The sequence below is a fragment of the Lepus europaeus genome, chromosome 20, assembly GCF_033115175.1.
Source record: "Lepus europaeus isolate LE1 chromosome 20, mLepTim1.pri, whole genome shotgun sequence".
Classification (NCBI taxonomy): Eukaryota; Metazoa; Chordata; class Mammalia; order Lagomorpha; family Leporidae; genus Lepus; species Lepus europaeus.
Window position 1 is genome coordinate 582,242 of NC_084846.1, and position 72,089 is coordinate 654,330.

Here is a 72,089-nt window from a genome sequence, read left to right on the forward strand (position 1 = left end):
AAATCCAGGAGAAGAAGAAAGCTAGATATTAGAAGCAATGTAAATATAGGTGTTGCTGTGGATTCATTCTAAGGAGGAGTCCAGTGTGGGCAACAGCCAATCCAGTCAAGGGGCATTTATGCCCTAACCAATCACAGCCTGCTGCCAGGCAGGCTCCATTGCCAGGTGGGTTTTGAACCCATTCCTGAGTAACTGACACTCACTTGCCAGTGGCCATTTTGCCATGGCTTTCTCATTCCACCACACATAGGTGGCAGGCCTATTAAGGTGGCTCTCTACAGGGATCTACCCTCAAAGAGACCCAACAGGCCAGTCCACTGCAGTGGCTTTCAATGTGGAAAGCCAGGGCTTCTGCAGAAGTCAGCTTATGAAGAGCCCTGGCAGCTCTGCCAGCCAAGAGTTGGATCGCTGCAAATGAAACACTCCTGGAGTCGAAGGACACCCAGGTCAGAGCCACAGATATTTCTAGCTCTAAGCTGAAAGTTCTTCACTCAGTCCAGCTTCCAGAGTAACCGCCACTGCTGAGGGGATGGCCAAGTAATGTCAGAAATATTGCAGGCAGAACTGTAAATTTCCTGTTAGAGATGCCACCTGCCTTTACCTGGCCAGCTCTCCTCCCAAGCCAGGTAGGTAATGGAAGTCAACAGGGTGCCTTCCCAAGGAGATTTATGCCTCCCTTAGGATGTACCCCATGGGAAGAGATAGGTCTGGACCTCATAACTGACAAGGCCTTAAAGCCCACCAGATTATTATCAGGCCCCTTCTGTCAGTTTCTATTTGCCTCCCAATTGGAGAACTTATGTGTGGCTTTGAAAGCACCTTTCTTAGGTTCTCCAATAATGAGAAATTTTGTCTTTTGTTCTTTTGTTCTAGATCCTATCTAGCTCATCTGGGGCCTCATTCCTTGTAATCATAGCCTCTACTCTAATATCAATGGCTCTACTCTTTTTTTTTTGACAGACAGAGTGGTCAGTGAGAGAGAGAGACAGAGAGAAAGGTCTTCCTTTACCATTGGTTCACCCTCCAATGGCCGCCATGGCTGGCGTGCTGCAGCCAGCGCACCATGCTGATCCAAAGGCAGGAGCCAGGTGCTTCCTCCTGGTCTCCCATGTGAGTGCAGGGCCCAAGCACTTGGGCCATCCTCCACTGCACTCCCGGGCCACAGCAGAGAGCTGGACTGGAAGAGGGGCAACCATGACAGAATCCAGCACCCCAACCGGCACTAGAATCCAGTATGCTGGTGCCGCAGGCAGAGGATTAGCCTATTGAGCCATGGCACTGGCTGCTAACACAGATTTTAAAAAGGTTACCAGAGCAAGAAAATTTTCGAGGACCAGGAAGCATTCTAGAGTGAAGATGGTTCAGAATGCCTGGACCAAAACATGTGTTTATACCCCGGCCTATATTCTTGCAGAACTATGGTCTTCTTGCTTATTTGTTGAACATTTTGTTTGGTGGAGCATTAAGCCTTTGAGGACAATGCAAACTAAAACTATGTTATTGCAAAAATAACAAAAAAATTAGCTTCAGCCAAAAAAAAAAAAACAAAGAGAGAATAAAACTGCAGAACAGAATGATAAAAATCAGGTGGGCACTGTGGCTCACTTGGTTAATCCTCTGCCAGCAGCACCGGCATACCATATGGGCACCAGGTTCTAGTCCCGGTTGCTCCTCTTCCAGTCCAGCTCTCTGCTGTGGCCCGGGAATGCAGTGGAGGATGGCCCAACTGCTTGGGCCATATACCCACATGGGAGACCAGGAGGAAGCACCTGGTTCCTGGCTTCGGATCGGCATGGCACACCAGCCGTAGCAGCCATTTGGGAAGTGAACCAACAGAAGGAAGACCATTCTCTCTGTCTCTCTCTGTCCAACTCTGCCTGTCTAATAAAAAAAATGATGAAAATCAATAAAATGGAAAATTATACTTCAAAAAGAGGAATGAAAGATGCATGCTGCAATGTGGATGGGTTTGGAATCTGGATCCAATTGAATGAAGCCAGACTCCTATGCCACATACTGACTAGAAAGCCTTTTATTTAATAAATAAAAATTTCCAAAGTACAACTTTTGGACTATAGTGGTTATTCCACCCATACCCGACCTCCCATCCACAAACCATCCCTGCTCCTATTCCCTATTCCCTCTACCACCCCATTCTTCATCAAGATTCATTTTCAATTATCTTTATACACAGAAGATCAACTCTATACTAAGTAAAGAGTTCAACAGCTTGCACACACACACACACGCACACACACAAAGTATAAAGTACTCTTTAAAGACTAATGTTACAGTTAATTCTCATAGTACAATACATTAAGGATGGAGGTCCTACATGGGGAGCAAGTGCACAGTGACTCCTGTTGTTGATTTAACAATTGATACTCTTATTTATGATGTCGGTAATCACCCAAGGCACTTGCCATGGGCTGCCAAGGCTATGGAAGCCTCTAGAGTTCACAAACTACGACCTTACTTAGACAAGGCCATAATCAAAATGGAAGTGCACTCCTCCCTTGAGAGAAGGGTACCTCTTTCTTTGATGGCCCATGTTTTCCTCTGGGATCTCACTCACAGAGATCTTTCATGTACGTAGTTTGTTTGCCACAGTGTCTTGGCTTTCATGCCTAAGAAAATCTCCTGGGCTTTTCAGCCAGATCTAAATGCCTTAAGGGCTGATTCTGAGGCCAGAGTGCTGTTTAGGGTATGTGCCACTCAATGAATCTGTGGTGAGGCCTGCTTCCCATGTTGGATCATTCTTTCCTTTTTAATTCTCTCTATTGTTATTAGCAGACACTTGGTCTTATTTATGTGATCTCTTTGACACTTAATCCTATTTTTATGATCAATTATGAAGTTAAACTCATAATTTTAACTGGTAAGAATGCATTGGTACTTACCAACTTAATGGGATTTGGAGTCCCATGGCAAGTTTTTAGCTTTACCCTTAGGGGTAAGTCCAAGGAAAGTGTGCTGAACTGTACATCCCTCCCTCTCTTATTCTTATTTTTAACAGGGATTGATTTTCAATTGAATTAAAATACCTAATAATAATTGTGTTAAGTAAAGGGTTCAACCAATGGTATTAAGTAAAAAAAAAGAAAATACTAAAAAGAATAAAATAGAAAGCTATTCCTCAACAGTCAGGACACATATAGATAATTGCCACTTCTCAGAATTATTCAGAAAAGGTAAACTTATAGAAACTGAAGGGGGGCCGGAGCCATGGCTCACTTGGTTAATCCTCAACCTGCAGCACCAGAATCCCATATGGGCACCGGTTTCTAGTCCCGGTTACTCCTCTTCCAGTCCAGCTCTCTGCTGTGGCCCAGGAGGGCAGTGGAGGATGGCCCAAGTGCTTCGGCCTTGAACCCATGTGGGAGACCAGGAAGAAGCACCTGGATCCTGGCTTTAGATCAGGCTAGCTCCAGCTGTAGTGGCCATTTGGGGGGTGAACCAATGGAGGGATGACCTTTCTCTCTGTCTCTCCCTCTCACTGTCTGTAATTCTACATGTCAAATAAATAAATAAATAACCTTTTTTAAAAACTAACATTGCTGTTGTAGCCTTGATGGGCAACAAAGGTTTAATTTACAGCATGATTCATTTTTACTCAATTTAAATTTTTCCCTAAACTCCATTACTAACTCTGAGATGGAGAGAAACAGAAGGTTAGTGATAAAGACAAAGAGACCTCCTATTCGATGCTTCACACATCTACACCCCCAATGCTTGTACCTGGGCTGAGGTTACAACCAACAACAGGGAGTCAGACCCTAGATTTTCACATGGGTGCCAGGACCAAGTTACATGAAGATTCACCACTTCCTTCCGAGGGCCCCCAGGACTCAAAAGTCCAGGTCAGGGGCCAAAACCAGAGCCAGAAATTGATGCCATGAACTCAGATTGCTAGTCTAAACATCCAACTAACAAGTAATTTATTTTTAAAAAATCCATTTTAGCTCCTTCATATATCAGGAATGCTACGCAGCCTGGATTCTTGGTCCTAAACTCTGAAAATGTGAAAGGAAAACAAGTAGAAATTTTTAGAATCCCTTAGAACTTGCACTTTTTTTTAAGTCTTTCAAAGAATTCCTTTCTGGTCTTAAGAGAATAATGTAGCACTTGGGGAGGAAGATGCAGCCCAGGAGCCCTGCACTGGAGACCAAGATGGAAAAGACCTCCACGACCACCATGACCTTCCCCTTGGTGCTGTGGTAGACAGGCAGGAAGGTCACCCAGACACTGCAGAACACCAGCATGCTGAACGTCAGGAACTTGGCTTCATTGAACATGTCAGGGAGATTCCTGGCTAGGAAAGCCACAGTGAAGCTGGCCAGGGCCAAGGAGCCCAGGTAGCCCAGGACACAGTAGAAGGCAGTGACTGAGCCCTTGTTGCACAGCAGGATGATGTGTCCATGCTCAGAGTGCGCATCTGTGTCAATAAAGGGAGGAGAAGTCCCAAGCCAGATGCCACAGAGAGCCAGTTGGATCAGGAAGCAGATGGGAATGACAGAGTTAGAAGCTCCTGATACCAGCAATCGCCTGGTAGTTCTTCCAGGTTTTGTAAACTTGAAGGCCAGAATCACAGTGATGGTCTTGGCCAGCACGGTGGAAACAGCCACTGTGAATACAAGGCCAAATGTTATTTGCTGGAGGAGGCAGGTGACTGTGTTGGGACGGCCAATGAAGAGTAAGGAACAGAGGAAGCACAGGAGGAGGGCAATGAGCAGGATGTAGCTGAGGGTCCGGTTATTGGCCTTGACAATGGGAGTGTCTCGGTGCTTCACAAAGACCCAGAGGACCGCAGCTGTGAGGACAGAGAAGCACAGAGCCATGCAGGCCAGAGCCATCCCCAGGGCATCCTCAAAGGCTAAGAAGGTCACCAGCTTGGGGAGGCAGCGGTTTCTCTCCTGGTTTGGGTACTCGTGATCTGCACATGGGATGCACTGCTCTGCATCTGAGGAAAAAGAGAGACTCAGCACTGACACTGAATTGCTGACTTGTTCTGTTTAGGAAAGTGGTCACCTTCGCACTGCCCCTTTGAGAACAGACTGCCTCTATCAGATACCAAGAGGCACTAGAGTAAGTCTGCATTCCCAGTCCAGGGAGAACGCTCTTTTCCTGGAATCAGCAGATGCTCCGGGCTTTTGTCTCAGATATACTGGACACACACAGGCACCTATATGATGTACTACGAATTCCCATATGATGGTAATTCATTTTTCTTTCTTGTTTCATACACTTAATGGGTGTTGCACATCACTCTGATATGTTGTTTTGTTATAATCTTTACACCTGAAAAATCTACTCCCTCTCTAAATTGTGAAAAATTAAGTGATTTCTAGTGCTGCATTAATGGTCATTGAAGGATTATTTTTGGAGTCATAGAAACTATTATCTACTCTGTATTTTGAATAATGGAAGCATTTTCTAAGCAGTATTTATCCAGTTCACATAATTTGATACATTTGTCTTTGATAGATAATTCCTTAAATGTTAACTGTTTAATGATGACAAACTGAATCCTGTATTATGATATTGTGTCTTCATATTTCACACTGCACAATATTAAAGATATGACACAAAAATAATAAAATACTCTGTATCAACTTGCGCCAGCCTTGTACATTGTATTTGTGCATGAAAATGCATGGAATTGCTCATCTAAGCAAGTATAACAAAACTTGGTGGTGATGCTTTGTACATGTCTTGCTTGGATTTAAGCATGGTCCACTACAAGAGCTCAGATTAGGACTGCCTCTCCCAGAACTGGAGGGTAAAATAAGATGTCTTGTCAAATCAATAGCACAGTTGAGCCCAATAAGATGAATGTCACCAGACACCAGTCTACACATAATTTGGTAGACATAGCGATCATAAAATAGATGTGTGGAGATAGCAAGTGACTATGTGTATTCATAGCAATGGTTCACTGCAATCTCATTACAAATATTCTTGGGTTACTTTTCCTTTTTTTAATTTTTTATCAATGTAAAGAGAACAGATTTCATATATTTCATAGAAACAACTCTAAGATGGTAACCATACCTCCTTCCTCCCTTCCCTCCCAGAATACTCCTCCTTCCTACTTTTCTAGTTTTCATTTAACTTGTACAATAATATAAATTCAATTGCTTTATATCCACAGGCTTAATGCACCATTAGCCATAATATTCCAGAAGTAAAATGTAGAAACAGCACACTGTTCCACAGGGGTATAGAAAAGAGCTAAAAACACAAAGAAATACTAAGAAGTCAATTTCATTCTTATACAATGCTTTTTTGTATACTATATTGACTACTATATATCAGAGAAAACATATGATGATAGTTGTCATTTGGGGACTGGATTATTTCACTAAGCATAATGTCTTCTAGTGGCATCAATGTTGTTGCAAAAGACTGGATTTCATTCCTTCTTTTGGCTGAGTAGTATAATTATGACAGTGGAGTTATCAGTAGGAATGGATACGGTTTCTACCTGTCTGATTGGAAATGTCTCTGTCTGTGCAAAAAGTGCAAGTATAGCAGCAGACAGGTCTTCCTTCCTGTGGCACTTTCCTGAATCCTGGGCCACAGCTCTGGCTACACACAGATTGAGGAGTCTAAAAGGAAAAGAGAAACATTCATCTTGATTTTGCATATTATCGCCACTTTAAAGGAATTTCAATAATTCCCCCCCACACACAACAGAAAATATGACCTGGCCGGAGCCGCAGCTCACTAGGCTAATCCCCCGCCTGCGGCACCGGTACTCTGGGTTCTAGTCCCAGTTGGGGTACTGGTTCTGTCCCGGTTGCTCCTCTTCCAGTCCAGCTCTCTGCTGTGGCCCAGGAAGGCAGTGGAGGATGGCCCAAGTGCTTGGGCCCTGCACCTGCATGGGAGACTAGGAAGAAGCACCTGGCTCCTGACTTCGGATCCAGTGCAGCATGGTGCACCAGCCGTAGAAGCCATTTGGGGGGTGAACCAACTGAAGTAAGACCTTTCTCTCTCTCTCTCTCTCTCTCTCTCTCTCTCTCTCTCTCTCTCTCTCTCTCTCTAACTTTGCCTGTAAATAAAAGAAAAGAAAAGAAAAAGAAAATGTGATCTTCAGTTGAAGGTCATCACTGTATCTCCTCCTACACCTGCCATGTCATCATTACCTAGGCAGCTAATTTGGAACTTCTGTGGTCATCATTGTACTTTATAAACATGAAGCAAATATTACAAATGCAGTTAATCACTTTTATTTCACACATCACATACTAACATCCCCTGCCATTTATCTCTTCTTATTGAACCACTATATCCAAAATATGTTTAATGTGGGTTTCTATATGACAATGGTTCTGAAAACTAGAAAGTCTGAGAACTCTTTGACCATGAACTCATACTTAGTTGATTAGAATATTTTACATCACAGATAAAAGGAACAAAAGACATGATACGAGGCACACTACTGAGAGTAACTATCAAAAATTCAGGTCAGCATAGAAATGGTTAGAATGTGTTATGAAACAATAATTGTGTTTAGTACATTTCTGATATTCTCCATTCAGGCAGGCCATTAATTTCTGAGATAAACACATCATTTCAGTGCAATGCATTGTTGTTATATATAGCTTATGCAGAAAATATCATATTTTGGAAACAACACAAATTAATGCCAATATCTCAAGATGTTATGAAGAATAAAATGTGGATGATTGAGTAGCATGCAAAATTCAAAAAAAAATGCGATCTACAATTAGGTGAATGATAAGCTGACCCATAATCCACTGTGTTAATCATGCATCAAAACTTAAAGGCCCTCACCATATGTAATTAACGCCTTCAGAATACATAGAGACATACTTAGAATTTATGTGTCTATACACTGATCTCCTTATTTCTTTCATTAATTACCCTTTATTCTATGCACTCAATATCTGCATAAATATATATGCTAAAATTAAAAATAAATCAGGTTATTCCAAGTTTCACTTTCAACATGCATTACCTAGAATATATATATATGAATTACTATGTATTTGGAAGCCATGATATGAAGTGAGACTCTGATGCTTACGCAAAGGCTTCATACTTAATCTACTCCATGTAGGTCTTTGAAATTGGAAGGGATCCATACCTCTTTGAATGCAATAGGCCATTCTATCATCTCTTCATTGATGACCAAGGCTTGATCATGTGAACTCTTAGAGAAAAACTTTCCAATGTTGACCATCAACCCAAGGCCCACAGGAAAATTCACAATATTCTGGATATCATATTGTACCACATCGTGCCTTGTTTCATGGAAGCATATGTCATATCCAGCACTGTTCCTAAATTGGATTTTCTTCAGAAGTGGGTGAAGCTAGAGGACAAACATAATTGTAAGAAGGACAGCATTCAAGTTACAGGTGCTAGAGATGGCATTAAGATGGTGGAGAAGGGAGGGTGATGGCTGCTCTAGTCTAGGAGAACATAGTTTAAGAAAAAGTGGAAAGACTACAGGCTCAGGGAAGAATTGGGAGAAAACAGCAGAGGAAACTCTACAAAAATTGGAGGGACATGGTGGACCTATATGGAGGGCAAGGACATGCACAGTTCAGGACCCCAGCAGCTGAGAGCCTCAGCACCAGCACTGGAGAGTGAGGTGAGACCAACCACAGCAGCCCAAGCCACTGGCAAGAAGCTGCAGGAAGAGCTTAGAGGGAATCCAGCTTGGATCCCCATGGGGGATAGTGTACCTGCCAAACTACAGGAGAAAAAACAAAGGTGGAGCACGTTTTCTCTCTCCCCAATCACCCTGCAACTGCGTCTTGTAACAAGCTGATAGAGAGCAGGCGTCATCTTGGACATACTTAACAGCTGTGCCAGCAAACAGCCAAGTAGAGACTCCTGAGTCTGGTGAGGAGAACAGACAAGGGGCTGAGTGCTCATGACTGTGGGAGGCTTGTGAGCTAGGATTTGAAAACACTGAGGCTGCATGGGAGGACTCAGGGTGTGGCTGGGACATTGGACAGTCACTGTAGTGGGCTGCCTGGTTACCTGGTGAGGGATATTGCCGGCAATCTGAGCTTACACTGAGGCTGCACAGATCATCTGTGTGGTCCTTGTGGCAGTGCAGACAAATAATATACACACTGAGGCTAGCACCCAGGTACTGGTCTCCTTTGAGGAAAGGAGCTCAACTGAGTCTACACCAACAGACAAGAACAAACATTCCCCTGATCAAAAAAAAAAGAGAGAGAGAGAGAGAGAGAGAGAGAGAGAGAGAGAGAGAGAGATGTACTATGCCAAACCTGGGTGTGTCACTGCAGATACAGCTCTCACACTGGAGCATTGAAAAGAGCTTCTTGGCCACATCTATCACATAGCTCTAGGTAGTCCCTGAAAGCAGACACTCAACTAATATACACATAGTGCAAAGATGAAAGCCACCACAGTGAAATAACAAAGAAACAAACTAGTATCTCCACAAATGCTGAATAACAAATGAACAGATTCAAGATAGAGAATAAGGAAGACAACATGACACCCCCAAAAGAACACAACGCGTCAATACTAGATTGAGAGGATAATGAGATTGAAGAAATCCCAGAAATGGAATTCAGTTAGAGATGCTCTAGCAGTGCATGTGCAAAAAGAAGTCAATTCCCAGGCTCCCTATCCTCAGGGATTCTTCTTGGGAGAGACTTGCAGGGTTTGAGTGGTCATCATCTCATGGGTACAAGTGAAGAGAACCATTCTACCATTGCCTGATTACAATTATGGGAAGTGATTTAATAAAATCAGTAAATTATATTAGGTGGCTTAGGCATGAACTCTGATGTGTCCTTGACCAGGAAGGAGGTTTAGTTGGGGCTTTATTGAAGTTAAGCTTTGTACTTCAACATGGGTCTGTCATGGATGGCTGTGCTGAAGGATGATTTTTTTATGGTAACAAATTGTGTTCTTACCTGAGCTCTTTCTAGGGCTCAACAAAGTAAACTTACAAGTCAGATTATTAGTGTTTTAAAAATTTGACAGTTAAGCCTAGATTATTTTAAGGATATACACTTTTCTAAAACTAAAAATGTCTAGAGGTCCCTGTGGATCCAACTTAAGACAAATTATGTATGATATGTGTTCAATTCTATATACACAAAATTTTATACCTCAATAGTACTTAGAATAGATACCATATGGGTTTCTCCTCACTCTATCTCTCCTATAGACTATTAGTTGAGGATTTGATTAACTTTTTACATTTTATTTGGAAGTATATGACAAAAACCATGGAGTTCTACTTCTGTAAAAAAAAATGTGTAAATGACATTAGTGGCTCCATGACCACCCTGCTCTGGAGGAGGTTTACCTGCCAGGGAAGAAGCTTAGGTTGAGCTGCATCTCCTGGAGATCCCATTTCCACTTTCTCTAGAAACATCTTATGGAGGGCGTGGGCCACTGCATACACAGCATTGTAGATGAAATAGCTAGAGTCAGATATGGTCATTATGTCAATGTCTCCTGGAGAAAACTCTAAGGAAGTGTTTGGTGGGCAGTCTCCTATTTCTCCACATTGTGACCCAGAAGGTAGGCAGGTGAAAATGTGAAACCACAGTTTAGTGAAGTAAAAGTCTTCTGGGTAGTGGGAAGGGTCCACTGTCTTGAGAAAATGTTTGAGGCCAGGAATTTCCCCCTTGTGTGGTGAAAATGAGAAGCCTCCATGGAAAGAGTGCAGTGCACGGTATGTCTCATGCACAACAATGTTCCACTTTGCTACCATGATCCACACCTTGCCCATGGTTAAAAAGTACTCTCCTGCAAAGTCCACATTGATGAGGCTCCTTACTTCACCATAGAGTATATGCACATTTGCAGAAGAAAGGCTGATCCCAGTCATGAAAGTGATATCAGTGGAGGCATACAGTCTCTTAGTGGCAGGGAGTTTTTGTGTAAAGGCCACACAGAGACCTTTCTTTACCATCTCTGCCTCGAAGTACCGAAAGAACTGCTCTCCTTTCATATCATCAGATACAAAGAGCGCCACCCAAGTCCAGCCAAAATGCAGCAACAAGGAGATCATTCCATGAGCCACAGCGCTGTCACTGTTGGCCATCTGATAGAGTGAGGGAAACTGGTCTTTATCACTTAGCAGAGGATCAAAAGGGCCATAGGTGATCTGAAAGCCAAAATAGTCATGACTGTCAATTGCATCTGTTTGGGTGAGGCTGAGATATTCTCTCCAAGGGAGGCCTTTGAGGAGAATATTACTGGATAAAAAGAAAGATTGCTCTAAAGATAGCTGAATTCTGTTATTCTGCACCCAGAGAACACCATACTTCTCATGCCCTTTGCCTTTGGAAGAAATATGATAGCATGAACATGTGTCATATCCCTATTTTCTCTTCACATTCTGCAGTGCAAACTGGGAATGCACAAATTTTGAATGCAGTATCACCAAGATAGTATCCTTTTTATTATTTTATTTATTTGACAGAGTTAGACAATGAGAGAGAGAAACAGGAAGGTCTTCCTTCCATTGGTTCACTCCCCAAATGGCTGCTACAGCTAGAGCTATGCCAATCCAAAGCCAGGAGCCAGGTACTTCCTCCTGGTCTCCTATGCAGTTGCAGGGGCCCAAGCACTTGGGCCACCCTCCATTGTTTTCCTGGGCCACAGCAGAAAGCTGGACTGGAAGAGGAGCAGCCAGGACAAGAACCCGGCACCCATATAGGATGCCAGCACTGCAGGCATTGCATTAATCATGTGAGCCATGGCGTTGGCCCCAATAGTATCCTTACATTCGTATTCACCCAGTGTGGGTCAGAACAAAGGTGGCATGTAAACTATGACAAAGTTTGTATGGCTCTCATGATACATGAGTTCAGTTCTTTTCACAACATCAATAACTTGTTATGAAAATCAAAATTATCCACTCTGATTTTTGGTGAAATAATTTTTCTGGCTTAGAATCCTCTTATGTGACTGAAGTCTGTGTCTGGCAGCAATGTGCCCATATTGCTGATGGTGTGTACTGGATCTCACAAAAGTCTCTGAGATACTAATGCAGTCCCTGGGAGGTAGCTGTGATATCTTGATTAACTGAAATAGTTAGCCCTCATGAGAGACCTGAAAGGAATTTATAGAACAAGGGCCTGCAATGGCCAGACCCCCAACACATCAGTGAGTAAGCAATGAAAGGAATACCTCTGTTATGTTTCTTTCTGCCTCTTAAATCAATAGTTACAAAAAACAATCTGTGATATCAGGAATTGTAAATAGTTGAACACTCACTGGGATTCCTATGAAGAAATCATTGGGGGCAGGTGAGTGAGGGAGGTTTGGAAGAGGGAGTCTGGGAACACCTATGTCACTGGAACTGAGCCTCCAACACTCTTAGTAGTCTTAGGGAAGGCATGGCCCTCTGTGATGTCTCAAAGAAAAAGTAAATGTCCAGGTCTTTAAATCCCCACATCTGTATCTTTCACCTGTGGATGCCACCCAGGAAAGGTCACTGCTTGGTGCTGTGGATATTTCCTTTGAGGCACTGAGCTGTGAGTACAATGAAGTCAATAAGCCCAGTAGTAGGGGATGGATATATTGGCCCTAGGTAGGAATCTGAGTGGAGACTCTAAGCATTCACTGCCCCTTCGCTTTCTTCCTTCTCCATCCCTCTGTTAATAATGTCACAGCCCAGGGTTTTCCTGCTTTAAATCATAGTGGGATATGTATTCTTGGCTTCCACATTGCCTTTTTGACACAGGTGAGAATGGAGTTAGGGGAGGTTCAAGCATTCTTCTCTGAAATTCAGAACACACATACCTGTGGGATTTTGTAGAGCTCCAAAAGAGTTCCAATTTCAGCAGAAAATGTTGATGTGGTTCCTGCAATGATGGCGACTGATTTGTCCTGTTTTTTGCAGTTGTAGTTAGGGACAAATATACCCTGTCCTGAGAGCCAGTGCAGAGTGCTCCACAAGGTGAACTGATCACTGGGAAAACCATTGTAGAATTGGTAACCCAAGGACATGTTGGGGAGTAAGTAGGGATTCTTATTGATCTCCTGGATGGCAAAGTGAAAAGCCAGGACATGTTGGTAGTTCTTCCACAACCACCTATGAAGAGGTCATATTTAGGGAAATGAATGAGTTCTTCAGTGCAGATGTGGGGAAGAAGCAAACTGCCTATGCACACATTCATCTGCATGAACTTTTTAGACAAGCCTTGATGTATCTCAATATGGAATCTGAGTTTTACTCGAAGACAGAAGTCAAGATGCACTTTTTCTTTTCTGTTAGTTCTGAAAGTTTAAATGACAACTGATTTGCCAATTGTTGAAATATTATCCTCTCTAACCACATTCACCTAAATTAATTTTGCATGTGCCATTTCTGAAATTTTCTACTCTGATGTATCAGCTCCTGAGAAAGAAGCCTTGTTAAATTATATTTACTTTGGAGGCCAGTACTGTGGTGCACTGGGTGGTGCCACTGCCTACAGTGCCGGCATCCCATATGGGTGCCATTCTGAGTCCCAGATGCTCCTCTTCCAGTTCAGCCCTCTGCTATGGTCTGGGAAGGCAGTTGAGGATGGCCCAAGTCTTTGGGCCCCAACACCTTCATGGAAGATACAGAGGAATTTCCTGGCTCCTGACTTCAGATCAGCACAGCTCCGTCCATTGCAACCAGTTGAGGAGTGAACCACCAAATGGAAGACCTCTCTCTCTCTCTCTCTCTCTCTCTCTCTCTCTCTCTGCCTCTCCTTCTCTCTCTGTGTAACTCTGATTTTCAAATAAATCCTTAAAAAATTATATTTACTTTTAAAATAAGCATTTGATTAGGGACTTCTTTTTTCATGTTTTATAATTAATATAAAGAGAAATGATAAAATTGTGTATTTCAAAGATACAATTCTAACAACATGACACTTCCCTCCTTCCCTCTTCCTTTATTCCTTTCTTTTTTCACTTTTAATTTTTAATAAACTTTCAATTCACTTTATAATCCTGAACATAGTGATTATTTATACTTATAGTTCAACAAGGAAAAATAATAGATTTAGGACTTCTAAGTGATATAAACCCAAATTATATCATTTTGTTGTCCTTTCTCCTCCTTGCCAATTCACATTGAACATTCTCTGCAATTTTTGCCAAAAAATATGAGTTCCTGGGAATTATTCTGACATGTATTGGGGCCAGCACTGTGGCATAGCAAGCAAAGCCACCACCTGCAGTGCCCGATTCCCATGTGGGTGCTGATTCATGTTCCATCTGCTCCACTTCTGATCCAGCTCTCTGCTATAGCCTGGGAAAGAAGTGGAAGATGGCCCATATCCTTGGGGCCCTGCCCCCGTGTGGGAGACACAGAAGAACCTCCTTGCTCCTTGGCTTCAGAACACTGCAGCACTAGCCATTGCAGCCATCTGGGAAGTGAGCCATCAGATGGAAGAATCTCACTCACTTGCTCTCTTTCTCTCTCTCTCTCTCTGCCTCTGCCTCTACCTCTGCCTCTCTGTAACTCTGCCTTTCAAATAAATAAATAAATCTTTAAAGAAAAACAGAAAGAAATCATCTTTAAAAAAAAAAGTGGTGCCCATATGCCGAGACCCGGCAGCTCCACTTCCAATCCAGCTCTCTGCTATGGCCTGGGAAAGCAGTAGAGGATGTCCCAGATCCTTGGGCCCCTGCCCCCAAGTGGGAGACCTGGAAGAAGATCCTGGCTCCTGGCTTTGGATCAGTGTGGCTCCGGCCATTGCAGCCAATTGGGGAGTGAACCATTGGCTCTCTCTCTCTCTCTCTCTCTCTCTCTCTCTCTCTCTCTCTCTCCCTCTCCTCCCTCCGTGTAACTCTGACTTTCAAATAAATGAATAAATCTTTTTTTTAAAGTGACATATATAGCCTTATTCCCCACATGGCACCAAAGCCCATACAGAGGTTGCTTTACCAGGACTAATCTTTCCAGTATCTGATAATAAAGTGAAGAATTCTCTAATCAATGACACTGCCATAAACTTGCAGAGATTCAGAATATAAGAAATAATGTTCAAGATGGCTAGAGAGGGCCAACATTTGCTCCATGACAGAAAATAAAAAACCAGAACAACAAAGGAAGGACCACATTCCCAGGAGGTTGAGTGAAAACTCAGGGCACCAGGCCTGGAGCTATGCCCTCTCACACACAGTCTCAGGAAATTCTCTTCTGCTTTTGTGTGTTGGAGCCAACTGGCAGTAGCCAATACACAATCCCAGAAAACCAGAACTTAGGAAGTCCCCTTCTGCATCTCTTACCACTTGGTCCTTGGTTCTCCAGGTTCCAGGTCTCAGCTGCGCCCAGTAGTACCAGAACTGCAATTATTGCTCTCTAAGTCCTGGGAGTATCTTGCTTTTCCTGTGGGACCTAGGAAATGCTCTATTTCCATTGCACTGATGGAAGTCTTTGGCTGACAATGTGTATGCCTCACCACAACCTACACTTTTACCCTGGGGCCTACAAAAGATATCCTTCCTGCTTGGTAGTTCCAGTACTGAGACTATTAGCACTATAGTTCTTAGATCACCTCTAAACAGCCTGCAAGACCAGGCAAAATTCTGCCTCCATTTAACTGCATGATCCCGTTCAAATTCCCCAGTGCTAGAATTGGGGCTTTTGGTACTATAAACCCCACTATTACCCACACACTGCCAGAAAATATGGGAAAAGCCAACTCACATCACCCAGTTACAGGGACAAAGCTATTGGTGCCAAGTTCCAGCAAGCCTGGGACAAGGGAGAGACATATGTGTCCCATCCAATCTAAAAATGTAGCTACTGGCATCACAAACCCTTCTGCAATTCACAGCTAACTCTGGGGCCTGAAGACAGACACATTTGGAAGCTCAAAGCCACCACAAAGTCTTACCAATACCCCCATGAACTGCTGCAGACTGCATAACTGTGGGATTCGTAGACACTGCTGACATTGGTCATACCTGAAGAGATCACTTAGAGATTACAATCCTGGGCTCACCAAGAACCAAAGTCAGCTGACATTCCACATTCCATCTAAACAAACTGCTGATCTTGAGAGTAGATTTTTGAAATAATACAATCAAAAAAATAATGAAAAGACCAGTGTGATATGTAGGATATCAATCAGTAACAAACATTCGTTGTTACAGGAATAATTGTAGGAAAAAGCCATGGAGAACTTCCTGAATTAAATAATAATTGGAAGTTTCCTAGGTCTTGAAAGAGATATGAACATCCAGATAAAGGACGTTCAACCCTGAACAGACTCAACCAATAAAGACATTCCACAAGGAATGTTGCAGTCATATTGTCAAAAGTTAACAATAGGGGGCCAGCGCTGTGTTGCAGTGGGTTAAAGACCAGGTCTGAAGCACTGGAATCTCATATGGGCACTGGTTCTAGTCCCAGCTGCTCCTCTTCTGATCCAGCTCTCTGCTATGGCCTGGGATAGCAGTAGATGATGGTCCATGCTGTTGGGCCCCTGCACCCATGTGGTTGATCCAGAAGGAGCTCCTGGCACCTGGCTTCAGATTGCCACAGCTCTGGCCATTGTGGCCATCTGGGGAATGGACTGACAGATGGAAGACCTTTCTCTCTCTCTTCCTCTCACTGTCTGTAACTCTACCTCTCAAATATATAAATAAATAAATCTTTAAAGAAAAGAAAATATGCCCAGGTTCCGCGCTGTGGCGCAGTAAGTTAATCCTCCACCTGCAGTGCTGGCATCCCATATAGGTGCCAGTTCTACTCCCAGCTGGACTTCTTCCAATCCAGCTCCCTGCTATGGCCTGGGAAAGCAGTAGAAGATGGCCCAAGTGCTTGAGCTCCTGCACCCATGAGGGAGACATGGAAGAAGCTCCTGGCTCCTGGCTCCTGGCTTCAGATCAGCGCAGCTCCAGCCATTTGGGGAGTGAACCAACAAAATGAAAACCTTTCTCTCTGTCTCTTCCTCTCACTGTCTGTAACTCTACCTCTCAAATAAGTAAATAAAATCTTAACAAAAAAAGAAACTATACCCAACCCTACATTATCCATAAGAAACTCACTTCACAGTTAAAGATATCACATTCACTGAGAGTGAAGGGTTGCAGAAAATATTACATACAAATAGAAAGAAAAAATTATCAAGAGTAGATGTACTCATATCAGGTAAAAATATATTTCATTCTAGAAATTAAAAAAGAGACAAAGAAGATTATATATTAATAAGAGTATTCATGCAGCAAGAAGAAATAACAATATATAGGTATATATAATAAAAAATATGTAAGGCAAATATCATTTTAAATAAATGGAGAGATAGATTGCAATACAATAACAGTGATAAACTTCAATATCTCACTGTCATCAATAGACACATCATCTAGCCAGAAACTCCACAAAGTACTCCATAGAATAATATACAGCAGTAAAAAACAATGAAATCCGGTCATTTGCAACAAAATGGAGGAATCTGGAAAACATTGTGCTAAGTGAAATAAGTCGGTCCCAAAGGGACAAATATCATATGTTTAACCTGATCAGTGACAACTAACCATATACCAAAAAGGAAACCTGTTGAAGTAAAAGGGACACATTGAGAAACAGTGACTTGATCAGCCCTTGTCCTGACTGTTGATGTACAATGTAATACTTTATCCCTTTTAGTATTTTTTGAACTAGTTAATACTATTGGTTGGACTCTGTAATTAACACACAACTATTCTCAGGTGTTTAAAGTTAACTGAAAAGTGATCTCTGTTAAATAAAAGAGTGGGAATAACAGAGGGAGGAGATGTACAATTTGGGAAATGCTCAATCGGACTTGACCCAAATGGTGGAGTTAGAAACGTGCCAGGGGATTCCAATACAATCCCATCAAGGTGGCAGGTACCAATGCCATCTCACTAGTCCAAGTGATCAATTCAGGTAACAACTCATCACACTGATAGGTCTAAGAGTCAAAGGGATCACACAAACAAGACTAGTGTCTGCTAATAATAACTGATAGAATCAAAAAGGGAGAGAAGGATCCATCATGGGAAGCGGGATACACAGCAGACTCATAGCTGGCAGAGGTCCTAAAAAGCACTCTGGCCTCAGAATCAGCCCTTAAGGCATTCAGATCTGACTGAAGAGCCCATGAGAGTATTTTAGGCATGGAAAGGCAAGACACTCTAGCCAAAAAAAAGAAAGAAAAAAAGGACTTAAATGAAATATCTCTGCAAGTGAGTTCCCAGTAGAAAGGACAGGGCCATCAAAGAAGGTGGTACCTTTCTCTGAAAAGAGAAGAGAATTTCCACTTTGACTATGACCCTGTCGGAATAAGCTTGAAGTCGTGAACTCAAAAGGCTTCCATAGCCTTGGAAACTCATGACTGGAGCCTAGGGAGATTACTGACACCATAAACAAGATTGTCATATTGTTGGCCGGCGCCGTGGCTCAACAGGCTAATCCTCCGCCTTGCGGCGCCAGCACACCGGGTTCTAGTCCCGGTCGGGGCACCGATCCTGTCCCGGTTGCCCCTCTTCCAGGCCAGCTCTCTGCTGTGGCCAGGGAGTGCAGTGGAGGATGGCCCAAGTGTTTGGGCTCTGCACCCCATGGGAGACCAGGAGAAGCACCTGGCTCCTGCCATTGGAACAGCGCGGTGCGCCGGCCGCAGCACGCTACCGCGGCGGCCATTAGAGGGTGAACCAACGGCAAAGGAAGACCTTTCTCTCTGTCTCTCTCTCTCTCACTGTCCACTCTGCCTGTCAAAAAAAAAAAAAAAAAAGATTGTCAGATTGTTAAGTCAACAAAAGGAGTCACTGTGCACTTACTCCTCATGTGGGATCTGTGCTTAATGTGTTGTCCAAGGTGAAGTAATGCTATAACTAGTACTCAAACAGTATTTTCCACTTTATGTTCTGTGTGGGTGCAACTGATGAAATCTTTACTTAATATATACTAAATCGATCTTCTGTATAGAAAGATAATTGAAAATGAATCTTGATGTCAATGGAATGGGAGAGGGAGCGAGAGATGGGAGGGGTGTGAGTGGGATGGAAGTTATGGGGGAGAAAGCCATTGTAATCCATAAGCTGTACTTTGGAAATTTATATTCATTAAATATAAGTTTAATTTTAAAAAAAGAAAATTAATTATTTTTTTAAAAAAATATTATATAGGATCTCTGTCTTTAATGTGCTGTACACTCTTATGTAATGCTATAACTAGAACTCCAACAGTATTTTTTTATTCACTATGTGTTGCTATATGGCGGCAAACTGTTGAAATCTTTACCTAATATATACTAAACTGATCTTCTGTATATAAAGAGAATTGAAAATGAATCATGATGTGATTGGAAGGGGAGAGGGAGCAGGAAAGGGGAGGGTTGTGGGTGGGAGGGAAGTTTTGGGAGGGGGAAGCCATTGTAACCCATAAGCTGTACTTTGGAAATTTATATTCATTAAATAAAAGTTTAATTAAAAAAAATATTGACAAATCACATATTGTAGTAAATCACATCAACAGAATGAAGGAAAAAAATCACATGATCATCGCAATAGATGCAGAAAAATATTTGATAACATTCAACATTCATCCATGATTTTTAAAAAACTCTTACCAAACTAGGTGCAGAAAGAACATAAATCAAAATTGCAATGAATCTACATTTTTTAAAAAATCATATTGAATGGGGAAAATCTGAAATCATTTCCCCTCAGATCTGGAAGAAGGCAATGACATTCAGTTTCAACACTCTTAGTATAGTGTCAGAAACAGTAACAAGAAAAAGGAGAATGAAAAAGAAATAAAGAACATCAGAATGCAAGCAAACATTAGCTGCCACCTAAGCAGAGAATCCGCAAGCATGAGACGTTTTCAATCACATGCACAATTTCACATTGGGAATAGCAATGAAGAAAATACAAAGAGGTAAGGAAACTCAAAGTGAAACACTGAAAAAGAACAAGAATGTAATGGTACGGGTTAGGAGAAATTACAAGGTGTGATACTGACCCAAAGATCAGCACCCCCACTTTCTCTCTAGCACAGCACAACCTGCAGAGGTAACAAGTGTTATACACCAGAAAGAACTGAGAAGGACAGACTCACATTGTTTAAACAAATTGCACACTTCAAAACTCTCTCCTAACACATGAGTATGTGGATCTCTGGGTCGACTGAGAAGCGAACTCCACTGTTGGCACCAACAAAGTGTGCAGACACAGGCCTTCTACTAAGCCCCACCTTAAGCACAAACACAGTGATCAGTTACCAGAAAGACACACCACTGATGCAAAGCTCAGAATGCATGCAGTTTCTGCATTGTTTCTGGAGAAGAAAATGTCAGATTCCAAGAAGAAGCCATTAAACACATATGGAAGATTATTTCCCTTGCTTCTGATTTTCAGGATCAGGGTCCAGATGCCTCTAGTGTAGTAGGATTTAATTATTGATCTGTGAGGGTACAGGGTCTGCCTCATGGCTTCAAGTCTCAGGCAAAATGAGTATTGCCCTTGTCAGCAATGGCTACCTAGACTGAGGCCCTCCCAACATTGACCTTGGGACATGGTCTTAGGACTCCAGTGTCCTCCCTCCACAGGTGCTAGCAATAGAGGACCTGAGCTTCCAACCATCTCACTGACTCCAAGAACCTCAGGGCTTAATCACACATACCTGGCCAATGGAGTAGGCACAAAAATCTTAGTGCCTTCCTCTGTCTCTGAAGGAGTCAGAAAGCAAATGGAAATGAAAGGTAGTGAAACGTTAAAGAAAGGAGAGGACCTTAGCTTTCATGGAACTGTGTTTCTGCCATTCTGTGCAGAATTGTCAGAAGTCTCAAGAGGTATTGAACACACACAGACACGAGCATGTACTCAAATGCAGGCATAACAACACTTAACAGATATAGAATATCTAAAATATAATGGATAGGAGTAAAATTGACATTTTGAGATTAAATGATTATTTACAGCCCTTGGATTACTGTTGAGGAACAGTGGGTTTTTTTCCCCTCATATTATTTGTTGATTTCTTTACTTACTGTAGGGTTAATCTTATGAGTATAAAGAAAATTGAAAATAGGTTTGTAGAATTAGTGGTAGGAATGGAAAGGGAAGAGGAAGAAGAGTGGGAGCACAGGGGGAAGGGAAGGATTACTGTTCCTGATTCTGCATATATGAAAGGCATGAATATGTGTACCTTAAATAAAACTTTAAAAGCACAGATACATACACCTTGAACTTACCAAGATGCCACCACTTTATACTCAGGCTTGAGTAAAAAGGATAATTGGATCATCTCTCTTTCTGGTTCCATGTAGTACAGGGGAAAAAACACTCCCAGCACTAGGTCTCCATCTCTGAAGACACTTGGCTTCAGGTAATCAAGGCAGTTCTCATCATTCTTGACCTGTGAATTATATAAAACCTGCAGGAGTAGGTAGAGAAAAATCAGAAGCAATGACATGTCACTGTCTCCCCAATTTATAGTGAGAGCCCCGAGTCTCAGCTGAGAAGAGGAGACACAGGGCTGGATCAGGTCTGAGGGCTCTCAATCAGCAGTGACAGTGGAGCTCTGTGTAGAGCACAGCTGACCCCAGGTATTGACGAGTGCCCTCTGCCTGTAGGAACCTGTGTGCCAGTCTGGTGAGCTAGACCGGAGCACAGCTAAAAGCAGAATGCAGAATGCACAGTACTGAGACCTGGCTGTGAACATGAAGTGATCAGAGCTCCACTGGGTTCCTTGTATTTTCAAGGATTCCCATTTGTCTCATCCAGAAACTCAGGGGATCCACCTGCCTGAGGCTCTGCACCTGTTGCCCTCCATTATGGAGGAAAACCCTTTAGAAAAACATGTTTTGAATTCTCCTACCTCCAGCCTCTAGGGTTGCATTATAGGCCAACAAGGCTTTGGCAATCATTGCATCCTGGGATGGCAGCCCTATTAAACAGTGTGCACAGTGGCCAAGGGTTGTGTGAATAGACAGCTTTGAGACATTTGGCAGGGTTAGAAAAAGTTGGTATGACCAAAGCACCCAGCTGCATCTTCCCACAAGATACTGTAGACAAAAGGTGAAGGGCTGACATCAGTCACGATGACCTTTCATGCACCACAGGAATCCTCATCATTACCGTGTCTGATGTCACTCCCAGGGCCATAATATCCTGCGGCAAAAAGAATGGGCTTCCTGATTAATATGTGAAGAAGCCACATTCCAGAGATAGGCAGAAGTTCATCCCCACACCTACCCCTCCACACAGCTGAGCTCCCCACCCATCAGCCTGATGCTCTCCCCATTGAGAAGCTTGAACCTCCAAGCTCTCAGCATCAGTGGTTTCAATGTGACAAGTGAAAGGAACTGTGTTAGTTCTCAGTCACTTAATTCCTGTGGTCATATCTAATTTCTCCCACTTTTCAGAGAATAGAATGGAATGCCTTACATGTGTATTTTCATTTTAAAATTCATAACTTTAAATTATGTAGATGTATGTCTACAAGGGAATGATTTGATATCTGTACACACTGAAATGGGAAGGCAAATGTCCCTTCCACATACAAATTTCACATCCTTTAGTTGGAACTGCTGGATAGGATGAAGGTTCTATATTTAATTTTTAATCAAACAATTTTCATTATATTGGCACTAGATTACCTTCCTACCTGCAATGTGCAAGTATTCCATTTTCTCCTCATCCTTGTTAGCAATTATTACTTCTATGTATTTCTTTTTTTTTTAATTAAACTTTTATTTAATGAATATAAATTTCCAAAGTACAGCTTATGGGTTACAATGGCTTCCCACTCCCAAAACTTCCCTCCCACCCACAACCCTCCCCTTAACCGCTCCCTCTCCCCTTCCTATCACATCATGATTCATTTTCAATTCTCGTTATATACAAAAGATCAGTTTAGTATATATTAGGTAACGATTTCAACAGTTTGCCCCCATATAGCAACACAAATTAAAAAAAAAATACTGTTGGAGTTCTAGTTATAGCATTAAATAAGAGTGTACAGCACATTAAAGACAGAGATCCTACATAATATTTTTAAATTAATTAATTTTCTATGCCATTTCCAATTTAACACCAGGGTTTTTTTTTTCATTTCCAATTACCTTTATATACAAAAGATAGATTCAGTATATAATTAGTAAAGACCTCATCAGTTTGTACCCACACAGAAACACAAAGTGTAAAAATACTGTTTCAGTACTAGTTATAGCATCACTGCACATTAGACAACACATTAAGGACAGATCCCACATGGGATGTAAGTACACAGTGACTTCTGTTGCTGACTTAACAATTTGACACTCCTGTTCATGACGTCAGTAATCTCCCTAGGCTCTAGTCATGAGTTGCCAGGGCTATGGAAGCCTTTAGAGTTCACTGACTTTGATCTTATTCCGATAGGGTCACAGTCAAAGTGGAAGTTCTCTCCTCCCTTCGGAGAAAGGTACCTCCTTCTTTGATGGCCCCGTTCTTTCCACTGGGATCTCACTCACAGAGATCTTTCATTTAGGTCTTCTTCTTCTTTTTCTTTTCCATGGTATCTTGGCTTTCCATGCCTACAATACTCTCATGGGCTCTTCCGCCAGATCCGAATGCCTTAAGGGCTGATTCTGAGGCCAGAGTGCTATTTAGGACATCTGCCATTCTATGAGTCTGCTGTGTATCCCACTTCCCATGTTGGATCTTTCTCTCGCTTTTGATTCTATCAGTTAGTATTAGCAGACACTTGTCTTGTATGTGTGATCCCTTTGATACTTAGACCTATCCAAGCCATCGAAAGTGAACTGAAATTGATCACTTGGACTAGTGAGATGGCATTGGTACATGCCACCTTGAAGGGATTGTATTGGAATCCCCTGGCACATTTCTAACTCCATCATTTGTGGCAAGACTGATTGTGCATGTCCCAAATTGTGCATCTCCTCCCTCTCTTTTTCGACTCTGAAATTTAGCAGGGATCACTTTTCAGTTAAAATTTAAACACCTAAGAATAATTGTGTGTTATTTACCGAGTTCAACCACTAGTACTAGAACAACAACAACAAGTACTAAAAAGGATAAAGTATTACATTGTACATCTAGAGCCAGGATGAGAGCTGATCGGGTCATAGTTTCTTAGAGTGTCCATTTCACTTCAACAGGTTTCCCCTTTGGTGCTCAGTTAGTTGTCACCGATCAGGGAAAATAAATGATATTTGTCTCTTTGGGACTGGCTTAATTCACTCAGCATGATGTTTTCCATATTCCTCCATCTTGTTGTAAATGACTGGGTTTCATTGGTCCTTACTGCTGTATAGTATTCTATGGAGTACATGTCCCATAATTTCTTTATCCAGTCTACTGTTGATGGGCATTTGGGTTGGTTCCAGGTCTTAGCTATTGTGAATTGAGCTGCAATAAACATTAATGTGCAGATGGCTGTTTTATTAGCCAAATTAATTTCCTTTGGGTAAATTCCAAGGAGTGGGATGGCTGGGTTGTATGGTAGGGTTATGTTCAGGTTTCTGAGGAATCTCCAGACTGACTTCCATAGTGGCTTAACCAGTTTGCATTCCCACCAACAGTGGGTTAGTGTCCCTTTTTCCCCACATCCTCTCCAGCATCTATTGTTGGTAGATTTCTGAATGTGAGCCATTCTCACCGGGGTGAGGTGAAACCTCATTGTGGTTTTGATTTGCACTTCTCTGATTGCTAGTGATCTTGAACATTTTTTCATGTGTCTGTTGGCCAGTTGGATTTCCTCTTTGGAAAAATGTCTATTGAGGTCCTTGGCCCATCTCTTAAGTGGGTTGTTTGTTTTGTTGTTGTGGAGTTTCTTGATTTCTATGTAGATTCTGGTTATCAACCCTTTATCTGTAGTATAGTTTGCAAATATTTTTTCCCATTCTGTCGGTTGCCTCTTCACTTTCCTGACTGTTTCTTTTGAAGTACAGAAACTTCTCAATTTGATGCAATCCCAAATGTTAATTTTGGTTTTGACTGCCTGTGCTGTTGGAGTATTTTCCAGGAAGTCTTTGCCTGTACCTATATCTTGCAGGGTTTCTCCAATGCTCTCTAATAATTTGATGGTTTTGAGTCATAGATTTAAGTCTTTAATCCACATTGAGTGAATTTTTGTGTAAGGTGAAAGGTATGGGTCTTGCTTTAAGCTTCTGCATGTGGAAATCCAATTTTCCCAGCACCATTTATTGAATAGACTGTCCTTATTCCAGGGATTAGTTTTGGATCTTTGATCAAATATAAGTTGGCTGTAGATGTTTGGATTGATTTCTGGTGTTTCTATTCTGTTCCATTGGTCTATCCATCTGTTTCTGTACCAGTACCATGCTGTTTTGATAACAACTGCCCTGTAGTATGTCCTGAAATCAGGTATTGTGATGCCTCCGGCTTTGTTTTTGTTGTACAGGATTGCTTTGGCTATTCGAGGTCTTGTGTGTCTCCATATGAATTTCAGCATCATTTTTTCCAGATCTGAGAAGAAGGTCTTTGGTATCTTGATGGGTATTGCATTGAATGTATAAATTGCTTTTGGGAGAATAGACATTTTGATGATATTGATTCTTCCAGTCCATGACCATGGAAGATTTCTCCATTTTTTGGTATCCTCTTCTATTTCTTTCTGTAAGGTTTTGTAGTTTTCATCGTAGAGATCTTTAACATCCTTGGTTAAGTTTATTCCAAGGTATTTGATTGTTTTTGTAGCTATTGTGAATGGGATTGATTTTAGAAGTTCTTCCTCAGCCGTGGCATTGCCTGTGTATACAAAGGCTGTTGATTTTTGTGCATTGATTTTATATCCTGCTACTTTGCCAAACTCTTCGATGAGTTCCAATAGTCTCTTAGTAGAGTTCTTTGGGTCCCCTAAATAAAGAATCATATCATCTGCAAAGAGGGATAGTTTGAGTTCTTCCTTCCCGATTTGTATCCCTTTAATTTCTTTTTCTTGCCTAATAGCCCTTGCTAAAACTTCCAGAACTATATTGAATAGCAGTGGTGAGAGTGGGCATCCCTGTCTGGTACCAGATTTCAGTGGAAATGCTTCCAACTTTTCCCCATTCAATAGGATGGTGGCCGTGGGTTTTTCATATATTGCTTTGATTGTATTGAGGAATGTTCCTTCCATACCCAGTTTGCTTAGAGTTTTCATCATGAAAGGGTGTTGTATTTTATCAAATGCTTTCTCTGCGTCTATTGAGAGAATCATATGGTTTTTCTTCTGCAGCCTGTTAATGTAGTGTATTACATTGATTGTTTTGCGGATGTTGAACAATCCTTGCATACCAGGGATAAATCCCACTTGGTCTGGGTGGATGATCTTTCTGATGTGTTGTTGCATTCTATTGGCCAGAATTTTTTTTTAACTTTTATTTAATGAATATAAATTTCCAGTGTACAGCTTATGGATTACAATGGCTTCCCCCCCCCATAACTTCCCTCCCACCGCAACCCTCCCCTCTCCCGCTCCCTCTCCCCTTCCATTTGCATCAAGATTCATTTTCAATTCTCTTTATATACAGAAGATCAATTTAGTATAAAGATTTCAACAGTTTGCACCCACATAGAAACACAAAGTGAAACATACTGTTTGAGTACTAGTTATAGCATTAAATCACAATGTACAGCACATTAAGGACAGAGATCCCACATGAGGAGCAAGTGCACAGTGGCTCCTGTTGTTGACCCAACAAATTGACACTCTAGTTTATGGCGCCAGTAACCATCCTAGGCTGTCGTCATGAGTTGCCAAGGCTATGGAAGCCTTCCAAGTTTGCCGACTCTGATCATATTTAGACAAGGTCATAAAAGACAGAGTGAGGATAGTAACCAATGATCCTAAGAGTGGCATTTACCAGGTTTGAACAATTATACAGCATTAAGTGGGGAAGAGGACCATCAGTACACACAGGTTGGGAGTAGAGCCATTGGTGGTAGAGTAGAGGTTATGATTACAAAGGAATGAGGCCCAAGTGCACTAGACAGGGCCTAGAACAAAGGACAGAGTCATTATTAGAGGAGCTAAGAAAGGTGCTGTCTAAGCTACAATTAAGTTTTCTGATTGAGAGGCAAATAGAACCTGATAGAAGGGGCTTGATAATAATCTAGTGGGCTTTAGGCCTTGTAAATTCAGAGGCCCAGACCTATCTATCTCTTCACATGGGGTATATCCTAAGGGAGGTGTGAACCTCCTAGGGGAAGGCACTCTGTTGACTTTCATGACTTGCCTGGCCTGGGAGGAGAGCTGGCCAGCCTATTGGCCAGAATTTTATTGAGTATTTTTGCATCTATGTTCATCAGGGATATTGGTCTGTAATTCTCTTTCAATGCTGCGTCTCTTTCTGGCTTAGGAATTAAGGTGATGGTGGCTTCATAGAAAGAATTTGGGAGGATTCCCTCTTTTTCGATTGCTCTGAATAGTTTGAGAAGAATTGGAGTTAGTTCTTCTCTAAATGTCTGGTAGAACTCAGCAGTGAATCCATCTGGTCCTGGGCTTTTCTTTGTTGGGAGGGCCTTTATTACTATTTCAATTTCTGTGTCAGTTATGGGTCTGTTTAGGTTTTCTATGTCTTCCTGGCTCAATTTAGGGAGGTTGTATGTGTCCAAGAATCTGTCCATTTCTGATAGATTTCCCTGTTTGCTGGCATACAAGTCCTTGTAGTAATTTCTGATGATTCTTTTTATTTCTGCGGCGTCTGTTGTTACGTTTCCATTTTCATCTCTGATCCTATTGATTTGGGTCTTTTCTCTTCTTTTTTTAGTGAGTTGGGCCAATGGGGTGTCAATTTTGTTTATTTTTTCAAAAAACCAGCTCCTCGTTTGGCTGATTTTTGTAATGTTTTTTTTTATTCAATCCTGTTGATTTCTTCTTTGATTTTAATTATTTCCCTTCTTCTACTGGGTTTGGGTTTGGTTTGCTGCAGATTTTCTAGATCCTTGAGATGACTTGAAAGCTCATCTATTTGGTGCCTTTCCAATTTCTTGATGTAGGCACCTATTGATATAAACTTTCCTCTTAACACTGCTTTTGCTGTATCCCATAGGTTTTGGTATGTTGTGCTGTTATCCTCATTTACTTCCAGAAAATTTTTGATTTCTCTTTTAATTTCTTCTATGACCCATTGTTCATTCAGGAGCATGTTGTTCAATCTCCATGTGTTTGCACGTGCTCTGGGGATTCCCGAGTTGCTAATTTCCAATTTCATTCCTTTTTGGTCTGAGAAGATGCATGGTATGATTCTAATTCTTTTGAATTTGCTGAGACTTGCTTTATGGCCTAGTATGTGGTCAATCCTAGAGAAGGTACCATATACTGCTGAGAAGAATGTAAAGTCCTTAGATGTAGGATGAAATGTTCTATAGATATCTGTTAGATCCATTTGAGCTATAGTGTCATTTAAATCTGCTGTCTCCTTGTTGATCTTCTGTCCTGTTGATCTGTCTATCTCTGAGAGTGGAGTATTGAAGTCCCCCAGAACTATTGTATTGGGGTCTAAGTCTCCCTTTAAGTCCCTTAACAAGTCTTTTAAATAAGCTGGTGCCCTGTGATTAGGTGCATATACATTGATAATTGTTATATCTTCCTGTTGAATGGATCCCTTAATCATTAAATAGTGCCCCTCTTTGTCTTTTGTGGTAAAGTTTATGTTGTCCGATATTAAGATGGCTACGCCCGTTCTTTTTTCATTTCTGTTGGCATGGTATATCTTTTTCCAGCCTTTCACTTTCAGTCTGTATGCATCATTGTTGGAAAGATGAGTTTATTGTAAGCAGCAAAAGGATGGGTTTTGTTTTTTAATCCAATCAGCCAATCGGTGTCTTTTAACTGGACAGTTCAAGCCATTAACATTCAATGTGACTATTGAGAAGGAGTAAATTTGCCCTGCCATTTGCCAAAGATATTTTCTAATATCTGGTTTGAGATTCCTATGATCTTTTGGTGTGAGGTTTCCTTCCTTTACCTTCTTTCATATTAGTGTCCGTGTTTCTGTGTTTCTGTATGTAACACATCTTTAAGCATCTTTTGCAGGGCTGGACGAGTGGCGACAAATTCTTTCAATTTCTGTTTGCTGTGAAAGGTCTTTCTTTCACCTTCATTCACAAATGAGAGCTTTGCAGGATATAATATTCTGGGCTGGCAGTTTTTCTCACTTAGTACCTGGGCTATATCTCGCCATTCTCTCCTGGCTTGTAGGGTTTCTGATGAGAAGTCAGCTGTGAGTCTAATTGGAGATCCTCTGAGAGTAATCTGGCGTTTCTCTCTTGCACATTTTAGGATCTTTTCTTTGTGTTTCACTGTGGTGAGTTTGATTACAATGTGTCGTGGTGAGGATCTCTTTTGATCATGTTTATTAGGGGTTCTATGAGCTTCCTGTACTAGGATGTCTCTGTCCTTCTCCAAACCTGGGAAATTTTCTGCTAGTATCTCACTAAAAAGGCCTTCTAATCCTTTCTCCCTCTCCATGCCTTCAGGAACTCCTAGAACCCGAATGTTGGGTTTTTTAATAGTATCCTGTAGATTCCTGACAGTATTTTTTAGATTTCTGATTTCTTCTTCTTTTCTTTGATTTGACTGTTTCCTTTCCTGTTCTCTGTCTTCAAATTCCGATATTCTCTCTTCTGCTTCACCCATTCTGTTTTTAAGGCTCTCTAATGTGTTTGCCATTTGATCTATTGAGTTCTTCATTTCATTGTGGTTTTTTGTCACTATCTCAGTTTCATGTTCTACTAGTTGTTTCATTTCATTTTGATTCCTCCTTAATATTTCATTTTCCCGAGAGAGATTTTCTATCTTGTCCATTAAGGATTTCTGTAGTTTAAGAATTTGTTTTTGAGAACTTCTTAATGTTCTTATCAATTTTTTTGAGATCTGCTTCTTGCATTTCCTCTATCTCTTCATCTTCATAATCTTGCATTGGTGTGTCTTTCTCATTTGGGGACGTCATAGTGTCTTCCTTGCTCTTGTTACCTCGGCTTCTATGTTTGTTGTTTGGCATGTTGGAGATAATTTATGTTTTTTTTTTTTTGCTGTGGTGTTTTTTTTCTCGTTATACTATGCCTCTAAGTGAGCTGTCTGCTTTGTTGGAGCCTTAGGGGCTGTGATGGGTGTGGCCAGAGAGCTATGCTTGATTCTTCAGGTTTAAGGCTGTGCAAAGAGTGACTCTCCCACATTGCTCACTCCCTTGCTCCTTGCTGGATCGCTCTCTCTCTCTCTCTCTTTTTTTTTTTTTTGACTCAGTTGGGAGTGGAGTTGAGGGTAGTTGAAATCTGGCCTCTGTGAGTATTCGTTTGATCTACCCCTGGGACCACACAAAGAGTTTATGCAGCCCTCAATGTGTTCTCCAGTTTTGCTAAAGTTACTGAGTTTGGCTGCGCTTTACATATGTAAAATCGCGGTGCTCTTTGTTTTGCTTGGTAGTGAAGGGAGAGGCCTCTGTTCCCCCCCCAATGTCTTGGGTTTCTGAGGTCTTTGTCTTACCCTCCTCCGTTGGTTCCCGCGCTGGCTGGCGAGATTCTGTGGCTCGTCTCCCGCCACTCGGCTCGTCTCCCGCCGCTCGGCTCGTCTCCCGTGGTTGGTTTTCCACACGGTGGGCTCCCTGTAAGTCCTCTGTGTCACATCCACTGGATCCGGAAGCGTTTCCTCTGCAGTTTTTTTCTTTAGTCTTTTCCTGAGGCTACAGTAATTCCACTTTTATGAAACTTTATTTTCCCAAACTATGGCGCACGTCCTCACTATTCGCCATCTTGGCTCTGCCCCCCCACTTCTATGTATTTCAAAGATTTATTTTATTTATATGAAAGGCAAGGTTACAGAGAGGGGATGGGATGCTACAATGTCAGCCATGCTTTTGTGTTTTTTTATATCCCTTCTAACAGGTTTGAGGTGAAGCCTCTTTATAGCTTTAGTTTGCATCTCTCTGATGATTAGTGGTGAAGAGCATTTATTCACATTGGTCTTGCTATTGAGTTTTGGAGTGCCATCTATATTTTTTCCTTTTCAGATTTATTTATTTATTTATTTATTTATTTGAAAGGCAGACTTACAGAGAAGCAGTGGCAGAGAGAGGTCTTCCATCTGCTGGTTCAGTCCCCAGAAAGCCGCAATGGCCAGAGCTGCACCAATCCAAAGCCAGGAGCCAGGAGCTTCTTCTGGGTCTCCCATGTGGGTGCAGCAGGCCAAGGACTTTGACCATCTTCTACTGCTTTCCCAGGCCATATCAAGGAACTATTTTGGAAATGAAGCAGCCAAGACTCGAGTCAGTACCCACAAGGGATGCCAGCATGGCAGGTGGTGGCTTTATCCTCTATGCCACAGTGCTGGCCCCTGCACTCTACTTTTTAACACTCTCTTCTCCCTCCCTCCTACCTTCTTTCCTTCTCTTTTTCTAGATTTTAGTTTTTGAGATAACACATTTTAAATTTACATTACACATCGCTTCTCAGCCTTTTGGCTAAGATCAAGTGTAGTATCTGTTCTTATCAGTTTAAATTTACATTACAGTAAAAAGGCTTATTGCTTTGCCAAATAATAAGTTTATAAATAAAAAAAGACCCTGGTTTAGTAGGAATATAGACAATGGCCATAAACAGTTAATGATTGGGAAAATGACCATTTTTCCAACATGCCATAAATTTTTAAGTAATCACAGATCATTAAAACTATAGTAGTATTGAGGCGCGGCAAGATGGCGGAATAGGCAGGGAGCACACTATTAGTCCGGAGAGAGAGACAGGTAAATATAAGTGGAGATACTGCAGGGTCAAGGAAGAGTAGGGGATGAAACAGCATAGGAAACTCTTCCGGAACTAGTGATTCACAGTGGACCTGCGTGGAGAGCGTGGGAGCCCAAGTTCGGGACACCAGCGGCAGACTCAACTCACCAGCGCTGGAACGCGAGGTGAGCCGAACCACAATAGCCCGAGACACCAGCGGGCAAGCGGAAAGAGGAGGCTAGAGGGAACGAGGCTTGAAACTTCGTGGGGAAAAGTTCACCAGGCTAACTAGAAGAGAGAGAGGAAAAAAATTTAAAAAAGCGACCGATACGGACACAAGTTTCTCTCTACCCGCTCACCTCTCAAAGGCGAGCAAGACAGAGCAGGCGCCATTTTGGACATACGTCATAAGCAGGGCGACCTCAAGGCTGCACCAGCCCTGAGCCTAGCAGAAAAACCTGACTCTGGGGGGAGGGGTGAAATAACAGAAGATTAGCATCTAACTTGGCAAACCAGTTGGAGATTGCAGGAGAATTGGAGCCCACACTGAGGGCAGCAGAGATTCCCTGTGTGGTCCGTGGGAAAGAGCTTCTGATCTCTGGCTCCTGTGGGTATATCATTTGCCTGCTAACTACCTCCAATTACATTCAGCTGTGCAGAATTACTTCCCTTTTGAATCAAAAAAGAGAGAGATTTACCACGCCTAACCTGGGAGTGTCATCTTTGACACACCCTCAGCCCTGAGGAACCAAACACAGCTCTCAGTCCACACTCATCTCAAGCCTCTAAGGCTCCACCGAAAGCAGACAGTCCACTTAATATAGAGCCATAGTGTAACAAGAAAAAACACCACAGTGAAGAAACCAAATATCTCCAACATGCCAAACAACAAACGCAAAAACCAAGGTAACAAGAACAAGGAAGACACTATGACACCCCCAAATGAAAAAGACACCCCAATGCAAGATTATTAAGATGAGGAGATTGAAGAAATGCAAGAAGCAGATCTCAAAAAATTGATAAGAACATTAAGAAGTTCTCAAAAACAAATTCTTGAACCACAGAAATCCTTAATGGACAAAATAGAAAATCTCTCTCGGGAAAATGAAATATTAAGGAGGAATCAAATTGAAATGAAACAACTAGTGGAACAAGAAATGGTGATAGTGATGAGAAATCATAATGAAATGAAGAATTCAATAGATCAAATGACAAACACATTAGAGAGTCTAAAAAACAGAATGGGCGAAGCAGAAGAGAGAATATCAGACTTAGAAGACAGAGAACAGGAAAGGAAACAATCAAATCAAAGAAAAGAAGAAGAAATCAGAAATCTAAAAAATACTGTCAGGAATCTACAGGATGCTATTAAAAAACCCAACATTCGGGTTCTAGGAGTACCTGAAGGCATGGAGAGAGAGAAAGGATTAGAAGGCCTTTTTAGTGAGATACTAGCAGAAAATTTCCCAGGTTTGGAGAAAGACAGAGACATCCTAATACAGGAAGCTCATAGAACCCCTAATAAACATGACCAAAAGAGATCCTCACCACGACACGTCGTAATCAAACTCACCACAGTGAAACACAAAGAAAAGATCCTAAAATGTGCAAGAGAGAAACGCCAGATTACTCTCAGAGGATCTCCAATTAGACTCACAGCTGACTTCTCTTCAGAAACCCTACAAGCTAGGAGAGAATGGCGAGAAAAAGCCCAGGTACTAAGTGAGAAAAACTGCCAGCCCAGAATATTATATCCTGCAAAGCTCTCATTTATGAATGAAGGTGAAATTAAGACCTTTCACAGCAAACAGAAATTGAAAGAATTTGTCGCCACTCGTCCAGCCCTGCAAAAGATGCTTAAAGATGTGTTACATACTGAAACACAGAAACACGGTCACCAATATGAAAGAAGGTAAAGGAAGGAAACCTCACACCAAAAGATCACAGGAATCTCAAACCATATATTAGAAAGTATCTTTGGCTAATGGCAGGGCAAAGTTACTCCTTCTCAATAGTCACATTGAATGTTAATGGCTTGAACTGTCCAGTTAAAAGGCACTGATTGGCTGATTGGATTAAGGAACAAAACCCATCCTTTTGCTGCTTACAAGAAACCCATCTATCCAACAATGATCCATACAGGCTGAGAGTGAAAGGCTGGAAAAAGATATACCACGCCAACAGAAATGAAAAGAGAGCAGGCGTAGCCATCTTAATATCAGACAACATAAACTTTACCACAAAAACTGTTAGGAGAGACAAAGAAAGGCACTATATAATGATTAAGGGATCCATTCAACAGGAAGATATAACGATTATCAACGTACATGCACCTAATTACAGGGCACCAGCTTATTTAAAAGACTTGTTAAGGGACTTAAAGGGAGACTTAGACCCCAATACAATAGTTCTGGGGGACTTCAATACTCCACTCTCAGAGATAGACAGATCAACAGGACAGAAGATCAACAAGGAGACAGTAGATTTAAATAACACTATAGCCCAAATGGATCTAACAGATATCTACAGAACATTTCATCCTACATCTAAGGACTTTACATTCTTCTCAGCAGTACATGGAACCCTCTCTAGGATTGACCACATACTAGGCCATAAAGCAAGTCTCAGCAAATTCAAAAGAATTAGAATCATACCATGCATCTTCTCAGACCAAAAAGGAATGAAATTGGAAATTAGCAACTCGGGAATCCCCAGAGCACGTGCAAACACATGGAGATTGAACAACATGCTCCTGAATGAACAATGGGTCATAGAAGAAATTAAAAGAGAAATCAAAAATTTTCTGGAAGTAAATGAGGATAACAGCACAACATACCAAAACCTATGGGATACAGCAAAAGCAGTGTTAAGAGGAAAGTTTATATCAATAGGTGCCTACATCAAGAAATTGGAAAGGCACCAAATAGATGAGCTTTCAAGTCATCTCAAGGATCTAGAAAATCTGCAGCAAACCAAACCCAAACCCAGTAGGAGAAGAGAAGTAATTAAAATCAGAGAAGAAATCAACAGGATTGAATCCAAAAAAACATTACAAAAATCAGCCAAACGAGGAGCTGGTTTTTTGAAAAAATAAACAAAATTGACACCCCATTGGCCCAACTCACTAAAAAAAGAAGAGAAAAGACCCAAATCAATAGGATCAGATATGAAATGGGAAACGTAACAACAGACGCCACAGAAATAAAAAGAATCATCAGAAATTACTACAAGGACTTGTATGCCAGCAAACAGGGAAATCTATCAGAAATGGACAGATTCTTGGACACATACAACCTCCCTAAATTGAGCCAAAAGACATAGAAAACCTAAACAGACCCATAACTGACACAGAAATTGAAGCAGTAATGAAGGCCCTCCCAACAAAGAAAAGCCCAGGGCCAGATGGATTCACTGCTGAGTTCTACCAGACATTTAGAGAAGAACTAACTCCAATTCTTCTCAAACTATTCAGAGCAATCGAAAAAGAGGGAATCCTACCAAATTCTTTCTATGAAGCCACCATCACCTTAATTCCTAAGCCAGAAAGAGACGCAACATTGAAAGAGAATTACAGACCAATATCCCTGATGAACATAGATGCAAAAATCCTCAATAAAATTCTGGCCAATAGAATGCAACAACACATCAGAAAGATCATCCACCCAGACCAAGTGGGATTCATCCCCGGTATGCAGGGATGGTTCAACATTCGCAAAACAATCAACGTAATACACTACATTAACAGACTGCAGAAGAAAAACCATATGATTCTCTCAATAGACGCAGAGAAAGCATTTGATAAAATACAACACCCTTTCATGATGAAAACTCTAAGCAAACTGGGTATGGAAGGAACATTCCTTAATACAATCAAAGCAATATATGAAAAACCCACGGCCAACATCCTATTGAATGGGGAAAAGTTGGAAGCATTTCCACTGAAATCTGGTACCAGACAGGGATGCCCTCTCTCACCACTGCTATTCAATATAGTTCTGGAAGTTTTGGCCAGAGCTATTAGGCAAGAAAAAGAAATTAAAGGGATACAAATCGGGAAGGAAGAACTCAAACTATCCCTCTTTGCAGATGATATGATTCTTTATTTAGGGGACCCAAAGAACTCTACTAAGAGACTGCTGGAACTCATCGAAGAGTTTGGCAAAGTAGCAGGATATAAAATCAATGCACAAAAATCAACAGCCTTTGTATACACAGGCAATGCCACGGCTGAGGAAGAACTTCTAAGATCAATCCCATTCACAATAGCTACAAAAACAATCAAATACCTTGGAATAAACTTAACCAAAGACGTTAATGATCTCTACGATGAAAACTACAAAAACGTACAGAAAGAAATAGAAGAGGATACCAAAAAATGGAGAAATCTTCCATGCTCGTGGATTGGAAGAATCAATATCATCAAAATGTCTATTCTCCCAAAAGCAATTTATACATTCAATGCAATACCAATCAAGATACCAAAGACCTTCTTCTCAGATCTGGAAAAATGATGCTGAAATTCATATGGAGATACACAAGACCTCGAATAGCCAAAGCAATCCTGTACAACAAAAACAAAGCTGGAGGCATCACAATACCTGATTTCAGGACATACTACAGGGCAGTTGTTATCAAAACAGCATGGTACTGGTACAGAAACAGATGGATAGACCAATGGAACAGAATAGAAACACCAGAAATCAATCCAAACATCTACAGCCAACTTATATTTGACCAAAGATCCAAATCTAATCCCTGGAATAAGGACAGTCTATTCAATAAATGGTGCTGGGAAAATTGGATTTCCACATGCAGAAGCTTGAAGCAAGATCCATACCTATCACCTTACACAAAAATTCACTCAACATGGATTAAAGACTTAAATCTACGACCCGAAACCATCAAATTATTAGAGAGCATTGGAGAAACCCTGCAAGATATAGGCACAGGCAAAGACTTCCTGGAAAATACTCCAACAGCACAGGCAGTCAAAACCAAAATTAACATCTGGGATTGCATCAAAATGAGAAGTTTCTGTACTGCAAAAGAAACAGTCAGGAAAGTGAAGAGGCAACCGACAGAATGGGAAAAAATATTTGCAAACTATACTACAGATAAAGGATTGATAACCAGAATCTACAAAGAAATCAAGAAAATCCACAACAACAAAACAAACAACCCACTTAAGAGATGGGCCAAGGACCTCAATAGACATTTTTCGAAAGAGGAAATCCAAATGGCCAACAGACACATGAAAAAATGTTCAAGATCACTAGCAATCAGAGAAATGCAAATCAAAACCACAATGAGGTTCCATCTCACCCCGGTGAGAATGGCTCACATTCAGAAATCTACCAACAACAGATGCTGGAGAGGATGTGGGGAAAAAGGGACACTAACCCACTGTTGGTGGGAATGCAAACTGGTTAAGCCACTATGGAAGTCTGTCTAGAGATTCCTCAGAAACCTGAACATAACCCTACCATACAACCCAGCCATCCCACTCCTTGGAATTTACCCAAAGGAAATTAATTTGGCAAATAAAAAAGCCATCTGCACATTAATGTTTATTGCAGCTCAATTCACAATAGCTAAGACCTGGAACCAACCCAAATGCCCATCAACAGTAGACTGGATAAAGAAATTATGGGACATGTACTCCATAGAATACTATACAGCAGTAAGAAACAACGAAACCCAGTCATTTGCAACAAGATGGAGGAATCTGGAAAACATCATGCTGAGTGAATTAAGCCAGTCCCAAAGAGACAAATATCATTTATTTTCCCTGATCGGCGACAACTGAGCACCAAAGGGGAAACCTGTTAAGTGAAATGGACACTATAAGCAACAATGAACTGATCAGCTCCTGTCCTGACTTTAGATGTACAATGTAATACTTTATCGTTTTTAGTATTTGTTGTTGTTATTGTTGTTGTTCTAGTACTATTGGTTGAACTCAGTAATTAACACACAATTATTCTTAGGTGTTTAAATTTTAACTGAAAAGTGATCCCTGTTAAATCTAAGAGTGGAAAAAGAGAGGGAGGAGATGTACAATTTGGAACATGCTCAATCAGACTGGCCGCAAATTGTGGAGTTAGAAATGTGCCAGGGGATTCCAACACAATCCCATCAAGATGGCGTGTACCAATGCCATCGCAATAGTCCAAGTTATCAATTTCAGCTCACAATTGATAGCTCTGATAGGTCTAAGAGTCAAAGAGATCACACAAACAAGACAAGTATCTGCTAATACTAACTGATAGAATCAAAAAGGGAGAGAAAGATCCAACATGGGAAGTGGGATACACAGCAGACTCATAGGATGGCAGATGTCCTAAACAACACTCTGGCCTCAGAATCAGCCCTCAAGGCATTCAGATCTGGCTGAAGAGCCCATGAGAGTATAGCAGGCATGGAAAGCCAAGATATCATGGAAAAAAAAGACCTAAATGAATGATCTCGGTGAGTGAGATCCCAGTGGAAAGAACGGGGCCATCAAAGAAGGAGGTACCCTTCTCCGAAGGGAGGAGAGAACTTCCACTTTGACTATGACCCTATCGGAATAAGATCAAAGTCAGCGAACTCTAAAGGCTTCCATAGCCCTGACAACTCATGACTAGAGCCTAGGGAGATTACTGACGCCATGAACAGGAGTGTCAAATTGTTAAGTCAGCAACAGGAGTCACTGTGTACTTACACCCCATGTGGGATCTGTCCCTAATGTGTCGTCTAAAGCCAAGTGATGCTATAACTAGTACTGAAACAGTATTTTTATACTTTGCGTTTCTGTGTGGGCACAAACTGATGAGGTCTTTACTAATTATATACTGAAGTGATCTTCTGTATATAAAGAGAATTGGAAATGAAAAAAAAAAAACAACCTGGTGTTAAAATGGAAATGGCATAGAAAATTAATTAATTTAAAAAAAAATTATGTAGGATCTCTGTCTTTAATGTGCTGTACATTGCTATTTAATGCTATAATTAGTAATCCAATGGTAGTTTTTTCACTTTATGTTGCTATATGGGCAAAATGTTGAAATCTTTACCTAATATATACTAAACTGATCTTCTGTATACAAAGAGAATTGAAAATGAATCTTTACATGAATGGAAGGGGAAAGGGAGCGGGAAAGGGGAGGGTTGCGGGCGGGAGGGAAGTTATGGGAGGGGTGAAGCCATTGTAACCCATAAGCTATACTTTGGAAATTTATATTCATTAAATAAAAGTTTAATAAAAAAATAAAAACTATAGTAGTATCACATTCTTAACCATTGGTTTCACCCAGGTATTAAACAAAATATTGCATATATATATATATATATATATATATATATGCAGCAATACTGATACACACAGACATTTCATATTTTTTTTAGTTTTTTGAATTTTAGCTCCCACATATAAAAGAGAACATATGATATTTGTCTTTCTGTGTCCAGCTTATTTCACTCAACATGATGTCCTCCAGTTGTGTGCATTTTGCTGCATATGATCGAATTTCATTACGTTTTATAGCTGAATAACGTTCAGCTATATACAAAATATATAAATGTATATGTATATAAGATGTATATAAAATATACAAATGCATATTTTCTTTATCCATTCATCTGATGACCAACCCCTCAGTTGATTTCTCTTTTGGCTACTGTGAACAGTGCTGCTATGAACATGGTGATGCAGGTATCTCTTTGACACACTGTGTTCAAGTTGTTTGGGTATATTCCCAGTAGTGGGAATCTCTGGATCATATGCCAAGTCTATTTCTATCTTTTAAGAAATTTTCACACTATTTCCGACAATAGTTGAATTAACTTACTTCCCCCTAATCACTGTGTAAGTGTCCCCTTTTGTCCATATCCTCTCCAGCATCTGTAACTCTCTATGTTTTAGATTTTAGCCATTCTGACAGGGGTGAGGGGATATCCCATTATGGTTTTGATTTGCATTTTCCTGATGGTTACTGAGGTTGAGCATTTCTTCATATATTTGTTGGCCTCTTGTATTTCTTGTTTTTTTCTTCTGACTACTGTCTATTGACATCCTTAGAACCCTTCTCAACTGGATGGGTTTTGTTCTTGTTGAATTTTTAAAGTTGCTGGTATATTTGTAATATTAATCATCTGTCACATAGGTGGCTTGCAAATAATTTTTCACATTTTGCTGGATGTCTCTTAACTCTATTGATCATTTCCTTTCCCATGCAAAAGCTTTCTGTTGGTTGCTTCTTCACTGTATTTTTTTTTTGAAAATTTCTAGCTAGAAGGAATCTTTTTTTTGACAGGCAGAGTGGACAGTGAGAGAGAGAGAAAGAGAGAAAGGTCTTCCTTTGCCATTGGTTCACCCTCCAATGGCCGCCGCGGCCAGCGTACCACACTGATCCAAAGGCAGGAGCCAGGTGCTTACCCTGGTCTCCCATGGGGTGCAGGGCCCAAGCACTTGGGTCATCCTCCACTGCACTCCCGGACCACAGCAGAGAGCTGGCCTGGAAGAGGGGCAACTGGGACAGAATCTGGTGCCCTGACTGGGACTAGAACCCAGTGTGCCAGTGCCGCAAGGCGGAGGATTAGCCTATTGAGCCGCGGCGCCGGCCAAGAAAGAATCTTGTTTGTTTTTTTGTCTTACTCTGTTGTTGCTTTTCACTCTTATCCTATAAATCATTTCCAAGACTAATGTATAGAAATTTCACTGATAGTAGCTTCTAGTTTTGCATCTACATAGGGAAGATGATTTTACAAATTTTGAACATAATATTTACAATGTGGATGTAAAATATGAATGTGAGTATACTTAAATACAACTGACTTCAGTTTAAAATGGTTTGTAGATTGGTTAAGATGACAGTGAAGAGTAGCGTCCACATCATCACCTGCCTCTGGATCTCCATCCGTTTCTGGAAGAGGAAAGACAAGGGGATCTCCCTCAGGGGCAAACCGCTCCCTGGGTGGGTTGTTACTGCATCGGGCATAGGCCTGATATTTCTGGCCGGTATTCAAATTGGAGTCAACTCCCTTATGGGGAACACACAGCCAAATCCTCTTCCCAACTGAATCAGCGGGTCAAGCCCTCTCCAGAGTCAGGTGAGAGGGTCTCTCCATCTAACAAGCATCTGAGGTTTAGGGGTTAAATGTCCCCATGTTTTTGGAACCTTGACTCCCTTGACCCTTTTGAAAAATTTAAAATATTGATAGTAAACAAGGCCTTATGTAAATGTAGATGGGGGTAGCCACTCCCCCTTTTTGTTTTAATAACTGTTTTTTGAGGCATTGATGGTTTTTTCCCACCATAGCCTGTTTCTGTGGGTTGTGAGGAATTTTAGTAGAGTGTTGAATTATTTTACGTCTTGGCAGCACTTTTAAACATCCCAATTGGTTATTATCTCTGTAAGATGAGAGATATATCTTTTGACATCTCCAGGGGCCCTTTTGGAGATACCAAAAGTTTAGAGAATTTAGAACTCTGATTTTTAAAAAGTTTGTTAAAGGTGCCAAGAGAATTTAGAGTATCTGGTTAGAATAGAATTTTTTAACATCCTGAAATGATAGCCCTTTATTAGACAGGGTGATCTTAACACTTTTAGACCAGATCTAATCATAATGATATTTAACAATGCTTTTTATTAATCTGAACTTAACAGAGACAGTAGAGTACACACTAGATTACCTTGACAGAACATGAATTTTATGTTTTTTTGTTATTGAATAAACCAGAAATAAAAACCTTGAACATAAGAGTTAGTACACAAAATTATTGCATAACTTAGAACTACTTAACAGAGCTAAAAAGTGCTTACATGACCTAACTTTAGAAATGGCAGAGTAACCCATTAAGCAGACACTGTTAAAAAGAGACACTATAGTTTTTGCAAAAATAGATCTTTAAAAGAAACAAGTTTAAAGCATATTAAGGACATGTAAAGACTTATAAGACCACCTTAGCTGGAAAGCAAAAACATGAATACAACATAGGTCTGACATTATTTACAACATGTTAATACACTGCATAATTTGAATTGACTCAAACAGTTGTTACTTTAACAAATTTAGAGTCCCATCCTTTGAGAGTTCCAGGGATCCTACTGGAAGTCCCAAAGTTGTTAGACTCCATTTGAGAATTTAAACTGTTAGAGAGTCCAATCGCTCAGCCAAGAACTAGTATGTATAACCAAAGCTGTGGGGTAGATCTGATCAGAGTTAGGTAATCACTCAAACATTAAAGACAGACAAATTTAATAAAACACGAAACCTTCAAGACACGTGCAAACTCTCAGATAAGTTCTTCCTGTATAGAGGAAACAGGTAGAAACTTAAGGTTTCTGGCTGTAAGCCAGATTGGGGCTGTCTCCCCTATGGGGAAGACACATCCAAATCCTCTGCCCATGGTGATTAAGGGTCTGGTCCCCTCCATTGTTGCGTTAGAGGGTCCTTCCATTTAACCTGAACCTGGGGCCTGGGGTTTAATTGGAATTTTGATTCAATTGACCCCTTGGAAAAATTTAAAATATTGATAGTGAACAAAGCCATTTGTAATTGGATATGGGGGCTAATTCCACCTTTTTGTTTTAAGAGTTGTTCTTTTAGGCATTGATGATTTCATTCTACAATTGCCTGGCTCTGAGGGTTGTAAGGTATTCCTGTAATGTGTTTAATATGCCATCTGCTAAAAAAGTCCGACATTGCTTCACTAATAAAGCAAGGTCCATTATCTGTTTTAACCTGTGCTGGCAGGCCTAGAGTGGCAAAGCATTGAAGGAAATGTGATTGTGAATGTTTAGCCTTTTCTCCTGTATGTGCTGTGGCCCAACAAGCTCCTGAATAAGTATCGATGGAAACAAAAACATATTTAAGCTTACCAAAGGCTGAAAAATGGGTGACATCAGATTGCCAGAGAGTGTTGGGTTTGAGGCCTCCAGGATTTACTCCCTGTGTCTGTAATGGGGGCACCTTCAGGAAGGGTTGACACGTTTTGCAAGTGTGGATGATTTTTTTGAGGTCCCATACAGGGACTTGGGGGAGCCTGTATCGTAGGCCCCTCCAATTGATATGGGTTAAGTCATGTAATTGAGTGGCTTCCTGTAAAGTTAATGCTTGTGGGCCGGTGGCTAGTTGATCAGCCCAATTATTTCCAACAGACAGAAACCCAGGGAGCTTTGAGTGTCCCCTCAAGTGCTGGACATGATTGGGAGCCCCCCGTCCCTCTAATAAACCTTTGAGGGTAACCATAAGGGGGGAAATAGGGTTATCATCCAGCCTAATATGTGCTTGGGGGACATGAGGAAGCAGGTTAACCATATACAGGCTATCAGAATATAAGTTAAAGGGCCCTTGAATGTCCTGAAGAACCATAATTACAACAAGCATTTCTTTATATTATGCTGACCCTTGGCAGGGTTGGAACCTTTGGTGGCTTGGGGTTTCCTGTTGACCCTCGAAGGCTGCATAGGCAGAGCCTGCTTGACCCCCATCGGTGAAAACATGAGGGGCATGGAGGATGGGTTTGGAAGAGAATAAAGAAGGCATTTTTAAGGGAAGTCGCCATAGCATGATGGTCCATTTGGATGGCCCATAATGGCAATCAATGTGTCCCAAAAACCCCTCAAGGGAAAGGGCAAGACGGGCATTTGCCCTGGTAAGCCATTCAACATCTGACATCCGAAAGGGGAAAACAATGGAATGGGGGTCAGAGCCATAATGCCTCTGGGCCTGAGTTCTGCCCTTGATTATAGAATCAGCAAGCTGATCAGCCTGAGAGTATACCCGAGGTGTGCCCCCCAAGGGGGTGTGAATCCACTCCATTGGTTCCCCTTCCTGAGTCAGGACTGCAGAAATCAGGGTAATCCCTGCAAACAGCCACAGAGAGAAGGGCTTATTGGCAGAATACCTTTTTAAAGAAACTTTGTCTAGGGCTTCTTGAAACTGTAGAAATATCACCCAATGACTATCTGTAAAGGTAATATTATCTTGTGGCATTTTATTTTTTAGTAGTGTAAACAAGGGCACAAGACTATCCTTGGGGATGGGTACCCAGGGCAGTAGCCAATTAATTTCCCCTAAAAGACTTTGAAGTTGAGTTAGGGTCATGGAGGTTGGGATATCCAACAGAGGTTTAAGGGGACTGACTTGGGTTAGAGTTAAATGGGAACCAAGCACCTTAAAAGGGGGTACCCTCTGAATCTTACTAGGAGCCATCGTGAATCCTCCCTCCGTGAGTGTTGTAAGGACCTGGGTTAAAAGGCCCTCCAGGAGGGCAGGATCTTTGTGTCCAAGGATGATGTCATCCATATAGGCGTAGGCGAGGGAAACATCTGAACTTAATATGGGCTCCAAAAGTGTGGCCAGGTACTGTTGGCAGAACGCTGGACTATTAGCCATCCCTTGTGGTAATACTGTCCACTCATACCATTGATCGGGTCGAGAAAAATTAAGGGAGGGGACGGAAAAAGCAAATTTTTCACAGTCATCCAGGTGCAATCGGATAGAAAAGAAACAATCCTTAATATCTATTACAGCCAGGGTATACTCTGAGGGTATGGCAGGGGTCCAGGGCATGCCTCTCAAGGGGGTGCCCACCAATTCCATCCTTTCATTTATTTTACGAAGGTCCTGAAGCATGCGCCAGGCCCCAGACGCCTTTTGGATAACAAACACTGGTGTGTTCCAGGGGCTCATGGAAGGACGTAAATGTCCAAGGGTCATTTGTTCCTCTACCAGAAGGCAGAGCGCCATGAGTTTAGGTTGAGTTAATGGCCACTGCTCCACCCAGATGGGATTTCCTGGCCTCCACCTGATAGGTGGCACCTGGGGGGCAGTGACCTTTAGGATTGGGGGTATAGTCAAGTGGGTCCCTTGGGTTCCTTACAATTGGTGAGACAATCCTTTTGCTTGACCCTTTCCATGCCCCTGTCGTGGCCCTGAGCCTCTCCTTCCTCTGGAATACCCTCATAAAAGGTCCGGTGGTCTGTGGTAACCACAGCATCCATTTGCCCTAGCATATCCTGTCCCAATAAATTAACTGTAAGGTTTTTTGCTACCAGGGGCCGTATTTTTCCCTGTTCTCCATCAAGGCCGACCCATTTCATGAGGGCAACTGTTTCCTTAGATCAATAATTGCCCCCCACTCCCAATATTGATGGCCCATCCTCCAGCTCCCAGGTGGGTGGCACCTCCTCTTCCCGGAGTACCGTCCTATCCACCCCAGTGTTGATTAGGCAGTGAAACCTTGTTCCACCTATGACAACACTCATTTTGGGACAGAGCCCCTCCATAAGGGGGGCAGTCCAGTGGGCTTGGATTGTTCTAGTACGGGTTACCCCAGGTTTCCCCTTGGATGGGGTTCCTCCTTGAGTTAACGGGGCTGGAGGATGCCCCCCCTCTAGTTTAAAGGCTTCCCTTCTATATCAAACTTGGACCTGCATTCCTTTTTCCAATGATATCCCTTCCTGCACCTAGGGCAGGGGGTATGGGGCGGCTTTGACCCTCCTGATCTATTAGTCAAGGAGGCTTGAGGGCACTCCTGTTTAAAATGCCCCTCTTGCCCACACTTGAAGCAGGCTCCCTGAGTGGCCTTCCCGAGTGACTTGGAACTTTGGGTGGCCAGAGCCTGAGTAATAGCCTCTGTCATTGCCGATGTCTGGGCTGAGAGGGCCTGGGTCATGGCTGTCGTCTGAGCCTGTAGGGTCATGGCCAGGGATTGATTTTGATGCTGTTGCGTACCTACATCCTGCGAGGCCACTATCCATCGACTTATCAAAGCTTCCCTCAGGCCAGCGCAGGCCATCCTATGATCAGCATTCATTCCTTCCCAGATGAGCATCTTAACAAACTGATCCCGAAGGTCTCCAGCCAGCAACTTACGATGGAGACTGTGTTCGACCCTAGCTACAAAATCTGGCAATGACTCTCCTGGCTTTTGTCGCACCCCCGCGATGGAAGATTCAGTGGGCCCCTCATCCAGCTTGTACCAAGCATTAAGTCCTGCCTGCCTCACTTGTTCATGGTACGGGGCAGGCAGTGCAGCTTGCTGGATCCCCATAGAGAATCCTTCCCCCATCCCAGCCAGCATAGCATATGTAATAGGGATAGCTGGCTGGGCTACTTGGTTAGTTTTGGCCCTCACCCAGCACTCCTCCTTAAAGAAGGCGCACCACTTTATGAACTCAAAACTCACGAGGACTGCCTTGGCCACGTCCAACCAGCCCTCAGGGACACATGGGTGATAAGCTATGTCTCGTAGCAGGGTTTGGGCCCAGGGGGAATTTGGCCCGTCTTCCACCACTGCCTTGCAAAGCTCCTTTAAGTCCTTCACTTCCCAGGGATACCACTCTAAAGCTCTGTTGCCGCCTGGAGCTAAATTAACAGGGTAGGCCTGAGGCAGCAGGTTCCCTGGCCCAGAGTTCACTTCCCTGTGCTGCTTTATGTCCACCGGATAAGCTTTCGCAAAGGTCGCCTCATTTCTCCTCTCCCCTCCTGGGCAATCATAAGTGCCCAGATCACAAAGCTCCCTACATGGCTCTACACAGGGGGAGGCCGCCTCTGTCCCAGGGAGGTATGGGGGTGGTCCCGGCCCTTCTAGGGAGGATGGGCTAGGCGGGGCGATTTTTACTTTTGTTTTTACCTCAACAGTTTGTGCCTCCACAGGCTCTCTGCATTTCTGATCAAACTTAGCCCATTTTCTCTCCCCGCCATCTTCCTCTGAGGCTTTAGGCTCTCCCAAGTCCTGCACTTCCTCTTTCTCCCTCTCACCCTCTGAAGCTAGGGTTATAGCGTCTGGGTGGAAGGATGCTTTAAGGGTGGTATCAAAGTGTCTCTCCCTCTTAAGGGTGAGTTTTTCCACCCATGACCAAGTGTTCCAAGAAAAGAGATTGGCCGTCTGAATCCAAAGGGCCAAGGTTATGACAGCTACCCAGACACTTTTTAACATATAGCGTAAGGCCTTTAAGGCCAGGTCCTTTTGGGATGAAACTGCATAAACCATACTAAGGTTTTCACTTACCCTGAGAGACCGCTTAGCCTCGGCCGAAAAGTAACTGTTCATGCCGCACCTTGGGCACCAGATGCAGGGTCTTAGTCCACCCGTACAGGATGGACTGGGTCCGAGGAAAGGTAAGTGCGCCGCTGGCCCGTTCCCCAGCCTCCTGGTCCTGGAGACAATCAGACGCAGCGGGGAGCCAAGTCTAGTAGCAAGGACTCAGTCACCTTTTGCATAATAGTACCTTTTATAACACAAAACTGCAGAGTCATTGGGGCAGGGCTAAGGACCAACCAATCACTTAAAAAAATCACCTTATGGGGGGATTTCTATAGGACTAGCCCTTTGTCTATACACTTGTTACTAGTTTTGTTACCTCCCCTGATGTTGCACAGCCAATTAGTTTTAGTGGTAAACAACTTTGGATTCCGCCCATCTTACTTCCTCGGGGTGCCATCTTACTTGGCTCCGCGCGGCTCCATTCTGTGCAGCTCGGGCGGGGGCACCAGGGGGCAGCTGCACATGCGGAGCCCCCCGGGCCTGGCCTGGCCTGGCTGCGTCATGGCCACACCATGGCCACGCTCGTGCCCCACATATGTGGGGGGTGACTGACTAGGCATTGCTACCTTGTTTGCTACGTTGTTTTTTTCACTGTCAGAGCTCTCTCTCCCTAAGTCATCAATCATGTCTGTGAGACATGGACCTGGAGTGTCAGGCTCCTATCACTCACAGAATCACTGTCTTTGATAATCCGCACAGGATTCTGAGAGGGGGGTATCTTTCCCATGTCTGAGCACTTAAGAGCGGCACAATACACCAACTCTAGCCAAAGGAAAGACACATACAGCACTGCTACCGTAACAAAGCAAATTCCTAGCACCTCAGCTGTTGATGGCACTTTTCAGGAGGTTTCCCTACGTTAGACAAACAGATAGTGGTGTATCAGATCGTAAGTATGTCCTGTGCTTAGTGGGGGACTTCCTTGATTCGTTAGGTGAAGGCCGTATGCCCACACGGTGTCTCTGGAGCGTCACCTCTCTCGAGTGAGGGAAGATGACTTGGTTCCGAATTCTGGGATGATCAGTCCCTTATGTGAATTCGCCAGGCGAACCAAAAGTAAAAGGAGGAGCCGAGAAGCAACGTACGCTTCAGGGCTGTGTGTGCTAACCTGGGGTCACTTAGACCGAGGACAAGGACAAGGAAAGGGGTGTAGGAGGGGGTTCTGTGCTCACCCTCACAGAACCGAACAGCACACAAAACACCGAGGGGCCTACTTGCCGAAATCCAGGGGGGACCTCGCCGAGTCCGACACGCTGTTTCTTTCTCAGTCACGTTGGGGCGCCAGATGTTGCCGTTGATTTCTCCACAGTGTTGCAGTGGGTTCGTTTCTGAGAGGAGCAGCGTGGTGGGGGCAAGAGGCGCGGAGTCAACACACAGACCCCGGGAGTCGGGTGAAAGCAGGCTTGAGGCGAGCAGCTGGCAGACTCGTTTATTACAGTTGGTACGACAGCTTATATAGCCAAGACCAGCCAATCTGGTCAAGGGGCGGTCTATACCCCAACCAATCACAGCCTGTTGCCAGGCAGTTTCCAGAGCCATCCAATCACAGCCTGTCGCCAGGCAGTTTCAAATCCATCCAATCACAGCCTGTCGCCAGGCAGTTTCCAGAGCCATCCAATCACAGCCTGTCGCCAGGCAGTTTCAAATCCATCCAATCACAGCCTGTTGCCAGGCCGTTTCCAGAGCCAACCAATCACAGCCTGTTGCCAGGCAGTTTCAGATCCATCCAATCAAAGCCTGCCACCAGGCAGTTTCCAGAGCCAAACAATCACAGCCTGTCACCAGGCAGTTTCAAATCCATCCAATCACAGCCTGTTACCAGGCGCTTTCCAAAGCCATCCAATCACAGCCTGTCGCCAGGCAGTTTCAAATCCATCCAATCAAAGCCTGTCGCCAGGCAGTTTCCAGAGCCATCCAATTACAGCCTGTTGCCAGGCAGTTTCCAAAGCCAGGTGAGTTTCAAAGCCATTCCTGACTAACTGATGCTCGCTTGCCAGTGGCCACCTTCACATGGCCTTCTCATTCCACTACACGTTGTTTTTAAGTGAGCCAGGCTATGTGCCCTCCAGCCGCAGGGAATGGTTGTCACGAGCGGCCAGCCTGAGGTTCCCCACAGCTCCCCCTTTTTAGTTTTCTAGCAAGAGAGCATGCCAGTCTTACGTCCCCAGCAATGCACCACAGGCTTACCCGTCATGGAAACAGGGAGCGGCTCGTCTCCCTGTTCTGTCTTAGGTTCCTCCGTGTGCTTGCCAGTGGTTACCCGTCATTGACTACCGCTCCAGCATGCTGAGCCAAATCGCTTCATCATGGGGGTCGTCCCACTGGATGGCCAACGTAGCCTGTCGGATCACCAAGTTGGTGCACTGTTGCCTTTCCAGCAATAATAACAGGCAAGCAAGCTGAGGTATTGGACAGAGGCATAGGCCAGGGAAGTGCCCTAAGCAATCCCCAAGAGACACCTTCTTTCTCATTGCAGGCAACACCCGCCACCATCAGCATGAAGGCAAATATCTTATACCCATGAAGCATTTTGAGCTCTAACAAATACATCTAAAGCACAATCAATAATAATTCCCAAAACTGCAGCAAGGCAGATTAACAGCAAGGCTATCAAAAGGGCACACAACAGTCTTTTCGTTCGTCCGTCTCTGCAGCTGGTTCGGCGGACAGTTCCAAGGGTTGCTCCTCTGGGTCTTTCTCAAGCAGCCGAATCCTTCTCTCTGGTGCCCAAACCAGTTGTGAGGCTCCCTGTGGAAAAAACAAACCACACCTCGTACCCTTCATAGCAAAGGGAACGGGCCCTTCCATTGGTTATCTTGGGGGTCCCTCCATAGGATCATTTGTTTTGTGTCGACTGGAATGTTATCATTCTCAGCCGAGTGTGCAGAGGACTGTTTGTCGACTGTCTGTGAGGGATGATCAAAACTGTCATATCGGAACATGTGATGTTCTGCTGGGGTCTTGCCGTTTGATGTTTTGTTTAAAAAATTAATGGTAAATAGGGCATAATTAAGTATATCCTTAGGGGAATGGGTGAGTGCCCCTACTCCCCCTTTTTGTTTTAATATGATAGTTTTAAGATATAAATTTGCTCGCTCCACAACGGCTTGTCCTTGTGGATTATAGGGAATGCCAGTAATGTGGGTAATACCAAATTGTTGAACAAAGTGCTTCATTTCTTGAGAATGGTATGCTGCCCCATTATCAGTTTTTATGACTTTAGGAATGCCCCGGGTGGCAAAACATTGCAACAAGTATTGTTTAACATGTGTCACTGTTTCCTTGGCCATGGCTGACACCATGTGTACACCAGAAAAGGTATCCGCTGTGACATGGATGCATGCCAATTTACCAAACTCAGAGTGATGGGTAACATCCATTTGCCTTATGTGGCAAGGAAATAGGCCACGGGGATTAGTCCCAGTGGGTGTTTTAACAGGTTGGAAAGTGACGCATTTGGGACAATTGCATACAATTTCTTTTACAATGCGAATAAGGATTTTAAATTTTAAAGATAAAGTTTTACTATTAACATGCCATAGGTTATGAAAACTCTTGGCCTGATCCACTACGGTGCTGATTACGAAAAAACGAGATTGTGAATCTGCTGTTGCATTTCCATTGGATAAGGGTGTGGGCAAGCCTGTATGAGCCCTGATAAAGCCAATAAATATGGGCTCAATAGGAAGTAATAGGGCTTGCTATACCAGCTCAAAGTAGGCATGGACTGCAGAATGTTTGGAAATTAAGGATGGTGAACTTAACCTTGTTACTGTGTTGACTACGTAAGCACTGTCTGAAAAAATATTTAATGGTCCTGAAACACAGCTAATAATTTTTGATACAGCTGCTAGCTCAGCATGCTGTGGAGATGGAGAGGTGGTAACTACTTGAAAGATTTTACCCCCTAAGAGGGCTACTCCAGTTCCTCCTTTAGCCCCATCTGTGAACGCCACAGGTGCTCCCTCCTGAAGTGTTTTGATGATCATGTTTGGGTCATCAAATCCCCCATCACTGGGCCAGGCACTTCTTGTCAGGATCACAGCATCTGCATCATCGCCTGCCTCTGGATCTCCATCTGTTTCTGGAAGAGGAAAGACAAGGGGATCTCCCTCGGGGGTGAACTGCTCCCTGGGTGGGTTGTTACTTGCATCAGGTATAGGCCCGATATTTTTGGCCAGTATTCAAATTGGAGTCAACTCCCCTCTGGGGAACACACAGCCAAATCCTCTTCCCAACTGAATCAGTGGGTCAGGCCCTCTCCAGAGTCAGGTGAGAGGGTCTCTCCATCTAACGAGCATCTGAGGTTTAGGAGTTAAATGTCCCCAATGTTTTTGGAACCTTGACTCCCTTGACCCTTTTGAAAAATTTCCTGTGGGTTGTGAGGAATTTTAGTAGAGTGTTGAATCATTTTACATCTTGGTAGCACTTTTAAACATCCCAATTGGTTATTATCTCTGTAAGATGAGAGATATATCTTTTGACATCTCCAGGGGCCCTTTTGGAGATACCAAAAGTTTAGAGAATTTAGAACTCTGATTTTTAGAAACTTTGTTAAAGGTGCCAAGAGAATTTAGAGTATCTGGTTAGAATAGAATTTTTTAACATCCTGAAATGATAGCCCTTCATTAGACAGGGTGATCCTAACACTTTTAGACCAGGTCTAATCATAATGATATTTAACAATGCTTTTCATCAATCTGAACTTAACAGAGACAATAGAGTACACACTAGATTACTTTGGAAACCAGAAATAAAAACCTTGAACATAAGAGTAGCACACAAAATCCTCACATAACTCAGAAATATTTAACAGAACTAAAAAGAGAACTTTAGAAACAGCAGAGTAACCAATTAAGTAGACACTGTTAAAAAGAGACACTATAGTTTTTGCAAAAACAGATCTGTGAAAGAAACAAATTTAAAGCATATTCAGGACATGTAAAGACTTGTAAGACCACTTTAGCTGAAAAGTAAAAACATGAATACAACATAGGTCTGACATTACTTACAACATTTTAATACACTTTGTATAATTTGAACTGACTCAAACAGTTGTTACTTTAACAAATTTAGAGTCTCATTCTTTGAGAGTTCCAGGGATCTACTGGAAGTCCCAAAGTTGTTAGACTCCACTTGAGAATTTAAACTATTAGAGAGTCAAACCACTCAGCCAAAAACTAGTAACCAAGGCTGTGAGCTAGATCTGATTAGAGTTAGGTAGTCACTCAAACATTAAAGACAGACAAATCCGGGGGGGGGGGGGGGGGGGAGCCAAGATGGCGGATAGTGAGGACGTGCACCGATAGTCTGGAAAATAAAGTTTCATAAAAGTGAATTACTGTAGCCTCAGGAAAAGATTCAAGAAAAAAACTTCAAAGGAAACGCTTCTGGATCTAGTGGATGTGACACAGAGGACCTACAAGGAGCCCACCGCGTGGAAACCCAACCGCGGGAGCCAAGCCACAGAATCTCCCCAGAGCGGGAACGAATGGGAGGTAAGACAAAAGCCTCAGAAACGCGAGACATTAGTGGGGAAAGGCAGATGCCCTTCCCTCCACTTGAGCAAAACAAAGAGCAGGCACCATTTTATATATGTAAAGTGGCAATGAGTACACAAACTCAGTAACTTTGGGTCTAAGGTGAAACTTGAGAACACATTGAGGGCTGCATAAACTCTTTGTGTGGTCCCAGGGGTAGATCAAACGAATACTCACAGAGGCCAGATTTCAACTACCCTCAATTCCACTCAGTCATTTGGAATTACTTCCCAACTGAGTCAAAAAAAAAAGAGAGAGAGAGAGAGAGAGAGAGATCCAGCAAGGAGCAAAGTGAGTCACTTTTTGCACAGCCTTAAACCTGAAGAATCAAGCAGAGCTCTCTGGCCACACCCATCACAGCCTCTAAGGATCCATCAAAGCAGACAGCCCACTTAGAGGCATAGTATAATGAGAAAAAAACATCACAGCAAAAAAAAAAAAAACCATAAATTATCTCCAACATGCCAAACAACAAACGTAGAACACGAGGTCACAAGAGCAAGGAAGACACTATGATGCCCCCAAATGAACAAGACACGCCAATGCAAGATTATGAAGATGAAGAGATAGAGGAAATGCAAGAAGCAGATCTCAAAAAACTGATAAGAACATTAAGGGCTCCACCCTCTCAAATTTGAATTTTCTTACCTTCTCCCATTGGTGATTCGCATCCGAGTCATGGCACCAGATGTCGGAAATCAGTGGGTCCCCAACAAGACAGAGATCCATATAGTAAGCAGAATCCACCACATTTCATTCGTTTTTCAGCTTTTCTTTATTGCTTTTCTCCTTTCTCCCTCCCGTTCTCCCCAATGTCCCTCTTATATAGTCCACAGCCTCATTACTAAAAATGGGCATGAAAAACAGGATGTGCATCCTCAAACTATTGTTTCAGTTTGAGTCCTGCATGAAAAACAGAATGTACTTCAGTCCGTTGTTTTTAAGTGAGCCAGGCTACGTGCCCTCCAGCCGCAGGGAATAGTTGTCAGGAGCGGCCAGCCTGTGGTTCCCCACAGAACCAATGGAAGGAAGACCTTTCTCTCTGTCTCTCTCACTGTCTATATCTCTAACTGTCAAATAAAAAAGAAGCAATTTCATTCAATTATATTTGCCTTGAAAATGAGCATTTGGTTTAGAACGTCTAATTGTCAGAATATTCACAATGTTCACTTAATTTTTATTCACTATTTTCCTATTGCTCTGAATTCTATTTCATCAATTCACATTTTATTGTTGAACATTCTCTGCATTTTTCTATCTATCTTAAGCAAAATTAAGAGTTCTTGGGGGCCAGTGCTGCAGCTCAATAGGCTAATCCTCTGCCTGCGGCACCAGCACCCCAGGTTCTAATCTTGGTCAGGGTGCCGGTTCTGTCCCAGTTGCTCCTCTTTGAGTCCAGTTCTCTGCTGTGGCACAGGAGTCAGTGGAGGATGGCCCAAGTACTTGGGCCCTGCACCTGCATGAGAGACCAGGAGAAGCACCTGGCTCCTGGCTTCGGTTCAGTGCAGTGCGCCAGCTGCAGTGTGCCAGCAGCAGTGGCTATTGTGGGGTGAACCAAAGGAAAAGGAAGACCCATCTCTCTGTCTCACTCTCTCACTGTCCACTCTGCCTGTCAAAAAAAATAAATTTTAAAAATAAAAATGAGGGAAAAAAATGAGTTCTTGGTATTTAATAATGACTCTCAAATGGTACATGTCCAAGAGAGTGGATGTTTTGCTTTTTCACAATGGATACCTTTGCTACCCTTCCTAAAAAATTTTTCTTATTTCTATATTTCATCCATACACACATATAACACAGCATAGTAGACCAATATAGCAATTTTAATAATAGCTTTTAAAATCTTTAACTCTTTTTGTTGATTGCCAATTGATTTGAATTGCTTTTTGTTTTTAGTAACCTCAGTTAACCATACTTTCTCTCAGTTGGTACTGTTAATATATTATTGGCTTCATCTGTTTACAGAGCCATCCCAAAGTACTGAATACAATAAAAGTGGCTGGGAAAAGTCCTTAGGAACCTATAGGAGGACAGCTAAACACAGAACCAACAACGCTTTAGTTTTATGAGCAGCAAATCATATATAACTGTGGATGACAAAAGACTTTAAGTCGCCATGTTTAAAATTATAAACTCATCAACCAACAAGAGGCACTTGCTTACTTCACAGTATTTTTGAAAGCACCTGTAGGATTTTACAAGTATTTAACCCTTTAGCCCTCTGGGGCTTTCTCATTAAGATAACTATCATGTCTAGTAACACAAGATCATTAGAGTTATTAATTCTCAACATTTGTATTAATACCATTTTCCATTATAGAAACTTAAAGTTTGGTACCACATCATATCTTGACAGTACTTCTAATATAATCCAAATAGCCTGATTAGTTGGTGTCTCTATAAGATGAGAGACATAGGTCCTTTGATTTTTTTCAGTTGGGCCCAAACTGGAAAAACCAAAGTCCAGGATTTACTGGAAATTTTAGAGTGCAGATTGTTTGAAACTTTGATTTTTTTTGAATGCCTGTCAAGAATGCCACGAAGGGGACGGCGCCGTGGCTCACTAGGCTAATCCTCCGCCTTGAGGCGCCGGCACACCAGGTTCTAGTCCCGGTCGGGGCACCGATCCTGTCCCAGTTGCCCCTCTTCCAGGCCAGCTCTCTGCTGTGGCCAGGGAGTGCAGTGGAGGATGGCCCAAGTCCTTGGGTCCTGCACCCCATGGGAGACCAGGATAAGCACCTGGCTCCTGCCATTGAATTGGCACGGTGCGCCAGCCACAGCACGCCTACTGCGGCGGCCATTGGAGGGTGAACTAATGGCAAAAGGAAGACCTTTCTCTCTGTCTCTCTCTCTCACTGTCCACTCTGCCTGTCAAAAGTAAAAAAAAAAAAAAAAGAATGCCAAGAAGGCTCAAAATCCAAAATATCTGGTTGAAATAAGATTCCTTAATATCATGACATAACATAGACCAAATTTGATCATTGTTACAAGGTGATTATTCAAATCTTTGAAAATAAGCACATATTTAAATAACCCATGATTCATTTTCAATTATCTTTATATACAGATCAATTTAGTAAATACTAAGTAAAGTTTTGAACAGTTTGCACCCACACAGAAACACAAATTATAAAGTACTGCTTGAGTATTAGTTATACCATTAATTCACATTGAACAACACATTAATGACAGAGATCCTACAAGGTGAGTAAGTGCACAGTACGTCATGTTGTTGATTTAACAATTAACACTTTTATTTATGGTGTCAGTAATCACCCAGGGTCTTCTCATGAGTTGCCAAGAATATGGAAGCCTCTTGAGTTCACCAATTCCGATCTTATTTAGACAAAGTCATAGTAAAAGTGGAAGTTCTCTCCTCCCTTCAGAGAAATGTACCTCCTAATTTGATGGCCCATTCTTTCCGCTGGGATCTCACTCACAGAGATCTTTCATTTAGTTCTTTTCTTTTTACCACAGTGTCTTGGCTTTCCATTTCTGAAATCCCTCCTCACTTTTTTTTAGTAACTCCTCATCCATCATTGACCCCAGAATGCCATTAATCTAAACTCTGTTTCCAGAGATTGGCCTATTTTTTTTCTGGATATGTTACAATGTGTGGGGTTTTGCTTCTGATTCTTCTCTTTTCTTTAAAGCTTTTATTCAATGAATATAAATTTCCAAAGTACAGCTTATGGATTACAATGGCTTCCCCCCCCATAACTTCCCTCCCACCCGCAACCCTCCCCTCTCCCGCTCTCTCTCCCCTTCCATGCAAATCAAGATTCATTTTCAATTCTCTTTATATACAGAAGATCAGTTTAGAATATATAAAGTAAATATTTCAACCGTAGTGAAAAATACTGTTGGAGTACTAGCTACAGCATTAAATAACAGTGTACAGCACATTAATGACAGAGATCCGACATGATATTTTTTTAAATTGATTAATTTTCTATCTAATTTCCAATTTAACACCAAGGTTTTTTTTTTTTCATTTTCAATGATCTTTATATACAGGAGATCGATTCAATATATACTAAGTAAAGATTTCATAAGTTTGCACCCACACATAACCACAAACTATAAAAATACTGTTTCAGTACTAGTTATAGCAATACTTCACATTGGACAACCCATTAAGGACAGACCCCACATGAGACGTAAGTACACAGTGACTCCTGTTGCTGACTTAACAATTTGACACTCTTGTTTATGGCATCAGTAATCTCCCTAGGCTCTAGTCATGGGCTGCTGAGGCTATGGAAGTCTTTAAGGTTCGCCGACTTAGATCTTATTCCGATAGGGTCATAGTCAAAATGGAAGTTCTCTCCTCCCTTCGGAGAAAGGTACCTCCTTCTTTCATGGCCCCGTTCTTTCCACTGGGATCTCACTCACAGAGATCTTTCATTTAGGTCTTCGTTTTTTTTTCAGAATGTCTTGGCTTTCCATGCCTAAAATACTCTCATGGGCTCTTCAGCCAGATCTGAATGCTTTAAGGGCTGATTCTGAGGCCAGAGTACTATTTAGGACATCTGCCATCTATGAGTCTGCTGTGTATCCCGCTTCCCATGTTGGATCATTCTCTCCCTTTTTGATTCTATCAGTTAGTATTAGCAGACACTAGTCTTGTTTGCGTGATCCCTTTGACTCTTAGACCTCTCAGTGTGATCAATTGTGAACTGAAATTGATCACTTGGACTAGTGAGATGGCAGTGGTACATGCCACCTTGATGGGATTGTATTGGAAGACCCTGGCACATTTCTTTTTTTTCATTTATTAAACTTTTATTTAATGAATATAAATTTCCAAGGTACAGCTTATGGGTTACAATGGCTTCCCCCCTCCCATAACTTCCCTCCCACCCACAACCCTCCCCTTTCCCGCTCCCTCTCCCCTTCCATTCACATCAAGATTCATTTTCAATTCTCTTTATATACAGAAGATCAGTTTAGTATATATTAGGTAAAGATTTCAACAGTTTCCTGGCACGTTTCTAACTCCATCATTTAGGGCAAGTCCGATTGAGCATGTCCCCAATTGTACATCTCCTCCCTCTCTTTTTCCCACTCTTATATTTAACAGGGATCACTTTTCAGTTAAAATTTAAACACCTAAGAATAATTGTGTGTTAATTACAGAGTTCAACCACTAGTACTAGAACAAAAAAATACTAACATGGATAAAGTATTACATTGTACATCAACAGTCAGCACAAGAGCTGATCAAGTCACTGTTTCTCATAGTGTCCACTTCACTTCCACAGGTTTCCCCTTTGGTGCTCAATTAGTTGTCACCGATCAGGGAAAACAAATGATATTTGTCTCTTTGGGACTGGCTTAATTCACTCAGCATGATGTTTTCCAGATTTCTCAATCTTGTTGTAAATGACCAGGTTTCGTTGTTTTTGACTGCTGCATAGTATTCTATGGAGTACATGTCCCATAATTTCCTTATCCAGACTACTGTTGATGGGCATTTGGGTTGGTTCCAGGTCTTAGCTATTGTGAATTGAGCTGCAATAAACATTAATGTGTAGATGGCTTTTTTATTTGCCAAATTAATTTCCTTTGGGTAAATTCCAAGGAGTGGGATGGCTGGGTTCTATGGTAGGGTTATGTTCAGGTTTCTGAGGAATCTCCAGACTGACTTCCATAGTGGCTTAACCAGTTTGCATTCCCACCAACAGTGGGTTAGTGTCCCTTTTTCCCCACATCCTCTCCAGCATCTGTTGTTGGTAGATTTCTGAATGTGAGCCATTCTCACCGGGGTGAGATGGAACCTCATTGTGGTTTTGATTTGCATTTCTCTGATTGCTAGTGATCTTGAACATTTTTTCATGTGTCTGTTGGCCAGTTGGATTTCCTCTTTGGAAAGATGTCTCTTGAGGTCCTTGGCCCATCTCTTAAGTGGGTTGTTTGTTTTGTTGTTGTGGAGTTTCTTGATTTTTTTGTAGATTCTGGTTATCAACCCTTTATCTGTTGCATATATGAAAATATTTTTTCCCATTCTGTCAGTTGCCTCTTCACTTTCCTGACTGTTTCTTTTGAAGTACAGAAACTTCTCAATTTGATGCAATTCCAATAGTTAATTTTGGCTTTGTTTGCCTGTGCTCCTGGGGTATTTTCCAAGAAGTCTTTGCCAGTACCTATATCTTGCAGGGTTTCTCCAATGCTCCCTAATAATTTGATGGTGTCTGGTCATAGATTTAAGTCTTTAATCCATGCTGAGTGAATTTTTCTGTAAGGTGAAAGTTATGGGTCTTGCTTCAAGATTCTGCACGTGGAAATCCACTTTTCCAAAAACCATTTATTGAAGACTGTCCTTACTCCAGGGATTGGTTTGGATGTTTGATCAAATATAAGTTGACTGTAGATGTTTGGATTGATTTCTGGTGTTTCTATTCTGTTCCATTGGTCTATCCATCTGTTTCTGTACCAGGACCATGCTATTTTGATAACAACTGCCCTGTAGTATGTCCTGAAATCTGGTATTGTGATGCCTCCAGCTTTGTTTTTGTTGTACAAGATTGCTTTAGCTATTCGAGGTCTCCTGTGTCTCCATATGAATTTCAGCATCATTTTTTCCAGATCTGAGAAGAATGCCTTTGGTGTTTTGATAGGTATTGCATTGAATGTATAAATTGCTTTTGGGAGAATGGACATTTTGATGATATTGATTCTTCCAATCCATGAGCATGGAAGATTTCTCCATTTTTTGGTATCCTCTTCTATTTCTTTCTGTACGTTTTTGTAGTTTTCATCGTAGAGATCTCTAACGTCCTTGGTTAAGTTTATTCCAAGGTATTTGATTGTTTTTGTAGCTATTGTGAATGGGATTGATATTAGAAGTTCTTTCTCAGCCGTGGCATTGCCTATGTATACAAAGGCTGTTGATTTTTGTGCATTAATTTTATATCCTGCTACTTTGCCAAACTCTTCGATGAGTTCCAATAGTCTCTTAGTAGAGTTCTTTGGGTCCCCTAAATAAAGAATCATATCATCTGCAAAGAGGGATAGTTTGAGTTTTTCCTTCCCAATTTGTATCATATGGTTTTTTTCTTCAGTCTGTTAATGTGGTGTATCACGTTGATTGTTTTGCGAACACTGAACCATCCCTGAGTACGAGGGATAAATCCCACTTGGTCTGGGTGGATGATCTTTCTAATGTGATGTTGCATTCTATTGGCAAGAATTTTATTGAGTATTTTTGCATCTATGTTCATCAGGGATATTGGTCTGTAATTCTCTTTCAATGCTGCATCTTTTTCTGGCTTAGGAATTAAGGTGATGCTGGCTTCATAGAAAGAATTTGGGAGGATTCCCTCTTTTTTGATTGCTCTGAATAGCTTGAGAAGAATTGGAGTTAATTCTTCTTTAAATATCTGGTAGAATTCTGCAGTGAACCCTTCTGGTCCTTGGCTTTTCTTTGTTGGGAGGGCCTTTATTACTGTTTCAATTTCTGCCTCAGTTATGGGTCTGTTTAGATTTTCTATGTCTTCCTGGTTCAATTTAGGTAGGTTGTATGTGTCCAAGAATCTGTCCATTTCTGAGAGATTTCCCTGTTTGCTGGCATACAAGTCCTTGTAGTAATTTCTGATGATTCTTTTTATTTCTGTGGTGTCTGTTGTTATGTTTCCTTTTTTTTGGAATTAAAAGATAAATTTATTTTGGTGCAAAAATCAAAATACATGCAAAGATTTTTTTCATAATATGCATTTTTCTATGAACTTTGTGGAAGACCTCTCAAATGCATGGATTTCAAAATTATTTTGCACCAAAGTAAACTAATCTTTTTTTTTAACTTTTATTTAATGAATATAAATTTCCAAAGTACAGCTTATGGGTTACAATGGCTTCCCCCCTCCCATAACTTCCCTCCCGCCTGCAACCCTCCCCTTTCCCGCTCCCTTTCCCCTTCCATTCATGTAAAGATTCATTTTTAATTCTCTTTGTATACAGAAGATCAGTTTAGTATATATTAGGTAAAGATTTCAACATTTTGCCCATATAGCAACATAAATTGAAAAAAACTACATTTGGATTACTAATTATAGCATTAAATAGCAATGTACAGCACATTAAAGACAGAGAACCTACATAATTTTTTTTTCAAATTAATTAATTTTCTATGCCATTTCCATTTTAACACCAGGTTGTCTCTTTTTTTTTATTTCCAATTCTCTTTATATACAGAAGATCACTTCGATATATAATTAGTAAAGACCTCATCAGTTTGTGCCCACACAGAAACGCAAAGTATAAAAATACTGTTTCAGTACTAGTTATAGCATCACTTGGCTTTAGACGACACATTAGGGACAGATCCCACATGGGGTGTAAGTACACAGTGACTCCTGTTGCTGATTTAACAATTTGACACTCCTGTTCATGGCACCAGTAATCTCCCTAGGCTCTAGTCATGAGTTGTCAGGGCTATGGAAGCCTTTAGAGTTCGCTGACTTTGATCTTATTCCGATAGGGTCATAGTCAAAGTGGAAGTTCTCTCCTCCCTTCGGAGAAGGGTACCTCCTTCTTTGATGGCCCCGTTCTTTCCACTGGGATCTCACTCGCAGAGATCTTTCATTTAGGTCTTTTTTTAGACTCAGTTGGGAAGTAATTCCACACAGCTCAACAAGTTGCCTAGGTTACTGAGTTTGTTTTACATATGTAAAATGGCACCTGCTCTTTGTCTTGCTCGGCTTTATAAGGTGAGTGGAGAGAGATGCTAGTGACCCTGCGGTTCCCACTATTTGTTTGCTTTTTTTTCTCTTCTCCAGTCAGCCTGGTGCCTATAGGGAAGGAGACTTTAAGCCCCATAGGGGGAAGTTCTCCAGCCTAACTAGAGGAGAGAAAAAAATAAATAAAAGTAACCAGTACAGACACGATTCTCTCTCTCCACTCACCTTACAAAGGCGGGGAAAAAATACAGCTGGCGTCATTTTGGACATACATAAAAACTGTGCCAGCTCAGGGCTGTGCCACCCTCAGCCAAGCAGAAAAACCTGACTCTGGTGGGGAGAAATAACAAGATTCTAAGATCTAGTGACTATGTGGAGCTTATGAACTGGGACTGTGGAAAAAAAAACTGAGGGTGTGTGGGAGAATTCACAGTGTGCCTGATGTGAGTACTCTCAGTGGGAGAAGCCAAAAACTTGTAACCTTGGCAACCCGGTGGGAGACATTGCAGGGGAATCTGATTACACTGAGGACTGCACACATCCTCTATGAGGTTTCTGGGACAGAGCAGATGAATATTATACCCACTGGAGCTAGCGCTCAAGTATTGATTGTTTTCAAGGAGAAGAGCTAAGCTGAGCAGAATTATTTCCCTTCTGAAAAGAGAGAGAGAGAGAGAGAGAGATTTGCCATGCCAAACATGGGTGTGTCACCTTTGACACACTTTTAACCCTGAAGAACTGAAAAGAGCTCTCTGGCCATACCTACCATAAGCCTCTACAGATTCACCAAAAGCAGACAGTCCACTTAATCTAGAGTCATAGTGTAACCAGAAAAGCCACCACAGCAAGGGAAAAAAAGAAGAAACCAAAGAATATTTTTATACAGTGCCAAAAAACAAATGCAGAAACAGAGGTAACAAGAACAAGGAAGACATTATGATGCTCCCAAATGGACATGAAACTCCAAAACAAGATTATGAAGACAATGAGATAGAAGAAATGCAAGATATGAATTTCAAAAAATTTATGATAAGAACATCTAGAAATTATCAAAAACAAATGCATGAACTACAGAAATCCATACTGGAAGTACACAAAATCTCTCTCATCAAAATGAAATCTTAAGGAGGAATCAAAATGAAATGAGGAATTTAATAGAACATGAAATTGAGATATTGAAGAGACATCAAAATGAAATGAAGAATTCAATAGAACAAATGACAAACACATTGGAGAGCATTAAAAACAGAATCAGCGAGATAGAAGAGAGAATATCAGACTTAGAAGGCAGAGCACAGGAAAGTATACAGCCAAACCAAAGACAAGAAGAGGAAATTAGAAAACCAAAAAATATTGTTGGGAATTGACAGGAAACTATTAAAAAACCCAATATTCAGATTCTAGGAGTTCCTGAAGCATGGAGAGAGAAACTATTAGAAGGCCATTTTAGTGAAATACTGTACTTTCAGTATGGACTTCTGTAGTTCAAGCATTTGTTTTTTTTTAACCTATTATTATTCTTATTTTTATTTAGTAAATATAAATTTCCAAAGTACAGTTTATGGATTACAATGGCTTCCCCCCCCCATAATTCCCCTCCCACTCCCACCCCTCCCATCTCCCAGTCCCTCTCCTATTCCATTCACATCAAGATTCATTTTCAATTTTCTTTATATACAGGAGATTGATTTAGTATATATTAAGTAAAGATTTCATCAGTTTGTACCCACACAGAGACACAAAGTGTAAAATACTGTTTCAGTACTAGTTATAGCATTACTTCATATTGGACAACACATTAAGGACAGATCCCACATGAGAAGTAAGTACACAGTGACTCCTATTCTTGACTTAACAATTTGACACTCTTGTTTATGGCATCAGTAATCTCCCTAGGCTCTAGTCATGAGTTGCCAAGGCTAGGGAACCTTTTGAGTTTATTTTTGATAACTTCTAGATGTTCTTATTATAATTTTTTTTAATCCGTATCTTACATTTCTTCTCTCATTGTCTTCATAATCTTGTTCATTTGGGAATGTCATGATGTCTTCCTTGTTCTTGTTTCCTTGATTTCAGCATTTTTTTGGCATTGTGGAGATATCTTTGGTTTCTTCTTTTTTTCTCACTGTTGTGGCTTTTGTGGTTATACAATTACTCGATTAAGTGTACTGTCTCTTTTTGGTGATTCCCTAGAGGCTTGTGCTGGGTGTGGCCAGAGAGCTCTGTTCAGTTCTTCAGGGTTAAGGGTGTGCCAAAGGTGACACACCCAGGTTTGGCATGGTAATCTTCTCTCCCTTTTTTTTATTCAAAAGGGAAATAATTCCACTCAGCTGAGTTCTTCTCCTTGATGGCAATCAGTGTCTGGGTGCTAGCCCCAGTGAGTAAAATATTTGTCTGCTCTGTCCCAAGGACCACACAAAGGATCTGTGCAGTCCTCAGTGTAAGCTCAGATTCCCCTACAATCTCTCTCACCACATAGCCAAAGCTGCCCAAGTTTGTGGCATCTCCCAATGAGACTACTCAAGTCTCAGCCACACCATGATTTCCCCAAAAAACACTCAGTTTATTTCTTTCACAGTCCCAGTTCATCAGCTCCACACAGTCACTAGGTCTTAGTCTCCTGTTATTACTCACAACCAGCGTCAAGTTTTTCTAGTTGGATGAGAAGGGCATGGCTCTGAGCTGGCACAGCTGTTATTTATGTCCAAAATGGCACCTGCTCTATTATCTCACAAACCTCTGTAAGGTGAGTGGAGAGAAAGAATAGTGATTGTACCAGTCCCTTTTATTTTTTTATCTCCTCTAGTTAGGCAGTGCACTTTCTTACGTGGGCCTTGAAGCCTCATTCCCTCTTGGCTCTCCCTGCCATGTTTCCACCAGTGTCTCAGGCTACTGCGGTTTCACCTCACCTCCCTTTCCAGTGCTGGTGAATAGACCTGTAGCTGGGGTCCCAAACAATGGATGCCTGTGCCCTCCATATAGGACCACCATGTCCCACTAATTCCAGAAGAGTCTCCTCTGCAGTTTTTTTCCCTAACTCTTCCCTGAGACTACAGTATCTCCACTTTGATTAAGCTATCTTTTCCCAAACTATCTATGAGCTTCTTCCCTATTGCACCATTTGGAGCCTTCCATCTGCAATGAATCATCTACTACTCAAATATACAAAATACTTAGATATAAATATGTTCAGTGTTGAAATTCTAGGCAAATATAACTCATACAGGTAAAGCCAGTATAGTAGTATTTCACGTGATATGGCTTCATGATGACATTTCTTAATGGTTTGCCTTTTAATGAATATTTTCTTAAATATCCATTTCATAATTTATTTATTTTATATTTATTTTTTAAAAAGAAGTTTTATAGCATTTTTCACCCAGAAGCCTTTTATTTAAGGTATACAAACTTCGTGCATTTCATAAATACAACTTTAGGAACACTATTAGCATTTACTGTGTGACTTGGACTTATATTTTTTGAGCAGCTTTTTCTTTTTCTTTCTTTTTTTTTAAACTACCTACAAGGCAGGCATTTTTTTAAAGGTTTATTTTTATTTATTTGAAAGACAGAGTTACAGAGAGATGGAGAGACAGAAAGAGAGAGGTCTTCCATCTGCTGGTTCACTCCCCCATATAGCTGCAACAACTGGAGCTGAGCTGATCCGAAGCAATGAACCAGGAACTTCTTCCAGGTCTTCCATGCATGTGCAGAAACCCAAGCACTTGGGCCATCTTCTACTGCTTTCCCAGGCCATAGCAGAGAGCTGGATCATAAGAGGAGCAGCTGGGACTAGAACTGGTGCCCATATGGGTTATCGGCATTTTAGGCTGGGGCTTTAACCTGCTGTGCTACAGTGTCAACCTTCTTTATTATTTCTTTTTTTTTGAATTTTTTTATTTAGTAAATATAAATTTCCAGAAAAAATATTTTTTAAAAACTAGGTAATTATGTTCTTTAATAATATTGAATGATGATAAAAATACTCAAGATATCTAAGGGCTTTGCTAATGAGTACACCCATCCCAGATTCTTTCACACATATCACTGCCAAACACAGAACACAGTAGCTTTGGAGGATTCTGGGCCAGAAATTGTATTTCCAAGGTAACTCAGGTTATGCTATGGTGAAATATGAACTCCAAAATTGTGAGAGATCAAAGCAGTAAAGATTTACATTAGTCTCAGAGTGAACATATCACAGTGGTTTCTTAAGAGAGGGGGTTGTGGCCAGTGCCCTGGATAAATAGGATATTCCTCCACCTGCGGCGCTGGCACACCGGGTTCTAGTCCTGGTCGGGGTGCTGGATTCTGTCCCAGTTGCCCCTCTTCCAGGCCAGCTCTCTGCTATGGCTCGGGAGGGCAGTGGAGGATGGCCCAGGTCCCTGGGCCCTGCACCCTCATGGAAGACCAGAAGAAGCACCTGGCTCCTGGCTTCGCATCAGCGAGATGCGCCAGCTGTGGCAGCCATTGGAGGGTGAACCAACGGCAAAAAGGAAGACCTTTCTCTCTGTCTCTCTCTCTCTCTCACTATCCACTCTGCCCGTCCAAAAAAAAAAGAAAAAAAGTGAATTTTTCAAAGGATTCCAAAGATATTTTCCTCATATATCCTAGATTAGAAATCATATGGCCCAGAAGGCAAGAGTTACATCAAACTATAAATAATTTAAGTATAGTCAGAAGATTTGGAAGTTTTATTTTTGGTCATACCCAGATTCTCATAATATCAAAGAAAATCACACTCTCATTAAATAGTCCAAGGGTAGAGATATAAAATAATATAAGTAATATATTCCTATAATTGCATTTATAAACTGTATACTTTTTTGTAAGTTTTGACCTACCAGATAACACAAGATGGCTTTAAACAGAAATTGTGAATTCTGATAATCTATGGATCGACTTGTGTTTCTTGACTCAAAAATTGACTTTGAACTTCATTTATTCAACTTAAAAACAATTTTTAAAAAACCTACACAAAAATCACAGTAACCTATCCATCCATGTTTTGCTTATGTTATTGAAGAAGTATGATTAGCTTCCATAAAGATGCATCCAACCATTGCCACTCTTGCAACTACCTCATACATTTATGATCAAGTTAAATCAATCACAAATTTGTTGTAAGGTGCATGGACAAATATTTTTCATCATTTGAGCTCATGTCACAGTGGCTACCAAACTACAAACACAAAAACTCAGCTTCTACCAAAAAGAAACCTTGAAGATAGGGAGATTGGGGGAAAATAAGGACTGCTGGATACACATGCATCTCCCACATCTCATTGAGTGCTCTCTCTCTTTCCAGTTATGACTGTCCTACAGCGTCAGCACTTCCAAGGAAAATCCAATTTACAAACAGTGCTTGGGATGATATATTCTTCCATGATCAAGACACCTTGTGGCAAACCATGATATCCATAGTGTGTGGATATTCCTCTGCGTCTTGGGTAGGTGGCTAAAATTGGAGTTTCTCTGCAAGTGTGCACATGACCAAAGCTTGGTCATCAATACAGAGAAATAGAATGGCCTCCTGCATTTAAGGAGGTGTCGTTCCATGAGAAGAACCAGAAACAGAGGGAGGTGAGAGGAGATGAAATGTGAACCTTTTAAATATGCATCCAATTCTCATTTCACTTGTATACATATAATGTATACATTTTATGCTCTTCACACATGTCCTCAGCCAGTGTCTATCAAATGTGCAATTTTGTATCAGCAGCTGAAAGAATGGTAGGAACAAAGCTAATATATGTGGAAAGAAGCAAATTAGGAAGACAGAGGCACATACATACACACACACACAGATGCTACATATATTCCTTCATACATTCTGAAACCTTTAATTATATACAGTGAGAAACTTTACTGTATTTTGATGCACTATGAACACAATTAGATTACACAAGATGATATATAAGGGTAAGTTCAGGGATGAACTACTGCCTTTCTCTGAGTATACTAACTTATTAGCAATTCATGAAGCCCGTTTCTCTGTTAAAGTACTATGGGCTGAGAGATATTAGGCAGAGCCATGAAGAGACTTTTGGGGTACACATACAGTCATCAGTGGCAAATGTGACCTTCCACCTTCTCGATGAAGGATCATGTGAAATGATGAAACTGTGTGTTTTTTTTAATTCCAATGTTAATTCTTTCTACAATTGCCAAATGCCTCAAAACAGATGACTGGCCTAACAACTCTTGGGCCCTGTGCATGAAGGTTTACAGAGCTCTGTCCCAGCAATGCCCTAGGGAGGAATGAGAGTCCAAAGCATGATTTCCAAAGCTGTTTTTCCCCATAATGGAGAGTGGCAGGTGCATAGCCTCAGGGCAGGCTGATACCATGAGTTCCTGGATGGGACAGAAATGAAGCAATGAAAATATATAAAAGCCAGAGCTCTTCTTATCAAAGGGACATTATGGCAAGGCCTCAGCCCTGTGACTCTTTTGAAATGTCTTCCTTGTGATTCTAGCTGTGTCCGTGTGTGACTCAGTAATTAGCACACATTCTCTACAGCTTGAGGGCATACAGCAATACTAGCATCAGTTGTACCCTACATAGAAATCTAGTCTCTCTGCAGGGGTTGAAATAGCAGACATAATCAAAACAATTTCCTCCTAATATCAGCAGAAATTTCAGCCTTTAACTTTACATTTGGTTCACTTGACATGCTGTTTTCTCTTATTTTTCTCAACATACTCCTGAATTTTTCATACAGTTCACAGGACATTCCTCCCTGGAACTGTTATAATTCCATGAGACCAAGCGTCTACAGAGATGGAGACCTAGTACTGGGTGGGTTTTTCCCCCTTTACTTCCTGGAAGCAGAATCAGAAATGATCCGGTTATCTTTTTTAACCAGGCCAATGGATAAAATGGACATAGACTGGTAAGTCCAACATCGAGTTATGTATCAACTGTGGTTCAAACTGTGAGAGAGTGTGTCCTTCTATCTGTGAGTGGTTAATTGCACTTGAGAATTGTGAAAAAAAAAAAAACATATACAGAAGTAGCAGGAATGCAAATCAATGACTCAATGAAGGCTGGAGTTCCTTCCCTTCTTTTGCTTTTCACAACCTTCCCTTTCCATTTTCTGTTTGCTCTCCACTTGTGCAGAGAGTCAGAGATGGACATTTTGTATCCACTCTATTGATCTCACCTCCTGATAGCCTCCAAGAGTCTTGAAATTAATGTGCAGGGTCTTAACTTAAGACCTGGCAGCCTTGAATGTGGGGAAAGAATTAAACTTGTCAGCTTGCAGATGACAGCAAGGGCTGTAAGTAATCCAGCAGTGAATAAAAATCCCCTTAGAGGGGAATTAATTGCAATTAAGCAAAATACAGTACTCTATACTTTGTGTGTCTGTGTGGGTGCAGTCTGTTGAAATCTTTACTTAATATATACTAAGCTGATCTGTATATAAAGATAATTGCAAATGAATTGTGATGAAGAATGGGATGGGAGAAGGAGAGAGATGGGTTGTTTGTGGGTGGGACGGAGGTTATGGGGGAAAGCCGCTATAATTCAAAATTGTACTTTGGAATTTTATATTTATTAAATAAAAGTGGAAAAAATCTAGAAACATTTCAATTTAAAACTCTTAATTTACATTTTCATTCAAATAAGTAAAACTAAGTAAGGAAAACTCTTCAGTAGCATATTTTTGATGGGTCTACTTAGTGTACTACAAGTAAACCCTGTTTTTGAAATAAACAGCTTTTTGAATCAACCATTTACTGAATGGAAAAAAATTTGACTATCTTTATGTAAAAAAGCAAAATTTCAAATTCTTTATGTAAAAATAATACAAAATTGTGTGAAACTTGAGAAAAATTGCACTTACACTAAAATCAAGCACTACTATTTCCAAATTTATATAGACAAAGTATGTGAATTTAACACATCTTGAAATAACAATCTATTAATCCTAACATTCCAATGCACCTAAACAACAGATGACTGCATAAATTTATTAAATCTCATATAATCTATTGACAAGTAAGTATCTGTTTGACTCAAATTGTGGATAAATTGTAGAAATGAAAAAAATTCCAAAAAAGGAACAAAGGATCCATTGTATGAAAACAAAACATCCACACTCTTGGACAGGTAACATTTGAGAGCAATTACTAAATACCAAAAACTCATAATTTTGCTTAAGCTATACTGAAAAATAAGAAACAATGACCTGATCAGCTCTTGTCCTGACTCTAGATGTACGATGTAATACTTTATCCTTTTTAGTAGTAGTTGTTGTTGTTGTTGTTCTAGTACTAGTGGTTGAACTCTGTAATTAACACACAATTATTCTTAGGTGTTTAAATTTTAACTGAAAAGTGATCCCTGTTAAATTTAAGAGTGGAAAAAGAGAGGGAGGAGATGTACAATTTGGGACATGCTCAATCTGATTTGCCCCAAATGGTGGAGTTAGAAATGTGCCAGGGGATTCCAATACAATCACATCAAGGTGGCATGTACCAATGCCATCTCACTAGTTGAAGTGATCAATTTCAGCTTACAATTGATGGCTCTGTTAGGTCTAAGAGTCAAAGGGATCACACAAACAAGACTAGTGTCTGCTAATACTAACTGATAGAATCAAAAAGGGAGAGAAGGATCCAACATGGGAAGTGGGATACCCAGAAGACTCATAGAATGGCAGATGTCCTAAACAACACTCTGGCCTCAGAATCAGCCCTTAAGGCATTCGGATCTGGCTGAAGAGCCCATGAGAGTATTGTAGGCATGGCAAGCCAAGATACCATGAAAAGAAAAAAACAAGAAGAAGACCTAAATGAAAGATCTCTGCAAGTGAGATCCCAGTGGAAAGAATGGGGCCATCAAAGAAGGAGGTATATTTCTCTGAAGGGAGGAGAGAACTTCCACTTTGACTATGACCCTATCGGAATAAGATTAAAGTCAGCGAACTCTAAAGGCTTCCATAGCCCTGACAACTCATGACTAGAGCCTAGGGAGATTACTGGTGCCATGAACAGGAGTGTCAAATTGTTAAATCAGCAACAGGAGTCACTGTGTACTTACATCCCATGTGGGAGCTGTCCTTAATGTGTTGTCTAATGTGAAGTGATGCTATAACTAGTACTGAAACAGTATTTTTATACTTTGTGTTTCTGTTCGGGTACAAACTGATGAGGTCTTTACTAATTATATGCTGAATTGATCTTCTGTATATAAAGAGAATTGGAAATGAAAAAAAAAAACAACCTGGTGTTAAATTGGAAATGGCATAGAAAATTAATTAATTTTAAAAAAATATTATGTGGGATCTCTGTCTTTAATGTGCTGTACACTCTTATTTAATGCTATAACTAGTACTCCAACAGTAGTTTTTTCACTTTGTGTTGCTATATGGGGCAAACTGTTGAAATCTTTACCTAATATATGCTAAACTGATCTTCTGTATATAAAGAGAATTGAAAATGAATCATGATGTGATTGGAAGGGGAGAGGGAGCGGGAAAGGGGAGGGTTGCGGGTGGGAGGGAAGTTATGGGAGGGGGGAAGACATTGTAACCCATAAGCTGTACTTTGGAAATTTATATTCATTAAATAAAAGTTTAATAAATGAAAGAAAAAAGAATAAAATGTGAAATGATAACACAGAATTCAGTGCATGAGGAAAATAGAGAATAAAAATAAAGTGAACATTGTAAATATCCTGAAAATGTGACATTTTCAATGAAATAGTCCTTTTCTTTTTTTTAACTTTTATTTAGCATTAAATAACAGTGTACAGCACATTAAAGACAGAGATCCTACATAATATTTTTTTAAAATTAATTAACTTTCTATGCCATTTCCAATTTAACACCAGGTTGTTTTTTTTCATTTCCAATTATCTTTATATACAGAAGATCAATTCAGTATATAATTAGTGAAGACCTCATCAGTTTGTACCCGAACAGAAACACAAAGTATAAAAATACTGTTTCAGTACTAGTTATAGCATCACTGCACATTAGACAACACATGAAGAACAGATCCCACATGGGATGTAAGTACACAGTGACTCCTGTTGCTGACTTAACAATTTGACACTCCTGTTCATGGCGTCAGTAACCTCCCTAGGCTCTAGTCATGAGTTGCCATGGCTATGGAAGCCTTTAGAGTACGCTGACTTTGATCTTATTCTGATAGGGTCATAGTCAAAGTGGAAGTTCTCTCCTCCCTTCGGAGAAAGGTACCTCCTTCTTTGATGGCCCCATTCTTTCCACTGGGATCTCACTCGCAGAGATCTTTCATTTAGGTCTTTTTTTTCCATGGTATCTTGGCTTGCCATGCCTACAATACTCTCATGGGCTCTTCAGCCAGATCTGAATGCCTTAAGGGCTGATTCTGAGGCCAGAGTGTTGTTTAGGACGTCTGCCATTCTATGAGTCTTCTGGGTATCCCACTTCCCATGTTGGATCCTTCTCTCCCTTTTTGATTCTATCAGTTAGTATTAGCAGACACTAGTCTTGTTTGTGTGATCCCTTTGACTCTTAGACCTATCAGAGCCATCAATTGTGAGCTTTTCAAGACTAATATAAATTAACAAAATTGCTTCTGTGACTGTTGGTATATTAAGTGGAAACTTACAGAAAAGGCTCATGAAATCGACTTTGGTCACTAAATTAGAGATGCTCCCAATGCTAAAATGACTGACAAGTCAGATGGTGTTCAATTATTTCAGAAGGTACTGAAAACAGAGATGCTTACATCTTGGATTCCATCCCTAAGTAGCAGTGAAAATCCATGATGGGACACATGAAGGCTTCCCTGAAGGGCTCAGGAAGGTGAGTGTGATCATGGGCACCATTGGCTTCAGAGGAGTTCAAGGGCCATTCCACAATCTTCTAGAGCCCTTGGAACCTCACTCACACCTGCTCCATGTGCCAGAGCTGAGGCACCACTGAATCGCAGCCTGAGTCTGACCATTGCTGCTTCATGGTGTGGCTATTTTGTTGCTCTGAATTCCATGGTATGACCCTTCTCCCTGATGCTGCCCCTCTCTTTAGGTGGCTGTGGAAGAACTACCAATACGTGCTGGCCTTCCGCTTTGCCATCCAGGAGATCAATAAGGACCCCCAGCTACTCCCAAACCTGACCCTCGGTTTCCAACTCTACAATTCTGTTACCAGTGGTCAGTTCACCCTGAGGAGCACTCTGCACTGGCTG

At 41.5% G+C, this 72,089-nt stretch overlaps 2 protein-coding genes and 1 pseudogene across 2 annotated transcripts in view; 2 read left to right on the forward strand and 1 right to left on the reverse strand.

Annotated features, from left to right (window-relative positions):
* Positions 1 to 4,046: 4,046 nt before the first annotated feature.
* Positions 4,047 to 43,008, reverse strand: LOC133749974 (vomeronasal type-2 receptor 116-like). Its single transcript, XM_062179343.1, has 8 exons — positions 42,516 to 43,008; positions 42,271 to 42,392; positions 21,177 to 21,358; positions 12,775 to 13,066; positions 10,325 to 11,131; positions 8,111 to 8,338; positions 6,485 to 6,608; positions 4,047 to 4,960 (listed from the first exon to the last, which is right to left on the reverse strand). The coding sequence occupies exons 1-8, from the start codon at positions 43,006 to 43,008 to the stop codon at positions 4,047 to 4,049; spliced, it is 3,162 nt and encodes a 1,053-aa protein (XP_062035327.1).
* LOC133750138 (U2 spliceosomal RNA) lies at positions 31,372 to 31,497 on the forward strand (annotated as a pseudogene).
* A 28,661-nt stretch (positions 43,009 to 71,669) lies between the features above and the next one.
* LOC133749975 (vomeronasal type-2 receptor 116-like) overlaps positions 71,670 to 72,089 on the forward strand; it is a 20,162-nt gene continuing 19,742 nt past the window's right edge. The window contains exons 1-2 of the mRNA XM_062179344.1: positions 71,670 to 71,707; positions 71,930 to 72,089. The exon at positions 71,930 to 72,089 is cut by the window's right edge and continues 132 nt beyond it. Of these exons, the coding sequence (XP_062035328.1) occupies positions 71,670 to 71,707; positions 71,930 to 72,089 (198 nt within the window). The remainder of the gene's footprint in view (positions 71,708 to 71,929) is intronic.

Excerpts from the sequence above, each read along its gene's own strand:
- LOC133749974 (XM_062179343.1), bottom strand. The coding sequence starts at position 43,008 with ATGGTTCTTCAGGACATTCAAGGGCCCTTTAACTTATATTCTGATAGC. Across the intron at positions 42,393-42,515 it reads CACCCATTTTTCAGCCTTTG|GCCTGCCAGCACAGGTTAAA; the intron begins GTAAGCTTAAAT and ends TTGCCACTCTAG. Across the intron at positions 21,359-42,270 it reads CTTACAACCCTCAGAGCCAG|GTTTTATATAATTCACAGGT; the intron begins GCAATTGTAGAA and ends CTACTCCTGCAG.